The sequence below is a fragment of the Solanum dulcamara genome, chromosome 4 (genome assembly GCF_947179165.1).
Source record: "Solanum dulcamara chromosome 4, daSolDulc1.2, whole genome shotgun sequence".
Taxonomy (NCBI): domain Eukaryota; kingdom Viridiplantae; phylum Streptophyta; class Magnoliopsida; order Solanales; family Solanaceae; genus Solanum; species Solanum dulcamara.
The window spans coordinates 24,225,101-24,297,189 of record NC_077240.1 but is presented as its reverse complement, the minus strand read 5'-3'; the positions used below and the strand labels follow the sequence as shown (position 1 = coordinate 24,297,189).

The window sequence follows — 72,089 nt, the reverse complement described above, 5'->3', positions numbered from 1 at the left end:
GTTGATACTTTTGTTTAACAAACACATTATCCCTAAATTTAAAGCTAAGTATCAATATTAGATGGGTACAAATCGATCTTGCAACAAAATTAATTGTCTTCTATAGAATCAACTAGTGTTGTCACTTATGTTAAACAAACACATTATAGTAAAGAATACTCTAAAAATTCAAACAACCCTAAGCAAAATGCAAGTGTTGTACATTGAATAAACAAATCTAATATACACAATAATTAAACTTTTGGAGAAAAAAATACTCCGAGTTGTTTTAATTAGGGCTAAAGATGGAAGGGTTTATGGTAATTAGCTCGACCGCATTGGAGATTGGAACCTTTAATTAGATTGTACCTCTTATAAATCACTAAATGCCATAGTTTAATTTGATACATTTTCTAAATGACAATACCTATTTCTAAATAAAAGACAAGACAACATTGCCATATTTGACTTCCTATGTTCCATAAACACAATACTCTTATGCTAGCAATTTGCCTTCACAAACTCACTACTCCATTCACTCTAGAAATTTTCACAAACCAATATTGCTAATCAATATAGACCAATCTTATAATCAATGTAGTAGAAATAGTATGAAAACACAACAAACTTGAAATGTAACCAATTGGTACAAACAAGTACAAAAATTCCACACAAATTAAAAATAGTGAATGTATAGCTTTATGTATAATTCTTCTAAGATATAATTGGTCCCACAAGACCTCCATTTTACAGGTAGTATACTTTTGAAAACCTTCATCATATAGCTTTACAAAACTCTTGATGAAGATGTATATGTATAAGGGAGAAATGTGAACAATAGAGTCCCATTCTATCCCAAATACCTAGCTTGAGGGTTATTGATTTTAGTCACAACACTTTGTCAGGATCAATCCCTGATGAATTCTTTCAACAAGCCTCTCTATAATCGGTTTCCTTTGCCAATAACAATTTCACTAGTCCATTACATACATATTATTAGTGTTTGGGTTTTACTTAATATTTGGTAACATGATTACCTCGACAACTTGTTCTACACAAGTTGTTCAGTGAATTAATTGATGAGGTTGATCTCTCATAATGCTTCTTGGCTGAATAAACAATGGATCATATACATATTTGCTAGTTTGAATGATATATTCACTATCAGTAATTTACTCATCAGAAAGAAAGCATGAATAAGTCAAAATTTAAGAGGGAAAAATAGTATATATGTTCCTTACGAACAACCACCATCTTTAAATACCATTCAAAATCATACTACTTGTACCTGTATATATTACATCAGAAAACCTGAAACATAAAGAAAAAAACTAAAACAGAGGAAAAAGCACATTAGACTGACAAGGGAAGGGATATCACAGTTCCATGACATGTCAATTTGAGGCTTCCATAACAGAAGAATGGAGAATGAGGTGAATCAAGCAGATAGATCTACCCAGATATTCATATCATGACCTTGATGTCAAATCCAAAGATTCAACAACAATGTAGGCCTGAATCACAACTGCTAAAGAATTTGTTTTTATTTGCAACAACTGCTAAAAACTATTTGCAGTAAAGAAATAATGCGGACCTCTTTCTTTCAAGAAAAGGGGATCATTTCACAATCATAGACCTTGATGCTAACATGGCATTTCATGCGGCTAATAATATAATAAATGTGCCTCATCTGCTCATCTTAGTAGTTCCAGGAAAACAAGAGTCGCATGAAATCTCAATGCACATGTACAACATAAAAAATGCAATAAACGAACAACTTCATGAAAAAACAAACTATCATAACACTTAGTAAGCCATAAGGGTAAATTCAAAAGGGAAGTAACTAGTTACATAGAGAAGTTGAAGATTCATGATTACATAAGTAGTTGTTAGCGAAAACGTGAAAATATAAAGAACAAGGAAGAAAAACAATATTTAATATGGTTTGGATCAAAATGATCTTACATACATCAGAGAACAACTGCCTCAAAGAAAAGAGAGAGATCCCAAATACAACTAAGAGAATTTCTTTATCAATTATCTACTCTTCTAATATATTTTGCAAATGCTTTAGAATATGAGAAGACAAGAGAGAAATTTTTTTGAGGTGTGTTTTAAATGAATCAAGAGCTACCTATTTATAGAAATAAATTCTTGTTTTTGATGTCATCCATGACATCACATTTTGTCAAGATGTCAAATTTTACCAAACTTTCACCTACCAAGTTTACCTAACTTTCACCTACCAAATTGCTACAGTAAAACTATCTAGAATCTTGTCAATTTTAATAAATCTCCACCATGGCAAAATTCTCCATTTTCAACTTTCTTTCAGCAACTTTTGATTATGTCCTTAACCTCAACTCTTTCAATCTCCACCATGTTTTGCATTCCGAGCATGCATATGAACAACTCCGGCCAAAACTTCTAAGCTTACTGGCCAATCCCGTTTTAAGAAACAAAAAGAATCAAACATTTGTTGAACACACTAGCTCTACGTAGTAGTTGTTCTCCTAGAGTTTGCATCAATTGATGCATACTCCCGCCAAGTCCTTGTAGTGTGCAAACTTGGCAAGTGGGACTATCTTGATCACACAACTTTATCCTCTGTGATAACCTTCTCGACCTTGATAGCTCCTTCTTCAACGACATCTCAAATAAAATAGAATATGACATCAATATATTTGGTGCACTTATGAAATCTTTGATTTTAAATTAAATGAATAGCACTTTGACTATCACATCTTAGAGTTGATTCCAACTGAACCAAACTCAATTCTGCCACCAAACCTTTCAACCAAATAACTTCTTTCACTACCTTTGTTGGTGTTATGTATTCTGCCTCTGTTGACAAAGCGACAATCGATTGTAAAGTTGATTTTCAACTAATGACACTGCAATAGGAGTAAAGATGTATCCAGTTATGGATTTTTCTCTATCAAGATCCCCTGCATAGTCAGAATCCACATAATTGAGAACTGAAATACCTTCACTTTTTCAAAAGGTTAGGCCAATATTAGAAGCTCCTTTGAGATATCTCAATATCCACTTAACAGCTTCCCAATGCCTTTTTCCTGGATTGGCCATATGTCTACTTATCACACTTACAAATTGAGCAAAATTTGGATATGTGCACACCATAGCATACATAATGCTTCTAACTGCGCTATCATATGGAACTTTTGGCATATGCTCCACCTCATCCCTAGATTGAGGCATTTGTAACTCTGAAAGCTTAATATGAGAAGCTAACGGTATACTTACATGCTTGCTCATCTGCATATTGAATCTCTCAAGAACCTTTTCGATGTACCTCTTCTGAGAAAGATGTACAACACCATCTTCTCTTGAAATCTCCATTACAAGAATTTTCTTTGCACCTTCCAAACCCTTCATGTCAAATTCCTTGCTCAACAGTTTTCTCAAAATATTTATTTCTGTGATGTTGTTAGCAGCAATAAACATATCATCAACATATAACAGTAAATAAATTATAGAGTTACTAGACATTTTCTTGTAATACACACAGCTATCAAATGCACTCCTCAAGAATCCATGTGTAGTCATGAATGCATCAAACATTTTGTACTACTGTCTAGGGGATTGCTTCAAACCATACAAAGACTTCTTTAGTTGGCATACATGATCTTCTTTTCCCTCAAGGAGGAAACCTTCAGGTTGATCCATATAGATTATCTCTTCTAGATCATCGTGTAAGAAAGCTATTTTGACATCAAGCTGTTGAAGCTCCAAATCAAATTTTGCAACTAATGCTAGTAGCACGCGAATTGAGCTATGTTTCACTGGAGAGAAGATCTCATTATAGTCAATTCCCTCCTTCTGACTGAAACCCTTTACAACTAATCTCGCCTTGAACCTATCATCTTCCACTTCTGGAATACCTATTTTCTATAGATCCATTTACATCCAACTGTCTTCTTCTCTTTTGGTCTTTAAATTAAGACCCATGTCTCATTTTTGTGAAGAGACTCCATCTTGTTTATCATGGCTAACTGCCACATATGAAGAGGGCTCGAGGTATTTAATCTCTTTTTCTGTAGCTACAAACGTGTATGTAATCAAATTTGCTTACTCTATAAGATGTTTTAATTTTCGTATCTGCCTTATGTCTCTTCCCTTCATAATTTTGTATTATTCATTGACAACATGTTCTTCAAGATCTGCATCTTTTGACTCATCAACTTGAGTCTATTGATCCTTTTCCTTAGCATGCTCTATCGATAGCTCCACTTGATCGTTGTTTTTGTTTATTGATAACTGCACAGAAACTTTACGAGGATAAAGTATAGATGATTCATCAAAGTTAACATATCTACTAACTACAAATTTGAGTAAAGATAAACAGCAAAGTTTGTACCCTTTTACTCAATCTACATACCCTACAAATATAGCCTTTTTAGCCTTAGGTTCAAGTTTTTCTTCATTAACATGATAATAAGCCAGATACCCAAATATTTGCAAGTAAGAATAGTTAGAGGGTTCACCTGACCATACCTTATTCGAAGTCTTAAAGTCAATTATTGATGCTGGAGATCAATTGACAATATAAGAAGTAGTGTGAACTGTTTTAACCTAAAATATTTTAGATATTTTGGCTTGTAAGAGCATACAATAGGCCTTCTCAAGAAGAGTTCTATTCATTTTCTCGACAACTCCGGTCTGCTGTGGTGTGTGCCTGACCGTCTTATGTCTTGTGATCCCACAAACTTTGTAGAAATTATTGAACTCTTCACTGCAAAACTCTAAGCCATTATCTGTGTGAAGATACTTGATTTTTCTCTCCATTTGATTCTCAACCAAAATCTTCCATTCTTTAAATACTTCAAAAGTATCACTTTTTGCCTTCAAGAAACGCACCCAAATCTTTGGTGAAAAATCATCAATGAATGTGAGAAGATATCTTTTTTCTCCCTTTGATAGAAGCTGAGAGGGACCCCATAAATCTGAATGGATGTAGTCTAGCACTCCTCTCATCTTGTGTTTGTCAGTGTTGAAATTGACCTTCTTCTGCTTCCCTAGGACGTAATGCTCATAAAATTCAAGTGTGCTGATCTTCTCACTGTTTAAAAGGTAAAGGTTGTATTTTCTCAACATCTCCAGTCCTCATGCGCTCATATGGCCAGTCTCATATGCCATAATCTTGACTTGTCATCATCAAATAACTACTACATTGTAGATGCATTAACATAGCCAACAATGGTGCTTCCTGATAGTGTGTAGAGGCCTCCTTCATCAAATTCTTCTTTAGATCAGGTATATGACGGACTTTTGTAATAGTCCTCATGATTCCATCATGGCAGCGGACCCAAATTGAACCAATGCTAACTATTTTACAAGTTGTATTATTAACCACTACTACAATTCCTCTACTTTTCTCATAGCTGCTGAACCAATCTCTTTGGAATGTCATATGCAGAGTATAACCAGAGTCTAACACTCATTTATTGTCATAGAATCCATTATTTCATGATGTTGTTAGTATATATTCATCATCAGAATTATGTAGTGCTCAATAATGGATGCACTCGCCTTTTCTTTGAACTTTAACAAAGGGCAATCTCATTCAACGTGTCCCTTCTTGTGATAGCCCCAACACTCCACATTTTTCTTGTTCACATAAGATTTTGATCTGTCCTTTGATTTGCTCCTTCCCTGTTGGCTAGTACGACCTCTTATAAAGAGCCCACTAGCTTTATCATCTTTGTCTCCTTTAAAATGCCTCCGCACATCACAAGAGTTAAGTGTTTGCTACACTTGCTCAAAAGTGATAGACGTCTTGCTATACATCATTGAATTATCAATATCACGATATTTTGAAGTCAATGAAAATAGCAAAGCACATACAATCATCTCCTCATCCTTCTTAATTCCGACAATTTGTAAGTCTATCAAGAGTTTATTAAATACATCTAGATGGTCTTGCAATAAAGTACCTGACTCCATCTTAAATGTGTGAAGATGTCGTTATAACAACATCTTTATTGTAACTGACCGGTCTTGATAAAGCCCTTCCAGCCTATCATGTAATTGTTTAGCCATCTCCTCAATACTTGTACTTACTTTATAGAGTCGTTAGGTGCAAGGAATAGTTGGATTACACTTAATGCATCTCGTTTTATCTTTGCCTTATCGGAAATCGATGTGTTATCAGGGTACTTTCTATCAATAGAGTGGATTGAAGCTTCCATCTATAGTAACGCTATCATCTAGATTTTCCAGATATTGAAGTTGTTGCGCTCACTAAATCTATCAATTTCAAACTTTATGGAACTCATTTTTACTTATTCTTTCTCTTCTACTATAAAGTATTTTAAAATACAGAAAATCAAAATAATTCTTTTTTGATGTGAAAATTCAGATTGTGTTGCAACCACAAAGCATACTCAGCCAAAACCTTGGCTCTGATACCAATTATTAGGAAAAACATAAAAATATAAAGAACAAGGAAGAGCAACAATATTTAACATGGTTTGAATCAAAATGATCCTACGTTCACCAGAAAATAACTACCTTTATATTAATAAAGAAAGGAGAGAGATCTCAAATACAACTAAGAGAATTGCTCTATCGATTATCTACTCTTCTAATATATTTTACAAATATCTTAAAATATGAGAAGACAAGAGAAAAATATTTTTGAGGTATGTTTCAAATGAATCAAAAATTACTTATTTATAGAAATAAATTCTTGCTCTTGATGTCATCCATAACGTCACATTTTGTCAAGATGTCAAAGTTTACCAAACTTTCACCTACCAAATTTACCAAACTTTCACCTAACTTTTACCTAACAAATTGCTATATTAAGACTATCTAGAATTTTGTTAATTTTAATAGCAGCATATCCAAAACTCGATATAAGGCAACATTTCTTGCATGAGAGACAGGAAACAACTAGAAATCTAGTGATGAAAAGTTCACTCCTAAATATAATCGCACAATTAGTGGAGGACCTTGGGCAATCTAATAGGTTCTCCGCCAGTTGAAATAATTATTGGGACACACAATTCATTGAACATATCTCACACCTTCTTCTCCTTAATTTAATAATAATTCACCAAAACTGATGCATTCGACAAATCCTCAATCTTTAACTTCTTGCTCAACACTCCAAAGGGTCAAGTTCTTATCCAACAGCCTTTTGGGTCAATTGACCTCAACTTTATGGTACTTAAACTCTCTTTAATCTCTTGATGTTTCTGATAATTTATTGGAGGGTGAGATTCCTAAAGCAATTGAGGGTTTATATTCTTTGAGGTCAATTAATTTACACAAAAACAAGTTTACTGGTTGGCTGCCTAAAAATATTGGCAACTATGTGCAGCTCAAGTGAATTGATCTCAGTGACAATTTGCTTAGTGGGGGACTTCCTCAGTCTATGAGAAAACTGGTTTTTGAACCAATATGGAGTTAAGATCAAATTCATTCAATGGGGGACTCCAAATTGGATAGATGAGATGAAAAGCCTCGAGGTTTTAGATCTTTCTACAACAATTCCACCAGTCAAAATACTAAAACCCTGCATAGCAAAAACCGCAACAATAAAAGCTCCACGAGTCTTTTTATTCACGTATTTAGACATAATAGTAGTAGATAAAGGGTAATCGCCATAAATACCAAAATAGTAGCAAATAAAAGGTAATCACCATAAATACCAAAATCAAGTTAAAATCGAAAAATATAGTGTATCAATAACACCATTAAGTGTTTTACCAAAAGAAAGTCCTGAGGCAATCGAACAAATGATCTTTACCTTTGAGATTGTGCTGCTGCGACATTGATACAAACTGAATTAAGATGAGTTAAGCCTAAAGATCAAAGACTTGAATTGCCCTTGAGCAGCCTGCCCGATTCCGTTCAAAGAAAGAGATAAATGATAGAAGAGAAGAGAAGAGAGAGTTTCTGTTATTGATCTGAATCGATGGCCATTATAATGAGAGAGCTCAACTATATGTACTTGGACCATGTCCGAGAGTTAATTATAACTAAAGTTTTCTAACAACATTTCCTAACAACTTATGTTAACGAATATGTTAGTCATGTGACTGCCTCGTTTAGCTAAAATACAAGAATGTACAAATAGTATGTAACAATACTCCCCCCTCTTTCAACTAATTCTTGACCTCAAGGATTAAAATGTAGAAGCTGCTGAGTGAATGACTGAAAATCTTCCCAAGTGTTGTCCTCTTCTGCTACATTGAGTAGCTTAACTAACAGTTGAGTAGTAGGTCTGCCATGCTTCTTGACAATCCTCCTATCAAGAATGGCCTGTAGGGTTAAAAGTATCTGATCAGCATCAGCATGAACTTCAGGAAGAGTAGCAAAAATAATATGGGAACCTAATTTCTTTTTGAGCTGAGAAATATAGAAGATGGGTGAATTTTACAGTCAGAGGGTAGTTGAAGGGTGTAAGCAACTAGACCTACCCTTGCAAGGATCTGGAAATGACCAAAAAACTTGGCTGAAAGTTTTTGGAAAAAATGGGATTTTAGAGATGTCTGTCTGTAACTTGATGTAACCCAATCTCCTACTGCATAGGACCTATCAGTTCTTTCTTTGTCAGCTTGAGACTTGATCCTACTCTGAGCTCTAGCTAAATGAGCTTTCAGGCATCTTAGAGTATCTTCTCTAGCGTGTAAACTTCTATCCACCACGTCAAGTTGAGAATCAAAAGGCATATAGGAAAGGAGATGGGGGGTTCTCCATAAACTACAGCATAAGGGGTCATGTTAGTAGCAGAGTTGAATGTGATATTGTACCACCATTCAGCCAATACCAACCATTGAGGCCATTCCCTAGGCTTCTCAAATGTCATACACCTGAGATAACATTTAAGGCACCTGTTTACAACTCCAATCTATCCATCTGTTTGGGGATGGTATGCAGAAGAAGTAAGCAATGTGACCTTCTGTGGTTTGAACAATTCCTTCCAAACTCTTCTTGTAAATACTGGATCTCTGTCTGAGACTATGGTTTTTGTCATGCAGGGAGTTTGAACACTCCATTCATGAAAGCCTGAGCTACCTCCACAGCAGTATAAGGGTGTTTGAGTGCCATAAAGTGAGCTGTTTTGCTCAACCTGTCAACTGCCACAAAAATAACCTCATGCCTAGCCACCCGTGAAAGACCTTCTATAAAGTTCATAAACATATCTTGCTAAACCTTGTCAGGGATTGGAAGGGGCTGAAGAAGGCCAGGGTATGGTACATTCTCACCCTTGCACCTCTGACAAACATCACAACATCTAACATAGGCATAAACATCCTGCTTCATCTTCTTCTAATAAAAATCTTGTCTAAGCCTTTGCAAGATAGTTTTCATACCAGTATAGGGCTATCAAATCTTTTCTTACTGTAGCCATAGAACCTACCATCATTTTACCTTTTTTACTCAGAATACCAGCATGGTACCTGTAGTAAGGTTTAGGAGCACCTATGGTATGTATGGAAGTGATCAGCTTCTCTAATGCAGGGTCCTACAGCTAAGAATTCTTCACATTTTCAAGTAACTAAGCCTGGACTCCAAAAATGCAACAAAGTTGAATAGTCTCTTCTCTTCTAGAGAGGGCATCTATAATAGTATTGTCCTTCCTCTTTTTATAGGAGATAACATAGTCATAACCAAGTAGTTTAACCAACCATTTGTGTTGGCTAAGAGTAGTAATCCTCTACTCCAGATAATATTTAAGGGGTTGGTGATCAGTTTTTATTATAAATTGCCTTCCTAAAAGAAAAGGCCTCCACTTTTGAACAATAGCTACCAGTGCCAACAATTCCCTTTCATATGTTGATAGGGCCTAATTCTTTGTAGATAACCCCTAACTAAAGAATGCTATAGGCCTGTGACCTTGTCCAAGAACAACAACAATACCTTCTCCAGATGCATCTGTTTCCATTATGAACTCTTTAGGAAAATCTGGTAAAGCTAGGATAGGTGCTGATGTAACAGCTAGTTTCAGGTGGTCAAAAGCTTGAGAAATAGCCTCAATCCACTTAAAATTCCCCTTTTTCAGCAAATTATTCAAAGGTCTTACTATTATACCAAAGCTTTGATTAAATCTCATGTAGTATCCTGAAAGTCCTAGAAATCCTCTCAAACCCTTTAAAGTTGTAGGTTGAGGCCAGTGCACCATAGCTTCTACCTTGGCCCCATCCATAGCAACCCCTTCTTGAGAAATGACATGAGCTAGATAGTCAATCTATTGAACCCCAAAAGAACATTTGCTTTTCTTCACATATAAGACATTTTCTCTAAGTATACTGAAGATTTCCCTCAAATAAGAGAGGTGATCAGTCCAGTTAGAGTTGTAGACAAGGATATTATCAAAGAACACCAAAATAAACTTCCTGAGGTGAGAAGGAAAAATCTGGTTCATCAGGCTTTGAAATATGTAGGGGGCATTGGTTAGACCAAAAGGCATGACCATGAATTTATAGTGACCTTGATGGGTCCTGAAAGCAGTTTTTGGAATATCAGGCTCAAACATCCTAATCTGATGGTATCCAGATCTTAAGTCCAACTTGGAGAAATACTTTGCACCATGTAACTCATCTAGCAACTCTTCAATTAAGGGAATAAGAAACTTATCTTTTACAGTATGATTATTCAGTTCTCTGTAATCTACACACATTCTCCATGAACCATCCTTCTCCTGTACCATGACTATAAGTGAGGAATACGAACTGGTGTTAGGCCTTATTACACCTGAATCCAACATTTCATTTACCAGCTTCTTAATCTCATCCTTCTGAATTGCAAGATATCTGTAAGGACTAATGTTAATTGGAGATATACCCTCCTTCGATACAATCTTGTGATCATGATTCCTAGAAGGTGGTAGCTCTATTGGTATCAAATCCTACAACAACTCCTGCATATCTATACTGTCATTCTCTATTGTACCACAACTGCTTATAGAAAATAAACTACCTAGTTCTTCACTGCATTCCTCTCCCAAATACATACCCACAGAGATCATAGATAGTTCTGCTGGTTTAGCTAACAACTTAGCCATTCCACTATGTTGAACAACCTTAGTTGTCGGTGGTTTGATACCCCTCAAGAACGCCTTGTGTCCCATGATACTGAACTCCATCTTGAGCTATTTGAAATTCCATATTATGTCCCCCAAAGTAATCAGCCATTGAACCTCATGGACCATGTTACATTCTCCAATAGGTAGCACTAGCATGTCAGAATCAAATGATACTCCTTGTATTTTCCGAACTAATTTCTTACATACATAATTGCAATGCATCTTTTTTCCATCAGCCATAGAAATAGGAAATGGAGAGATATCAGTTAAAAGACATCCTAGCCTCTTAGCAGTATTTAAATCAAGAAAATTGTGAGTGTTTCTTGAATCGATTAAGACCTGTACAGCCTTGCCTTTCACATATACTATAACCCTCATAGTCCTAAAGTTATGCAACCCATTCATAGCATAAACAGATATATGTGGTAGAATGGCCCCCTGATCATCAGTCTCTAAGCCTTGACCTATCAAGTCAAGAATTTAGTAGGGTCTAAAAAAACTTCTTGCTCTAATTCCACAATATTTGTATTGTCTTCCTCTACCTTCATAGAAAATAGTTGTCTCTTCTTCTTACACATATGCCCATACATATACTTCTCATCACAATTAAAAATAGTCCTTTACTCCTTCTTTCCTCCATTTCAGTAGGTGTTAACATTTTGATATTTTTTAGGTTTGACTTGGGGTTATTAGAGAGGGTAGTGGGAATTTTTGGGGCATTCTAATGAACTCTGCTAGATTAGTAGGTGGGTCCATAAGAAAAAGTGGGATTAGTAGTGTCGAATTTAGGAGTAGTTTTAGGGTTATAAGGTTGTGAAAAAACTTGTTGCTTAACCAAAAGTGTTTGTTGCTGCATTCTAGCTAGACTAACTACTTTAGCTAGAGATCTAGGTCCTAACATTTTAACAAGTAGGCCAATTTCTAGTTTAAGACCCCTCACAAAATAGCTAACAATATAATCTTCTGAAAGTTCTACTCTAGTGAGTAGTTCATCAAAGATATCAACATAAGCTTGTACAAAATTGACTTGCCTGAGGTCCTTGAAGTACCCCATAGGATCATCGTACAACTTAGTCCTAAATTCGGTATACAAACACCTCATGTAATCATCCCAGCTAGGTCATCCTCTTGTCAGTCGTTGCTTCATATACGATAGATGCCACTATAAAGCTTTCCCGTCCAATTTATAGGAAATGATCCTTACTTTTGCATTTTGAGAAGTTTAATCCACATTGAAAAACTGCTCGCACCTATAGAGCCAATCTTTTAGCCCTGTTCCATCGAAATGGGGAAGGTCAACCTGATAACTTTGATTATCCACTAGGCAATTGCGATTGAGAATGGGACTCCTCTGTCCCTGTTATCATCCTGCGCTCCTAGATACTCTCCATTCCTAGGGTTCACATTCCCTATAAGTAACCGTTTAATGTCTTTTATGGTCTGCACCACCTTCGCGTCCATCGATTGTTACAGTTCTATCACAAAACTAACAACTCCTTGCATAGAACCCTTCAACATGTCAACCCCCTGTAGTAATTCGTGCATACGGGTGTTGTGATCTCCCATTGTTGTAGGTCAGAGGATATCACAGCTCTGATACCAATGATACAAACTAAATTACGATAAGTTAAGCCTAAAGAGCAAAGACTTGAATTGCCCTTGAACAACTGTGCCCGATTCCTTTCAAAGAAAGAGAGAAATGATAGAAGGTAAGGGAAGAGAAATTTTCTGTTATTGATCTGAATCGATGGCCATTACAATGAGAGAGCTCAACTATATGTACTTGGACCTTGTCCAAGAGTTAGTTATAATTAACTTCTTCTAACAACATTTCCTAATAACTTCTGTTAACGCACATGCTAGTCATGTGACTGCCTAATTAAGCTAAAATACAAGAATATACACATGAAATGTAACAGATGTGAGGCGGGATGCAATGTGAGATGGGCTGCGACGTGAGGCACTACTGCGACGCCGACGTGCGAGCTACTACGACGACGACTTGCTGTGAAAGAGGTGTGAGTAAAGAGAAGGGTATGCGAGAAGAGAATGAGATTGAGAGCAGTGTACGCGAGCAGATACTGGGATGTGTGAGTTGCTTTCTAGAACACTTAGGGGTCGTTTAATGACATAGTTAATCCTGTCATAATTTTTGAGTGTCCTTAAATTACTTGTTTGGTTGCAAAGATTGGAATAAAGATTAATAATTAGTACTGGAATAAGTTATTTTTACTTGGAGAGGAATAATAATTTCAGGATAACTTATGCTATTAAATATGTGAAATGATAAAAATACCCTTCTTAAACTCTTTTATATACCACTTTTATATTCATGTATATTAACATAATTTTTAATAACATTTATAATAATATTCATCACCTTAATTAATCATTAATTTTTATGATAATATATTTTTTTATGAAAAAATTATATTTTATAAGTACAATTTGTATTTATGAATATATTAGAAGTTGAATTTATTTGTCTAATTCTAATATTTATTTATATTTTGATTTCTCTTAAAATGTTCACTCCACTACTAAATTACATATTTTTAATTAAATAGTTTATTGATCTCTTAAAAATTATATTTTATATATCAATTAAAATGTAGATAACTTTAAAATGTAAATAATTTTAATGATAAAATTTCTTTTACTTTAATAAATTTAAAATGAAAGTTTTATTTATAAGCTAAATAAAATGGAAGTTTTATTTTTAAGTTAAATAAGATGGAAATTTTATTTATTTTTTAAATTAAATAAGATCAAAGTTTAATTTTAAAAATACACAGCATAATCATGGAAATGCATACGTAAAAATATTTAAGTTAAATAAGATGAAAATTTTATTTTTAAGAATGAATAACTAAAGATTGCAAAGAAAATATAAAAAAAACTAAAATAAGATGGAGAATATTTTTGTAAACAAACAATCAATTCTTAGAAATTATGCAATGAATATAATTTTGAATATGACAAATTAAACAAGTAATAAAAACTAATTCCACCATAACTAATCTCAGCATAACTTATTCCAGCGTAACTAATCTCATCATAACTTGTATCCAAACCAAACGTCCCCTTGGGGTTTTGAGGGAAAGCGGAAAATAATTGCCAACTAATAATAAAATTATTGACCTCCGAAAGTCGACATCTTTAAAAAAAAAGTTTTAATATATCGACCACGGGATGTTGATATTCTTTAAAAATTTATATATATATTTAAAATACCAACCTCTTGAGGTCGGTATTGTCAATTAAAATTATTAAATATATTTAATAGATATCAACATCAAAAAATTGATATTGTTTAAATATCTAAATATACCGACCTCTCGAGTTCGGGGTTTATAAAATTTATTTTAATATACCGGACTCTAGAGGTCGATTTTATTAATTAAAAAAAACTATATATATATATAGGGAGAGAGAGAGAGAGAGAGAGAGAGAGAGAGATTACCTCCTAATTATATAAATTTAAATTTAACGATCAACTTAGGTTTATCAATATAAAATTTAATATATAAATCTCCAAATATAGTAATAGATATTGATTACCTCATAATATCAACACATTTAATACTTGAATTGATTGGTGTTTCTTTAATTAATAATATATTTTATAGCTAAACTATTAATATATAGCACACCATTTGTTAAACTGCTCGACGAGTGTATATAATCTCCTTCAATCAACATATTTCATACATTTTTGATGAATTATCATTCTACCTTTTGTCTACGACATCGTTACACGAGAGATCCATTTTAGGTTCGGGCATACAAACCTTAATATATATATATATACGCATATTGTGTGTTACTTGATTTGTTATACTATTCGACGAGTATAAAATCAATGAATTATCGTTTACCTTTAATTGCCTATAATATGATTACTACACGAGACATACATTCAAGTTCGAATGTACAAGTCAAGATAGAACTTGCTTTATACAATACTTTACGATGTTCTCTTGTCTGTTTCATAAAACGAGACAAGACATGAAAGGTTATACATACAAATTAAACAGTTAGTTATAAATATAAAATTTAATTTGTTATGACATTTCTACGAGTGTCACCTCACATTTCATAACAAATATGTTAGCTTTTCGCTTTTACATCATTGCATGAGATATTAAGTTCATGACTTGATGATTTGACGATGGATTGATAGAATTTGTTACACTACTCTAGAAATATATAATTATCTCCTAATTAAAGGCAAACAGAAACGAGGATGCAAAGAAAGAGGAGAAGGAACAAGAGAAGGGAGATTTATCAAAGAGGGATACAACATGTGTTGTAGGAAAAATAAGAAGACATCAGGGAAGGAGATATCCAGTCCAAACATATATCCCTAAAGTACTATCAAGTGGGAAGATTGTTACTTATCCACACATAAGAAATAACAATAAGCCCCCTTTTGATACTGGGAAAAACCGCAATCTTGCAGCTTCTACTCATAATCATTTTGATGTATTAGGAAAGCTCACAGAAGGAGAAAGTGACAAAGACAAGGGAACAGATGACAAAGACAAGGAGCTAACAAAGGAAACTAAGACACAAGTGCATGAAAGTGAGAATGATATGATTGAAGAATGTCCCTCTATTGTTGATGAATCACAACCTAACAAGACCCTAATTATTCAGGGTGCAAGTGTCAGTGAAGCTGAGGAGGACACTATCACCAACTATGACCAAGACTCAGGATCTAGTAGCTTGACAACAGACAAAAGGGAAATGGAGCTTGAAATGCAGAAGGAGGATGACAGCTTGACAACAGATAAAGGGGATTTAGACTTTGCATACAAAGACCAGACAACAACCATAGATGATAATCCTGAAAAGGTGATGCAAGACACAACTGCAAATGCTGAATATATGATTAATAAGGGAATCAATGTAGCTGAGGAGTGTAACAACCCCTAAAATGTTGTATCTCGGTATTTCAATTCTCGATGAAAATAATACAGCCTTTGTATTTTGGGCATAACTTTTCATAAGTTAGTCCAAATTAGGTGATTCAAATTTCTAGGTAATCACAACATCCTTACCTACAACTTTCATAAAGTACATATCTTAAGATTCGGAGTATAAGTAGGTCAAATAAATTAATCTTTGCAAGATATAGTACTATGATGGAATTGAGTATTTATAGAAGAAAATTCATATCTCACTGTAGGTTGCTCCAAATTGGTTGATTCTTGAACGATATGAAACTAGGCTTCCATATCTACAATTCTTATGAAGACACCAAATCCTAATAAGGAATTTATCTTATTCAAACGCAGCTTCGAAAAAGAGTATTCTGTTAAAAAGAACTCATCTTACCTACCATGGAAAGATCTAGATACATTTGACATCATTCATGACATAAATTGTCCTCCATTTAACATCATCCATGACAACAATATATTCCATTAAATTTTCAGATTTTTCTTTATAATTATTTTATTTATTGTTAGGTTACTCTTTCCCACCTATAAATACCCACCTTATTTCCTCATTTTATTCATCAAACTTTCTTAAGCATTTCTTCTCTCTATATACTTCTTCTCAAATATAGTTTTAGTTTTAGTAGTATAAAAATACTACTCCGATTATTCTTATACTCCGGGTAGTACACAAAACGCTCCGGCGAGAAGAAAAGGCTAGGGGTCCAAGAGTGTTCCAATTCGGAGTAAACCTTCGGATTTAAGGTATGTAAGGCTTTCATAGCATTGGATTGAGTTCGTCCATGCGCCCAATATTTAAATTCATTATAATTGAGTTATAGTTGAGTTTTATCTAAATCTTGAATTCTAAATAAATTAATTCTTCTTTTATTGAGTTTGATATATTTATGCATTAATATTATTATTGTTATCTCTCATATTATTGGAATTATTATTCATGGCTACTTTCCCATGAATCCTAATTGATTTGATGTTCATGAATATTTTTATACATGTTTTGAGTAAAGATGTTGGCTTTTTATTATTTTCATTGATAAAAAGAAAGTTATATGAATTAATACTATATATGTATTTTATTGAGTTTTGAAAGAACAAAAGAGTTGAGTTTGAATGAATTTGAGCAAATGATATTTTGAGCAAGATGTTTTGATGAGATGTAAATGATGTTTTTGGAAGTATAATGATTGATGAACATGAAATGAGATTAGTTTGATAATTTAAATTAAAGTCCAATGAGACTAGATGATTAGTTTAATATGAGCACATATTTTGGGAGTAGTATTGAGCACCGAGTTGGGTAAGAGTTTAATTAACTCAAACCCCAGAACTACGTAGCCAGCGTAGGATGGAGGCTATGCCTCTTAAGTCCCAAAAAAAGGACTTTGATGAGTGGATCCAAGATGGTGATGTCCTTTACCCTAGCAAGGTATTGGATGGATGTGGCAACGACATCGCTTCGTTGTATCATCGCTAGCTCATAAGTGATGGTTGTCGGTTAGAGAAACTCCCAACTGAGTAAGCATTGCTTATTACTATTATTTTTATTATTATATTTTAAACTTGCATTACATATTGATGTTGAGATGATGTTGAGTTCTGAGCTGAGTTTTATTGAGAGGAGTTTCTTGATATCTGTCCTTACCTTCCTGCCATTTTACATACTCGTACATTCCACGTACTGACGTCATTCGGCCTGCATCTTTTTATGATACAGTTACAGGTATTAGAGATCCTCAACAGGCGCATCGTTGAAGATCATTTCTTTTCGACTATTTGGTGAGTCCTTCTTGTATTCGAAGGAACTTCTTATCCTTTTATTATTGTTGAGTGTGATGTTTCTTTTGAGGTAGCCATGGACATGTCATTGACACCTTTTAAGAGTATTAGAGGCTTCATAGACAGAGTCTGATGTAGTAATCGGAGTAGTTCTCCTTAGAAACTACTTCTTATAAGAATTATCTATTTTTCCTTTGATTATGACAAGCCCACATTAGTATTCTTAAGTCTTCCGCTGATGAATAAATAAGAAACCGACCAAGTGGTTCTCTCGGAAGCTAGAAATGGTTTCTGAGTGCCGGTCACGCCTAGGGTACCCTCTCGGGGCGTGACAAGGAGTACACTCTTTCAAACTATGAACATGATCCACGGTGTAGCAGCTCCACAACACATAAAAAGGATTTGGAGACTGAAATCCAGAAGGAGTCAGATATCTCAACAACAGATCACCTAGTCCAGATATCACATCCTCCACCTCTAGATCATGTCCAGGAATCCAGCTCTAAAAATACAATGAACGAGGGAGTTTTGAGCATCTCAATTAATGACAAAGGGATTGGTTCATTTCCTCCTCAGAGAGAAGAGATCAAGAAGTTGTCAGAGACACAAATAGAAATGGACAGAGCACAGCCACAAATTCATCAGAGAAAACAATCTCCTTTGAAGGAACTGCATGATGTGATCTCTCATAACATTGATGAGAGAGCTGAGGAGCAAAATGATGAGGGTAAGAACAAATTCAATGAATGTGAAGAAGAGGCCTCTATGGAACAGGTTTTTAATAATGTGGTCAAAGAAGCAGACATCTCACCAAGATCAAAGCAGCAAATCTACAAGAAAGGAAAGAAACAAGTAAATACAGATACTCTTCCTGTAAGAGTGGTACCAAGGAGAGGTTGTAAGCCTATTTTTAAATGATGATGAAGACACTCTTCTGGAATATCAGATCTATGAACACACAAAAAGCTTTTCACAGAGTCCAAATGATGCACAGACATCACAAATTCTCCATTATAGCTTTAATGGAGCCTTTTCAACACTACAGGCAGATTCAGGCATATAGGAGGATATTAGGCATGACATATGCCCATTACAACTGTAATGGTAAAGTATGGTTCTTTGTACAAGATCATGTAGATGTGGAGATACTGCAAGATCAAGAACAACAAATTACTATAAAGCTTTTCTTCCAAGAATGGGATAAGTCTCTTATGGTATCCATGGTCTATGCAAAGTGTGATCATCTAGAAAGAATGAGTTTATGGGATAGCCTGTATGGTTTGGCTGATCAAATGGAAATTCCTTGGTTGGTAGGAGGTGACTTCAATGTCATTATGCATGAAGATGAGAAGATTGGTGGCTTACCTGTTTTCCCCATAGAATATGAGGATTTTGCCTTCTGTATCAACTCATGTGAGCTATATGAAATAAACTACAAAGGGAGTCTGTTTACTTGGTGGAATGGGAGGACAGGAAGTGACTGTATTTTCAAGAGACTGGATAGAATGATTGCAAACTCAAAATTGCAAGACTGGTTCCCACAAATGGAGATTCAACACTTATCCAAAACAGGCTCAGACCATGCTCCTTTATTACTTTCTTGTTGTGAAACTTCACATCACATAAGAAAGCCTTTCAGATTCCTTAATTTCTGGACAGAACATGAATTATTTATGGAGGTGGTTAAATAAGCATGGATCACTGACTTTGAAGGAGATGAGTTTATCAAATTCAAGCTGAAACTAAAAAATGTGAAACCTGTCTTGACTGTTTGGAGTAAGGCCACTTTTGGTGATATTTTTAAACAACTAACAGTAAGGGAAGAGGTAGTGAAAATTAAGGAGCAATGTTTTGAAGAAAATCCAACTCCTGTGAATAGAATGGTACTACAACAAGCACAAGCAGCTCTGAAAAATATGTTCATTATGAGAAAGAATTCTGGAGACAAAAGACACATATGACCAGTTTTGCTGAGGGTGATAGGAATACAAGGTTCTTTCATAGTATTATGAATGGTAGGAGGAAGAGATTGTAGATCAGAAGAATTCAAAATCAACTAGGACATTGGCTAGAAGGGGACACATTGTTGGCAGAAGAAGCTTGTATTTTCTATCAATAACAGTTCTCTCAACAACTTCCAGCTCTAGATTACCAAATGCTACATCAAGTTCCTCATATGGTGGACCAGGATACAAATGATCAACTGATAAGAATATCAACATTACAGGAAGTGAAGAAGGCTGTTTTTGCCTTGGCTGCAGAGAGTGCTGCTGGGCCAGATGGGATGAGTGGAATCTTTTATCAGACATGTTGGGATATTGTTGGTGTTAGTGTACATAATTTGGTGAAAGCTTTCTTTCATGGACAAACTCTTCCAAAGGCAGTCACACATACCAACCTTGTACTGATACCAAAAAAAAACAACATAGAAACCTTTGCTGATATGAGACCAATCAGTCTCAGCAACTTCATCAACAAGGTGATCTCTAGAGTGGTTCAAGAGAAGTTGGAAGGCATCCTACCTTCTCTAATATCTCCTAATCAGTCTGGGTTTGTTAGAGGCAGAAGCATCATTGAAAATGTCCTACTTACTTAAGAAGTAGTGACTGACATCAGACTAAGAGGAAAACCAGCTAATGTGGTACTTAAACTTGACATGGCTAAAGCATATGACAGAGTAACATGGTTTTTTTTATCAGTGTTTTAAGGAAGATGGGTTTTGCAGAAATTTTCATAGAGATGGTTTGGAGGCTGATAGCAAATAACTGGTATTCCATACTCCTTAATGGTCAAGCACATGGATTTTTTCATTCCACCAGGGGAGTTAAACAAGGAGATCCTCTCTCTCCTTCCTTATTCATTTTATCTGCAGAAGTTCTATCTAGAGCATTGAATTCTTTATTCTATAATAGAGACTTTAAAAGTTATGGTATGCCCAAATGGAGAGCAAATATGAATCACCTAGCATATGCAGATGACACAATAATATTTTCATCAGCAGATTTAAGATCTTTGAAGCTAATTATGAAGGTACTACAAGCATATGAGCAGGTTTCTGGACAACTTATAAACAAAGACAAGAGTGCTTTCTATGTATACAATAAGATTTCTGCTAACTTGATACAACAGGTGGAAACTATTACTGGTTTTAATAGAGGCAATTTTCCTTTTACATATCTGGGATGCCCTATCACTCATTCAAGGAAAAGAAAGGCTGATTATAATGATCTAATCAAGAAAGTGAAGAATAGGTTGCAAACTTGGAAAGGAAGATTGCTATCATTTGGAGGGAAAGCTGTGCTGATCAATAATGTACTAATGAGTATGCCTATCCATCTCCTGTCAGCTATTAAACCTCCAAAATGTGTTATCAATGATATGCACAAAATATTTTCAGCTTTCTTCTGGAATAACTGTGAGGAGGGTAGAAGAAGACACTGGTCTTCATGGTTAAATCTGTGCAAGCCAAAAGAAGAAGGAGGAATAGGAATTAGATCTTTGTTTGATGTATCACAAGCCTTAAGTGTAAAATTATGGTGGAAATTCAGAACAACAAACACCATATGGGCAAATTACATGTGGATCAAGTACTGTAAAAGGCACAATCCTCAGACAGTGCAGTGGAAGGGAGGATCTCAAGTATGGAAAACTATGATAGAGGCAAGAGATAGGATTGAGCAAGAAATATGGTGGGAACCAAGGAGTGGAACTGCAAATTTATGGTTTGACAACTGGACAAAGCTAGGAGCTCTATATCACATCATACCAGAAGATTTCCAAATAGATGAAGGTGTTCAAGAAGTAAATGAAATAATGATGCATGAAGGTTGGAATTTACCAAAACTACAGCAGCTGCTCCCTGGGGATATTGTAGCACATATCCAAGAAGACTTACACTTTCATGAACAAAAAAAAGAATGGGATATACCAAGATGGATGATGACAGCATCAGGCAAGTTTACAGTAGGCACATCATGGGAATTACTGAGGAGCAAAGCAGTTAGGTCAGATGCTTACAACAATATATGGATATCAGGGGTCCCTTTTAAGATATCATTCTTTTTCTAGAGATTGTGGAAAAACAAAATTCCACTTGGAGACGTATTAAGAAGCATTGGGATAGAAACTGAGACAACATGCTACTGCTGTGATCCCCCACAACATGAATCAGTGGAACACTTGTTTGTAACAGGAAAATTGGCTACAACAGTGTGGAAGTATCTTAAAGCGGCTGTTGGCATCACAGCACAGTTTCAGCAATTCAGGCAACTAGTTCAACTATGGTGGAATTTAGAGTTTCCATCAAAGTTAAGAACTAGCTTTAAAGCTATCCCAATGGTCACAATATGACAGATATGGAAATAGAGGAACACAGTGCTACATGGAGGGAAGATGTCCATCAACAAAGTAATTTATGAGATAAACATGATTACATATCAATTGACTCGAATGAGCTACACAAAGCAGGAAAACTTACCAAGATGCATACCTCAAATACTGTAAAAATTTGAAACATACAGGCCAAGATTTGTAACTAGATTAGTTAAATGGGATTTTCCTGAACAGGGATGGTACAAATGTAATTCTGATGGAGCTTCTAGGGGAAACCCTGGACCAAGCTCAGTTGCCTTTTGTATTAGAAATGCAGTAGGAGACCTTCAGTATGCAGCAGCAAGAAGGATACCAGATGGATCAAATTTGATAGCAGAAGCGAGGGCATTACATGAGGGACTTCAGCACTGTGTTACACACAGACTCCTACCAGTGGTGTTGGAAACAGACTCAATGACAATGAAAATGATATTGACTGGATAGTGGGAGACTCCATGGAGTATATTAATGATCACAAATGATATCTCTAGACTGAGGAGGGATAAGGAAGTGAGGGTGGAACATGTCTTGAGAGAAGGAAATGGGCTGGCTGATTTCTTAACAAACTATGCTCTTGATTTTGCAGGTAACCATCACTTTGATAATTTTTGTTCACTTCCTGTGACAGCAAGGAAGATGCTAAACACAGAAAAGTTACAAATACCATATCTGAGGATTAGGCGAGCTAAAGATCACCATATACCCAGAGATTAACAACTACCAGGAGAGCTGCAGCAAATATTTATGCATCACAACAATTCATGAGAAAAATAAGAACTTCGAAGCTGATTCGACGACAATCATTTTCATTTTCAACATAACGACAGCTACAACTGAAGGAACATAGAGAATTTCTACTACATCTTTCAAGCCTGAATTATTATTCTTTTGACTTTTAACCATAGCACCTGGTGAGAGCTTGTTGGTGTCCGAAATGGTATTGAGGTAAGGCTGGAGGTCGCAGCAGATAATTCCACTTGGTAGTTTGGCTGTAGATCATCACTTTAATTTTCTGCATTTGTTTATCTTCTTAGAATAGTTGTACGGATCCTTTTATTCTAATAAATCACTACCAAATTTGTTTTGGTGGTTTTCGTTCAAAAAAAAAATCAACATAATTTCATACTTTGGATATGGATTATCGATGTTGCTTTGTTTATTCCATGAACTCTAATTATTATTTTTTATAAAAGTATACAAAGTTGCTACTCTTTTAAATACAATTAATTGTAAGCGTAAAATGAAAATTTAGTGTTATGCACAATAAATAAATTTTGATTAGTAGAAATATTTTTAAAAACTGACATCTAGATATCAATTTTATTAAAATTAATTAGATAAAATAAAATATATCGACCTCCGAGGGTCGGTATCACATTAAGTTTTATTAAAAATAATTAATAAAAATAAAGATATTGACTTCTAAAACTCACTATATAAATATCTTAATGAAAATTAATTTAATTACATGATATTTAATTTTACCAACTTCTGAAAGTCGGTATTGTAATTTTTTTTACACATAACCGACCTCCGGAAGATGGTTTGATTAAACTTTATTCAAAATATTTCTTTAGTTTATTTTTTATATTTAATTGAGATAAAATGAAATATTATTATTTATTTATTTATTCAATACCGACTTCAAGAGATCAATTTTTGTTGAATTTATTTTTTCGAGAAAAAATTCGACCTCGAGGGATTGGAATTAAGGTTTTCCGCATTTTTTTTGCATAAAAACCGACTTTCTGAAGTTGGTTTTCTGAAGTTTTTTTTTTTACAATACCAACTTTCGGAAGTTGGAAATTACCAACTTTCGTTGGAGGTCGATAATTAGGTCCATATTCACTATTTTTTAATAGTGTGAACCTAATAAACAAATGTAAAAAAGAGAAAATTATCAAATGATTTTCTAATGTAATGACCCTGAAGGTCATTTTTTGAATTTTTTGTAAAATGATTATTTTACCCCTTCCGATAGTTGTCTCTAGTTATATTTGATCAGTGTTTGGTGATGGTTTTGAAAATTATTTGAAAAGTCTAGTTTTTTTAAAAGGTTGAGTTTTGAAGGCTTAAGTTGTTCAAAAGTGATATTTGGTACCAACCGGAACTACGAGTCTCGGAATGGAATTCCATTAGTTTCATCAACTCCAGAATGTGGAATCTAGTCTATGAGGGTTGTCGTTTCCAAATTTGGAGTTGTTTCGGGGATTTGAGGTACTAAGTTGAAAGTTTGAGTTATTTTGGACTAAGGTTTGACTTTGGTCAACATTTGGGGTTCGGTTGCTCAGATTGAATTTTAGACGATTATGAAGAATTCAAGAGGTGATTTTAGGCCTAGGAAGAGTTTCATTGCATTTTTCGAAAGCTCCAAAGACGTTTTGGTCTTTTTTAGTCTTAAACTAGTTTAGTTGCGACTAAATGAATTTTGGATAAAGGAGATTTTGAATTCGAATTCCGACGATTTTATTGAGTCTGAAACATCAAATTTAGTGAGATAACATATTTAATTTATGTGCACAGAGTTCCAAATGAATTCTGAGGGTCCATTCGGTGAATTTGTAGCCAATGTGTTTGCTGATATCTGTGCATTGTGCATTCTTCTTCGCGTTCGCGGAGTTGATGACCGCATTCACGTAGAGTCCTGTGTGAGGACCTTCGTGTTCATAGAGGCTTGTTGTGATCGCGGAAAAGTGGAAAATCTGACTTTCGCATTCGCGGAAAAGGTCTCGCATTCTCGAAAAGTCAAGTAGGTCGGCTTTAGCGTTCGCGGGCCTCAAGCCGCGATCGCACATAATAACATCCCTGGAAACATTAGTTAATTCCCATATTCAGGAAAACATCCATTTTCACTATTTTTGATGTTTGAGGGCTTAGTAGAGACTATTTCTTGAGGGGTTTTCGAGGGAAAACTAATGGGTAAGTTATTTGACCCATAATCTTCGTTATCCATTGATTATATCATGAAATTGATCTTTAATTTTTTATTTTGAACTCTAAATTTTGGGATTTTTCAAGAACTCAAGGCTTTTCTTAAAATGATGACTATGGATTAATTTCAACCCCGTTTTCAAAATGATTTTCGCTAATAGATTCCTTATGTCTTGGAGAATATTTCATATAAATTTTCCAAATTTACCCCTTCATTTTTAGAGTTGACTTTTTGAGTCAATTTCGATCCCATTTCTAAAATTAGCGATTTAGGTGTCGTTGTGTTCGTATTCTTATTGAGAATTCATAATTGGATAGATTTTGTTGATTCAAAGAGCCGACAGAAAGGAAAAACTCAGGTTTCTGAATATTTGTGATGAAATTGAGGTAAGCAAACTTCTAAACCTTTGTTAAAGCTCGTAGAGTCTTGTATTCCTTGTTATGTGTATTGGGGAGTAATAAAAATTAGATTGGGTACTTATTCATTTTGATTGATCTCAGCAACGAAGAAAGAGGTAATAAAATGACAATTTGATGATTTGTATCACTGTGATCGATGTGATAATGACCTTGATATATTGCGAACATATGAAGTGATATTTTGGATATACATTGTGTATTGTTGTTGATTTCACCATATTTTCATGATTTGTATGCACATGGCTTAATTGCATTGGTTCTGATATACTGTGTTAAGACTAAAAATGATGAGAAGTAAGAGATGGGCCACATGCTCCGTGATAGATATTATGAAATAAAGGAATCAGGACACATGCTCTGTGTGGAATATATATATGAGGGGACGGGCCAGACACTCCGCGCAGGATACATGGATTGTAATGTCCCTCGTGGGTTCCGGATTGATATTCAATGGATATGTACTGATAGGATAGACATGCATCATCTCATTGCATTGCATCGCATATTTTTGGTAGTTATGGATCCGTGTTTACTCCTTGTTGCCCTGTATTTGATGTATATGATTCATTTGATGAGGTTGTTGATAAGTATTCATGGATTGTGTGTTATTGATATATGAATTGTAGAGTTGGGCTGATTTATAGGCAAGTTGTATTTGAGGAGGTTCAGTTGGGGTGACAGAAGTACTTATATTCTATTTAGCTTTGCCTAGTTTTAGTTGGCCTCTTGCTGAGTACCTTGTTGTATGATACTCATTCCTTACTTCTAAACTTGTGTGGGTTGTGAATCCGAACTTGCGTGATCTTATAGCATTTCTACCTTATCCGAGCCTACTAGTTCAAGTTGTTGAGGTAGTTGTTGCATATATCCAGTGAACACCTCTTACTCTTTTCGTTATGTTTTAGTCATATTCTAGAGATAAAGACATTGTTATTGTAATTCTTTTCTTATATCTGTATTACATTAGTTTCTTGTACATGTGACAATCAGTCTTGGAGGATTTTGAAATTATTTATCCATTTTCACTTAAATTATGTATCATATCGTTTTTTCTTCCACATTTACTTTATGTTGGATTTGGGTTGATTCGTCTCGGTGGATTGAGATGAGTGTCATCACACCCGAATTCAAATCGTGACACCTAACTTATTAGTCAATTTTTAATTACACTCTTATACTTCATAGGAGTTTATTGCCCTTTAAACTATTTTAAAATGGAATAGTCATCTCCCTAAAAGGTTATAACCAGTTTTATGTTAAAACTGTGTAAAACACGTAGAAATGACTATATATTCATTTCTTTTATATTCTTTTCCTTTTTTCTTCTTCTTTCTTTTCTTCTCTTTTTGCTTCTTTATTTGATTTCTTCCTCGATGTCCGAAACCACCATTGATTTAGAGTATATTCAATTAATTTCTCTTTCTTTCTTCTTTATTTGATCTCTTGGAATTCATGAAGTACCATCCATCAGTTACTTTCTTAAAGCACAACAATGATGGAAAATGGCAAAAAGATTGCATATTATAAACTTGTAGTATTTTCACGACACAAAATTTTCTTTTATTGTTACCCTAGAAACATTGATCGTCTCTCCAAACTTTTCGCAAATCTTGTCCCATTCTTAATTTTTGTCAAACTTCTTATTCCACACATCAAAAACTACAAAAGCCATCATTGATGTACCTTATGAGCAAGTCAAATACCGCAAAATTGCTCAAGCTTCAGTCGAAGAGCAAATGACTAAGTTTCTCAAAGAATCCATGCAAAAATTCAATTGCTTCAAATTTTAACATTTCGACGACTCATTTCAATATATTCATCACCGTGTTTTTGAGTTTCATCAAATCTATGTCAAGATTGAAAAATAATTATTGAATTTAGACACCATGGAAGGACTTTGAGGAAAGTTTGAAGAAATCATGAAATAGTTATGATAACTTTATAATATCAAAAAAAGAAAAATAATAATAAAAATAAAATGAATTAACTATATAATTATCTCCTATTGAAACTGACACATGAATTATATAATTCAATATAAGTCATTTTAGGTCTTTTTATTGAACGCTTACACGCCTACAATTAAGAGGTGTATTCACCTTCTTGGACAAGTTAACATTATTAAATTTCAAAAATAAAAAGTTTAGGAATGTAATTATATTTTTATAAAATATAAGTATGTAGTTGAAAATTGACTAATAAATCAAAAGTTATTTGATTATTTTCTTTGTAACAAAACATTAGCAATTCATTCCAATCTATTTTGGTATGGTATAATTTTTTTTTAAAATGAGTTATTGTTTGGTCAAAAATAGGAAAATGAGGACAATAAAAACAAGAAAGACGAAGAGGTGTATACTTGTCCCGAGAAGAAGAAAGTGCTTCGGAACCCTAAAAAAGGCACTTGGCTTTGTATCGACGCGAGTACAAATTCGAAACCCTAGATCTAAAATCTTGTAATCCATGGATGATAGCTGCGCGGTCTGCGCTGAAACCCTTGAATGGGTTGCCTATGGAGCTTGCGGTCACAAGGATGTTTGCTCAACCTGTGTTGCTCGTCTTCGATTCATCTGTGATGATCGCCGATGTTGTATTTGCAAAACCGAGGCTAACGTTGTCTTTGTCACCAAGGTTCCCCACTAACTGATCTTTTAGATCGTTTTCGTTATCTCAAACAGTTATTAACAACTACATTTGGTTCGAAATTTACATCTATTGAACTGAACGGATGTTTTATATGTAATGCAAATCGTCAATTTTTATTTATATTTTGGTTCAAAATGATGTACTTAGTTTCTTTTGGATGTAGGAGCTATCATTAAGTTTGCAATCTCAAAAACCCAATAAGTATGTGTTTTACTACACCAGTCTCATGATTACTATAGTTTGTTATTTGTGGACTAGGTTGATCAATCTAGATTTTACCTAATAATTGCATGGGCATTCTACTGAATTGCTGTTTCAACATGATGTTTGCTTAGCTTCAGAAGAATAATATATTTTTCTTTTTAGTTGAAGGGAGTGATTTCTTTGAACTGTTTTTTTTTTTGATAATTGATGATCTCTCGTGGTTTGTATTTTTTAGTCTCCTTATAACTATGAATGTACACTTCTTGAGATGTTGATCAACCAAATTTTAAGTAGAAGCAAGCAAAGTATTTCACTCTATTGAATTGCTGTTCCATTTCGGTTATAAGACTGAAGATCCATGGTTGTGATTTTCTACCTTTTTATTTGTTTTCCCCTTTTGATCTTGTTGTGCTTCAGTTTTTAGTCTACTTGTAAACTATGAATGTAGACTTCTTGAGATGTTGACCAGCCAAGTTTTATGTAGAAGCGCACTATTTCACTCTATAGAATTGCTGTTCCATTTCGGTTATAAGACTGAAGATCCATGGTTGTGAGTTTCTTCTTTTTTATTGTTTCTCCCCTTTTCTGTGTTGCAGGCTCTAGGAGATTATACGAATATGATTAGTGACTTTTCGGTATTTCCATCTGAACCAAAAGAAGGCCGGAGTGGTTCTTATTGGTATCATGAGGACACACAGGCTTTCTTTGATGATTTAGACCATTACAAGATGATCTGGGCTATGTGCAGGCTTTCTTGTAGTGTGTGTGATAATATGGAGGGGATGGCTGGTGATGGCGTGAAGAGAAGAGAAAGGTTCAGAAATATTGATCAGTTGAAAGGTCACTTATTCCACAAGCACAAGTTGATCATGTGCGGCTTATGTTTGGAGGGAAGAAAGGTCATTTTCTGCAATATCTGATTCAGCTTTTATCTGTTGCTCTTTTTTTCTTTTTTGATAAAGTAAATATTTTGCTTATGTGAGAGGGAATAATCACACTTACAAGAAGATGCATACACAAAGTGCATCTGGTCATCTTAATACTAATTGGAAGATCACGCATTCCAAAAATGTATAAAAAGAAAAAAGGTTGCACTATTTGCATTGCTATAATATCGGCTAAGTTTACCTATCAAAAGAAAACAATGTCGACTAAGGGTGTGCTTGGTATGGAGGAAAATGTTTTTCTATTTTCCCATGTTTGGTTGGTCAAAATATTTTTTCTAGGAAAACAAGTTCTAGAAAAATAACTTTCTTAATCAAAAGAGGGTAAACAAGTTACATAAGTGACATTGCAAGTGCATTATCACTTTTCCACTCCCTCCCCTTGACCATCCCACCCCCTGCCACCCCTGAACCCCCACTCCTTACCACATCCCACCCCATAGTATTTTGCTAGATAACATATAAATACTCTTGAGATAATATTTTTTGCTTACATACCAATCATTAGAAAATAAGTATGAAAACTACTTGTTTTCCAAGAAATCATTTCTAGGAAAATATTCCCATGGAAAACATTTTCCTCCATACCAAACACACCCTAAGTTTATTGTATCATCTAGTAATATATTTTATAGGATAATTTGCATTTTATAGTAGCACCTAATCTAAAAATAATAATTTGCATTTTATAGTAGCATAAGTACTTTGAAGGATTAGAATAACATTCACCCTTCAACTACATAGTCTATGATTCCCAAGTCAGGAGTTATTGTTGTACATTTTGTTCCATATTGTCTACATAAATGCCGAAGGATATACTTCGAATACTAACATTACCAGTTTCAAAAAAGATATACTTCGAATACTCTACTTATTGTTCTCTTCCTTTTAAAACTTAAACTCTAATGGGATTTCTCAACTCTCTAATGGTAGTACATCACGGATGTTTCATAGATGCACATCTTGAGTTCAAATCAAATGTAGAAAGGCAGACCTATTGTCCGCTGAGTTCGAGACTTGAAGTTGTGGACTTTGTGGTTATAGAAAAAAAAGAACTTATCTTAACACAACCTAGTACACTGCAAATTACAATTGATATGCCACCTGCATGAAGTAACATATTGTTGTCTTCTCCCGTGCTATTACGGTTGGAACACCTTGCGGTTGAGACACCAAATTTTGTTGATTTTTTCATTTCATCTGTTCTCTGCTATTAGGATAGATGGTCATGCTGTTGTGAATGCAAAAAAGAAAAAAAGAAAAATACACCTTTCTGTCTTTGCGGATTTACATTGAAGAGGGAGAAGGGGGAGTCCCTTCATCCCTCCTTAACAAGTTGTAGTTTTGCGGAGCAGCCTGTCCTTCTGACTTTTTGATTGTTAATAGCCTCTCTATCTACGAGTGAGAGTTTTCAGCAGTAGAGTAACACTGGCAAACTGTTAAGCTCTTTCCTCTTTTCCTGAAGTTAAGGTCTTGTAGAATTTCGCTTCCCTATTTCACTTGTTCGGACATCTCGACATCATCTTTTTTTCAAAAAATAAACGAACTACACTTCATCCACTCCCTGGCAGCACTCTCAATGAACAGATTAATTACCACATAGCCCTAGTAAAGTAGTGAGTTAAGTCCAAGGGTAATTGCAAATAAGTTACAGTAAGGGAAAACGATCTGATGATGTTTCACTTTGGCTACCTGATTGATCTTTCACTTATTTAATGTACATTCAGAACCAAGATGTGAAGCCCCTTAATTACCTCCCTCACCATTGCTTTGTCCATAATCTTGCTATCAAAGGTGAGATACCTAAGTCATCAAAGATGAGATACACAAACTCGGCTGCAGAAGTGAATGGTTCTTTTAATCCTCATGGATGCTATTCAACATCTAGTCTATCTGCTCTGCTTAGTCCTTACTTCAAATTGCAAATTACATTGTTTGAGAACTGAAACTTACAAGTGTTCTCTGTTGATAAAAAGGATATGGTTTCTCTGTCCTCCCTCCAAAGAAAAGGGAACAAAAAAGAAAAAGAGAAAGCACCATTGTCTATAACAATAGGAAGGCCCATTTGACTGAGTAGCTAATACTAATAGAAATAGTCATTGGTTCCGTAGGAAGTAGGAACAAACACTAATTATCTTGTATGATGCGACTGGGTGGAATAACCATCACATAAGTTGTTAGTGGAGTTGGATGATGTATGTAGCACTCTCTCTCTCTCTCTCATATAATGGTATTCAAGGTGCAGATGGGAGACCTTATTCCTGTGAGTTAGAGAACTGTTATGCTGTTATTTGGTTGTTATTATGAATTCCATAAACTGAAATTGATGGCTGAAGTGTGTTTTGAATCATTTTTTTCTTAAATTAGGATTATGGAAGAACATCTTAGCTCTTGGTATTTTGGTGGTTTAGATTGGATTTGATTGCATACTGAAACTGTTTCGCCTAGTGGAATTGTGTTATGAGACTTAACAGATTCTGTATTTCTAGTAATGGTAAGATAAATGCATATCAACCTTGTTAGCAACATATTGATCTGATTGGTGGTTTATCTGTCAATCAGATATTTATCTGTGAGCAGAAACTGTACACAAGGGCACAGCTGAATCAGCATATACACACAGGTGACTCTGAGGTTGATGGTACTGAAAGTGAAAGAGGTGGATTCATGGGTCATCCTCTTTGTGAATTCTGTAGGACCCCATTTTATGGGGATAATGAGCTGTATTCTCATATGTCGACTGAACATTATACTTGTCACATGTGCCAAAGGTACGGTTTTATGTGTACAGTAACATGTTATAAGTTGGTTATCATCGATCAGTTAGAGCTCACGGCGGTTTTGTCCATTGAATTCATTCAGGCAGCACCCTGGGCAATACGAATACTACAAGAATTATGATGACCTAGAGGTGGTCTTACTATGCTATATCATCTGAAGCTTTTTCTGACTTCTTTGAGTGGTGCTTTTGATGCCAATTAAAGCTGATATTTCTTTTCATTTCAGATCCACTTCCGCAGAGATCATTTCTTATGTGAAGATGAGAGTTGTCTTGCAAAAAAGTTTGTTGTTTTCCAATCGGAATCTGAGTTGAAGGTAGGATTTGTTGGCCTGGTGCAAATTATGAATGGCTGCAAAAAACATGCATACCTGCAGATTCAAGATATTGCTTTTATGTTATTTCATAGTTTTCATGGGCAGAGGTGTGTAACTTTCCTGTATTAGATTTCTTTTGATGGCTTTATTTTCCTCTTCACATTTTCAGAGGCACAATACTCTTGAGCATGGAGGTCGTATGTCGCGTTCCCAACGCAGTGCTGCCTTGCAGGCAAGTCTCAACTCTGTCCTTGAACAAGGAATTAAAAACAATCATCTCCTGAACCCCAGGGGAAGATGTGCTCATGGTGGCTCATTAATTTGCCGTTTCCCATTGTGTTTATCCTGACATATCATTCCTATCTCTATATTGGAGTCATGATAGTTACACATGATTTTTGTTTTCTTTTTATACAGATACCAACAAGTTTTCGATATCGCCGTAGTAGTGAACAGGTTAATCGTCGTGGAAGGGGACAATCATTTAGGCGTGATAACGCTGAGAGTGAACTCTCCATGGCCATTCAAGCCAGTTTAGAGACTGCCGCTAATGCAGATGGAAGACTGCATGATACATCAAGCAATAGGAGGGTAGTTTCTGATCAAACGGTAACAGATGATGATGATCTCCTCCTTCAACCCTTTGAATCTTTGACTACTGATTCTGAGCCAGCTTCAAGATATCTTCAAGCTGTGTCACAAATTTCCAGAAATTCTCAGCTTGAAGAGTCTTCATTTCCTCCCCTTGCTGTGCCTCCTGCTAATAGTCAACCAAGACCTCAGTCTGATGCTTTACCCAAGAACACTATGGCATCACATCTACGCCGGAAGCAAAACAAAAGTACAAAGCTTCCTAGTTCATCTCCTGCATGGCCAGCAACAACCGGTCACTCACCACCGGTAATTGGTCATCAGCGCGCCTGGTCTGTGATAAGTAGTACTTCTGGATCATCATCTAATTCCAGGCATAGTAAGGCAGCAGCGGATAAACCCTCTGCACCAGTAGTTACCAGTCAACAAGCTTGGCCTGCTGTTAATAGCGCTTTTGGATCAGCATCAGGCTCTAGCCAAATTAAACCATCAACAGCTGCAGATGGACCTCCGTCATCTAGTTATTTAAACTCTGTTGCCGCTCGATCTTCATTAGCGCATGAATCATCTTCCAGCTCTGTTGGTTCATCAAGGAGTCAGGCCCACAGCAATCGAATTAGCCATTCCTCGTCAGCCCCAAGCCTTGTTCAGAGTGGGTCTTATGACTCTTCTACCTCTGATTTTCCTCCAGTTTCTGCTGTGCAGACTCGCAAACTTCCTGCAAGTGGCCAGCAGGCAGCCACAAATGTGGAAGATGTTCAAACTGCAAATAAATCTTTGGTAGAAAGAATGCATATTGCTCTAGAATTTGATCAAGACAAATTCACTGCATTTAAGGACATCTCCGCAGAATATCGCCAAGGTTTAATGGATGCTGAGACATATCTGGCATACGCTGCACAGTTTGGCTTGTCACATCTGGTTCTTGAGTTGGCTAGACTATGCCCTGATGCTGAGAGGCAAAAAGCATTAATTGACACCTACAATGCTAATTTAGTTGGCACTGTCTCTATACAGAATCGCCAAAGTGGTGGCAATCGCTTGAAAGATAGTAAAAGTTCTAAGAATGGTAAAGGCAAGTCAATTGATACTGGAAATGTCACTTCAAAGGATAACATGGCAGATAACATTTTAAGTACTGTAAGGAAATTGCAGTCTAGCCATAAGATTCCCGAAGATGATGTAGAAGTGTTGTCAAGAGATGGTTATCGGTCTGCTAAAGGTAAATCAAAATTAAGTCTGAATGAATCTGAGGAAGAATTGAACTCCCGAGGCAAGCCTTTAAAGCTGGATGCCCGCCAGAATGACTCGTCTGCTAAAGATGAATCAAATCACAGGTCGGGGAATAATGATGGGAAAGGCAAGCAGCGGAAGAAAACCTCAAAGTTTCACAGAGTTCGCTTAGGTGATGGATCTGTTGAAACACTTTTAAATCTCAATAGTTCAAACCCTGATCTGGATCCCGACCCAGATCGAGAGACATCAGATGAGCAAAGTAACCCTGAAAGTTTGCCTGTGCGTGGTGTTTGGCGAAATGGAGGAGGTCAAAAGCTTGTAGCTATGACTTCAAAAGGTCCGAAAAAGTGAATGCAGTAGTAGGAGGTAGAGGACAACAGGACAACGTTTTTGCTTGTAGAGAGGGAGTTTCGATTTTCCTTTCCTTTGGACATAATTCTTTGGCACTGGCTTTTGTAGCAGCTTCCACATGAACTGGCTTATCCATGCTTTGACAAAGGTTCCAACCCATGGAAATCTCAAGTATTAATGGTTTTCAAATACAGCAGTTCAGCAATTATAGCCTATATTGTTTTTGTTTCTTCTGTTATTGATAGTTCTTTTCAATTCTGCCTCAACCGTATGCTAATGGTACAGATAGACAACTTTCGTGAAAGATGGGTTTTTAAAACTGTATATTGTTATACTAAGTACATGGATAAAGTGGTTTCGCTGATAAGGTTTCTATGCCATTTTACATGTTGCAAGGTTTTCATACTCTTTGCCGCTGGAGCGAATTTAAATGGAGAACATTTTTAGCGAGATTCATATAGTCGATCTAACTTGTTTAGGAAAGAGAGAGTTATTGTCCCTTGAGATTATTGTCCTGATCAGTGTCCATCTTTACTTAAATCAGGGGCCGTAGCAAGTATACTAGCTTTGTGCTCCTATTCATTTTCATGTATTCATTTATACTAATTTTTTTATATACATCTTATTTAGCATGTCAAGATTTTTTATTTTTTTTTGTGCGTTTTTTTACTTCTTAATACTTTTTGACGGGTTTTGGTTTGGTAGTGTCTGTCACTGTATTAGCTTTGTTTTTGTAGTTTTTTGCTCAGTGTTACAGTCATGACAATTTTTTTGTTGTCACTGTTTCTTCTTGACTTTCCTTATTATTTGTTATGTTTTATTCACTGTCTTTTTTTCTTTTCATGTGTACCTTGATTTATTGCACTTTAATCGAGGATCTTTTGAAAATAGTTTTTTTTAACCTCCATGAGTGGGGGTAATGTCTACGTATACTTTATCATTTACACAATTCACTTGTGAGATTTCAATAGGTATGTTGGTGCGTTGTTTTTTTACCTTGTACATTAATTATTTATTTTAAATTATTTTTCAAGTCAAACAAGATTATACACTAATTTAATATGGGTATCTTAGTAAAAAAATGTACCTCATTTATTGCTTCCTCCATTTTAATTTATGTGACTTATTTATACTTTAGTCTATCCAAAAAAAAATGTATAAAATCAAATGGTGTATTTTTTTTTTAGGATCGTGCAAAATTTAATTTGAAACCATAAAAGTAAACGGAGAGTGTAGCATTGTTGGTCTGTGTATATTAATGTTTTTCTAGTATTAATGGGTGAAGCACTAGTTGACCCAACTAGTCAAAGCATAACAAATATGGACTGGGAAGACACACCTCATGGACACCCACAAAGGAAAAAGGAACATGGTGATCCATTCACAAGACACAACTCATGACATCTAATCATGGAGAAAATAACAAACATTGTTTTCCCACGGCGGTACAATGTTTGAATTTAACCTCCTACAACAACAACATATTCAATCCACAAGTGAGGGTCTGGAAGGATAGAATGTACGCATACCTTATCACTATCTCATGAAAATAGAGAGACTGTTTTCAAATGACCTTTGGCTCAAGTACAACACATCTCAGTATAAAGAAGAAGAAGACAAAAAAAAAAAGCAAAATTTGAGTTTGACCTTACTAAATAAGTATTATACCCTTGAATCAATGTGATCAATAGCTATTGCGAAGTTGGTGGAACTCTTAGAATATAAGAAAAATGAAAAAGGGACAAAAATGCTCCTAACTATTGTAAATATAATAAAAACGACATACTTTGATTTTTGATCAAAATTAAAGAGTGTCCTAAAATCAATGTCCTTGAATTGCTAGAAATATGATAAAAATTTACCTCTTTGTTTTATCGATTGACAAGACCTACAAGTGCAAAACACATATAGAGGCCGTTTGGATTGACTTATAAGCTGCTTATAAGTTGTTTTCAACTTTTTTTGAGTGTTTGGCTGGCCTACTTAAAGTCATTTTGTGCTTAAAATAAGCCCCAATAAATAGTTGTGTTTATTTGAATGAATTTATTTTAAGCAGTTTATAAGTTGAAAATAGCTTATAAGTCAAAAAAAAAAGAGTTGGCCTGCACCTACTTTTTTTTTAAAAACTTATAAGCAGTTTTCAACTTATAAGCTGCTTAAAAATAAATCAATCCAAACAGGCTAATACTAACTTAGTATATATATATAATTAAAAAATGAGATAATTTCTTTTAGAAAATTAAAATGAGATAATTTCTTTTAAAAAATCTGGATTGAAATCTCGACAGAGAAAAAAAAAAGAAAAAGAAAGATGATTTTCTTTTCAGTTATCTATCTAATTTTGGAAAAATAGAGTTATGACGTGATACTTGTACATATGAAAGATAATATATACTAGTGAAATAGTTGAGTTGTGTGCAATATCAAGCTGTTCATGAAAAGTTTAAGAGAAAATATCAATTATTTTCTCACGACTATACAGTAGTAAAATGTTTAATACCTAATTAATATAATATTATTCCCCCAAATCAATGCACTCAATAGCTAATACGAAGTTGGTAGAACTCCTGGACCTTCTTTTTTCCAATTAAATATTGTCATATAAATAAAATGAAAAGAGTAAATAAAGAGAGGCATTCAAATCTCACTAATATCCATATAATTTGCAATAAATATATATACAAAAAATTACTCTTACTAACATTAAAAGAGTTTTTGGCATTTGAAGATAGGAGAAAGTTTTCAATTAATTGGAATAATACAATTTCTATACTTTCTATCTACTTCATTTACAAAATTAATTAATTCAACGTAAGCTAGATAAAAGTGACTTAACAAAATGAAACTTTCGATTATTTCTATATTAATGTTGTTAGCTGTTCCTTGTTAATTTAATTTTGGAAAGTACAAAAAAAACATTCTACATATTTTTTTAACGATATTGTTTCCCTACTAAACGAAGAAATTAAAAGAGACAAAAAATGTTATTTTAGTTATTATCAGCCGAAAGGGAATAAAAATCTAGCATCAGCATAACCAACAAGATATACCAATACAGTTTCTTTATGTAATATCGCCCATAATTACATTTGATTCGCGGATTAAATTATTTCAGAATTATTATTTTTGGGATAATTTATTCCACTTTTTAAATAATATCAAGTTGAATAAGATAAAGTAAAGATTTAGAGTTAAGTTTGAGATCAAATTTATATTTCATTTGATGGAGGTATTATTCCAAACATAATCATCATGGAATATCCCGTCTTATCCCATGAAGAAAACGACCCCTTATCCTACAAGTGATTTCAGGTAAATAATCTTTAAATAACTTTCCGTATTTGAATCAGATACGTCGATGGCTTAATTTGATTTAATCACTTTGATGTGAACCCTAGCTCATGCCTATGGAAAGGGGTTATATTTCTGGAAGATACATTTTCGAAATTTCATAAACTCTTAGAATATTCATAAAACTCATCAGTCCACGCCTGGCGGTCTATTTGAAATATACGTTACTAATCGCCCTAGAAAAATCAGAAAGAAGAATAAAATAGTGAACAAAATTGTACTCAGAAATATTTATCTATAAAATCTATGTTTTACCTTTTTATTTTTATTTTTATTATTACAATTTATTTTCTATTACTTTCAAATTTATGGTAAAGAAGCTATTCTATCGTGGCTACATCTACGACGAAAGCAGAATATGTTGCAGCTACACAAGCTAGTAAAGAGGCAATATGGATGCAGATGTTACTGGAGGAACTCGGACACAAACAAGAGAAGGTTGCTCTGTTTTATGACAGTCAGAGCGCTTTATATCTTGCAAAGAATCCGGTATTTCATTGAAGGACAAAACACATACGAGTTCAGTATCACTTTGTTCGTGAGAAAGTGGAAGAAGGTAGTGTGGATATTCAGAAAATTCACACTAATGACAATCTAGCGGATATGTATACGAAGCCGATCAACAGTAATAAGTTTAAATGATGTCGATCTTCTATTGGCCTAGCCGAAATGTAACATTGCAGTAATTGGATAAAAAGGATGGTGTGAATACTTAATTGATTCTAAATTAAATCTTCAAGTGAGAGAATACAAAGAAAAGTAAAAAGTAAAAGGAAAAGTTAGGCACCAGAAGTCAAAAAAAAATAAAAATAAGTAGGAAATCAAAAAAAGGAAATGCAAGAAAAGTAAAAGGTAGGCAGCATTTACCCGTTTTTCCTTTTCCTATAAATAGAGGGTCTCGTGCCCTCATTTGATTCATTCAGAAAAAGAGAGAGTAAAAATACAAAGAGAGTTATACACTAAGATAAATATTGTAGTATCGAGTGTCCTCTTTAGTAGTTGTTCCTCTTACAAGAGAGAAGTGTTAATTGTTGTTTTCTCCTTATATTTGAGAGCAGTGTACTCTCATATTATCATAATAAGATCCTTCTACCCCGTGGTTTTTCCCCTCTATCTGTTTGAGGGGTTTTCACGTAAAATTCTCATGTCCAATTTATTTTCATATCAAATTTTAGTTATGGGGCTTCCTCCCCCAAACAGTAATTACATGTATGATAATCTCTCAAGAAGTTCTTGATTAACTTCGTTTTCTTTTTAAGCATCTGGATATTAAATTCAATTAAACATACCTGCCTAACTGTTATTATTGATTAAACTTCTAAAATTGGGTGGAATATTTTTATTCATCTATAAAATAGGTCATATTGCAATAAAATTTGGAGCATTTAATGTATTAGGCCTATCTTGACTAATTGACACCTCCACAGTTCTTTCCAACTTGACAAACTGGAAATAAATAAATTATTTTTCAACCTTTAAATTATATTTTTTGTTTCATTCATATTTTCCTTGATATTAACTCGATCTTCATAGTACCTCCCGCATTTATCAATAAGATTTTGTGACAGACTAATCCTTTATTATCAATACCTAAAATTGGGTGGAAACAAAAAGTGTCTCCAACTTTTTCCACCAAGGTTGATTTTATGTGTCTCCACACATTTGTGGAATAAAACTTAATGTTAGCTTCATGTACACCACTTAAATTTTTGCAATTTAAAGAATATTAAGTAAAGTTTAATATTTTCTCACTATTTTTATTTGATATGCAAAGGCATATTTAGAGAAATGTTTTTATGCACTCCAAATATATATTGATTTGTTTCATATACTCCACTTTTTTCATTTTTGCATTTGAATTATGATCGATATTCATTATTTTAAGTAAATTTGATGTTATATCTTCATAATTTAGGTATTTCCATAATTGAGTTTTCTCATTTTATCTTGTTTAACTTTTTTAAAATAAGGGATAAAAATAATTAACATGATACTTTATCCTTTTTCCATAATTGGATTTTACAATTTTATTTCACCTAAGAATTCCTATTTAATTGATGATTAACGCAATTTAATTGTTTTCCTTTTCACTAGTCATAAAATATTCTTCTCCGTCATAGATTCATTCCCTATTATAATTAAGAACATCAAGAATTTATTTACTTAATGAACAATCAAACAAGAGAAAATCCAACCGATTTGTTTTAAACTTTAATGTTTCGCATATAAGAAAGAATATTAATTATTGATACAGATGATATATTATTACTATTATTAATTACTTATTCTTCAAGTTTCAAAACGTAAGACTACATATCAATTAATATAAATATTATAATAAAATATTTATATTATTTTTTAAAATAAATATGTAAAATTTAAAATAAATAAATAAAAATGAACGGCGAAAATATTTGTACTAAAGTACCAAATTTATGGGTCAAAAGTGATTTAGTTCATTTGCACTAAAATACCAAAGGAGTATTCAAGTTTGACATCATGCTTTCACACATATGTAGGCATAATCTCTTGATGTAAGCTAATTCTAGTTTTCACAAACTGAAAATAAATAAATTAATTAAATATAGAATACATCGATTATGATTTTTTTTTTCGGATCAGTATAATTTAACTTGATTTAACATAATATTCTTATACTTTTTAGGTGACTATGTATATAGTTTTTTTCATTTTAAAATAAATTAGCTCATTTTACATCCATGTTTATAGTCTTTTTATTTCAAAATAAATATTGAAAAATATTTTATTTTAAAAAAACGAGCTTTTTGAAAATAAGGTAAATGACTTTTTTAATAAACATAGGAAAAAACAGTAACATTGTCTTCTCTCACAATCACCCATCCCACCACCAGCCCGCTCTACCCCACTCTATCAGCACCGCAAAATGCTTTTAGAATTATATTTTTTTCTTGCAATAGTAAAAGATTACTTGTTTTGTTAGGAAATATTTTTTTTGAAAAATATTTTCATCCATACTAAATATACTTGAGGTATAATTTATAAAGTTACCCTTATTTATTAGATATTTTTTGAGTTTTAAGCTTATCAAGAAGAACTGTTTTTTTTAATATAAGGATATAATTAAAAATAATTATTATTTTATCTTAAATTTCTAAAATAATACTTATTTTGAAACGAAGAAAGTATCACACTTGCTATGAAAAATAGTCTATGTATTGTAATATGTCAACTAATAATCCGTTTAGTCAGAGTGTGTTTCCAATTATCTAAAATAAGTATTCTTTTAATCGACTTTCTTAAAATTTGATTAAACAGATTATTTATTTTATTATGTGAAAAAATTATAGAAAATTTATCTAAATACACAATTTATTTTAACATATTCTCAAAAATTTTCTATCATTTGAAAAAATTATAAATTTTTCACTCTCTCTTAATCTCGTATACATCACTTTACGTGATGTATCGAAACTTTGAGTGATGTATCTGAAATCAAGACGTGATGTATATGGACGTTAAAAAATGTATCCGAAATTGAGACGTGATGTATCAGGACGTTTTGGAATGTATCCGAATTCCACAAAAATTAAGAAATTATTTGTAATTTGAAAAAGAATAGGGATAAGATGTAATTAACTTTTAACATTATGAAATTTGTGTAATTTCTATAAAATTTATACAATATCATTATACATAACTCAAACTCAAAAAAAAATTGGAAACGTTTTTTTTTTATATAGAAAAACCAACATATGACACTTATAAATATCCATCCTTTTTTCATTTAACAAACCCCCCATCAATATTCTCTCCCATGGCTTCTTCTTCCTCCAATTATTTCAAAATTTTATCATCAATTCTATTCTTCTTAATTTTCTTCACCTCTCATTCTTTTTCTTTGTCAAATTATTCTTTATCAAATATAGTTATAAATTCAACTTCTGAATTTATTAACCATACTGCCATATCCGAATTCAGAATACTGAACCGAAGAATCCTATCCAAATGCCCCGACCCGAACCCGTATTTAAGTATAACCACAGCCTCAAATTCAAGCCTTGCTGATGAATCTTTTGTTACTGTTCATATTTCTGGAATTTTGGTTCCTTCAAAAGGAGATTGGGTTGGCATGATCTCACCTTCGTATTCCGAGTAAGTTTAATTTATATGCACTGGCAGTTTAAATATTTTTCTTAATGATAGAATATAATGACCAGAAGTTGATTCAGAATTTTAAGTTTTATCAATTTTACAATTCGTTTCAATTTTCGTGAATTTTTTACATGTAAATATTATCGATTATGAGTTTTACTATATGTTTCAATTTTCATGATTTTTTACATGTAAATTTTATCGATTATGAGTTTTACTATATGTTTTAATTTTCGTGAATGTTTTTCCATGCAAATATTATCGATTATGAGTTTTACTATATGTTTCAATTTTCATGAATTTTTTACATGTAAATTTTATCGATTATGAGTTTTACTATTTGTTTTACTTTTGGTGAATTTTTTACATGTAAATTTTATCACTATGCTACATTCACCTCTGGTAATAATGACGTAGTTATTATTTTTGTTAGTAGGATATAACTAAGATAATTGTAAATATTTTTATACAATCAATAAATAGAATTTAAACTAAAAAAAAAAAGAATATGATGTTTTGACGATTAAAATACAAAAAGAAAAACATGGTATGTCTTTTTTCTCTTATTTTGTTATTGAAGCATTTTCCCTTATTTGTCCTCTATTTATATTTTTTTTTCCAAAAATATCTATAAAGTACAATGGAATTTGAATATTTGAGGTTCATAACTTTTTTTTAAAATTCCTTTATTGGTGGGTCATTATGAAACCATTCTCTACAAATTATTAGAAATATCAAAATGATGAATACATGGTGGAAAAAGACATAACTTTTTCTTAAAGTACACTTAACCTAGTGGAAGAGAAAGTTTACTAATTATTTCCAATTTCCAATTATTAATAAAAAGAAAAGAACAATGTAGGGAGCATGTGATTGATACAATAATAGTATTAATTTTTTTATTCATCATTTGAATATTTATTGACTTTGGGCTGTTGTTAATTATAATAACTCATTTTTCAGCACATCAAGTTGCCCATTTAATGCCTTACAATATCAACAGACTGGTGATCTCTCTGAACTTCCACTCCTTTGTCATTATCCTGTCAAGGTTAGTTTTTTTTTTTAATCTTCTGCAGTTGTTTATAGAATTTCTTTAAACTTTTAGAAAATGAATCCTTCAAAAATGGAATGAGTTCGCAATTAATATCACAAGAAAATCGTCACCTTTGAAAGTTACAAATATAATATAAAATTTATTGTACTTCAATAACTTTGTTAATAGAATAAAAAAAGTGTTCAGTATAACAGAAAACTAAAAGTCATGGTGCTCTCTTTATCTTATATGTTCTTAAAAATGCACACAAGTGTGTATGCGTGTGTGCATAAGCAACATGGTACGTCAGATATTTCAATAAAAAAAAAGTTCCAAGTCAATTAAATAAAATCATTTTTCAACTTTCAAGTGGTACTTTATTTGAATAAAATAATAAGAAATAATTATTGAAAATATATTATGAGACTAGAAAAAACATGATCAGGAGAGATAAAAAAATGTGATGAACATTGTGGAATTTCAAATCAATAATCAGTTCAAACTCAGATGAATTGTGGTTTTATAGACTGATTTTATTATATTTATACTCAACCTATTATCTTTGAAAGAAGCGTAAATCTTCATTAACATGTGAATTTTGAATTCTTGAAGATAAGATATTTCATTTGCTAACGCACTTAGTATAAATAAGCTAGAGCCCGTTTGGATGGGTTTAAAAAAAGTTACTTTTATGTATGAAGTGTTTTTAGAACTTTGAAGTGTTGAAAGTTAGTTTTATAAATCAGCAGTTGAGTGTTTGGATAAAAGTGCTTATGCCGAAGAAATGAGGAAAATAATGTGAATTTTAGGGTTAAAAGAATAAAAAGGGTAGTTTGGGAATTTAGTTAAAATATAAGGGATATAAAAATAATTTCTATGGTAAAAAAAAATGACTTTAAGCACTTAAAAAAAAAGTTAAAAATCCTAATTTTTCATTTTTGGTTGACTTTAAGAACTTTACGGCTTAAAGTTAGGATTAGGCAGACACTACAATAAGTTAAAAAAAGCTTATAAATTGGTTTGACCAACTTATAAGCCCATCCAAACGGACTCCTAATCATATAAAAATTATTTAATGTATATAGTTACTTAAACTACTAATATTGAAAAATTTGAAATAAGTCATGCAATGCCAATTCCTTAACTAACTTTGTATAATTTTACTTCACTTCATTTACCCTTTTTTTCTAAAAAAAATTATCGTCTTATCAATTCCCTCTGGTCCACTTCATTCACATCACTAGTGATGCCCCACTTTTAAATTCTAACTGTTTCTTCCCCATTTAACACTCCTCTGCCTATTTTCTTGACCACCGACTTGTTATAACATATATTCAAATTGTCAAACCTTTTTCCTAATTTAATTCCCCCCACCCCCCTCCCCAATAAAAAATAAAAAATAAAAATTAGTAAATACTCTACTAGTACGTAGTAATATGTCTTAAATATTACTCCTTTCATTTTATTTTACAGATATTTTACTCCAACTTTATAGTGAAATTCCTATCGAAATTTCCTTCTGGAATGTTTCGTGCACGTACGTGCGATGTGCTAGCTGGCCCTAATCAATCCGTCCCGCCTCACTGTCATTCCTACCGATATTATCAACAAGAAAAAAGAAGGGGAATTCTGATAAAGAAGTGGGAATATGCCTATAACTTAGTTGTTTCTAATAGTATTAAATAATAGTGGAAAGTGGTCACGCCCATATCTCCGCCAAAAGCGTACCACATTCAAATAAGTCATGCAATACTGCCTCCTTAACTAACTTTCTTGTAACTACATTCACATTATATCACGAGAATTAAAATTTCTTGGTCATTTACAAAATAAATAAGTAAAACAATAAATATACAATTTTCAAACTTTTTACGTGTAAAATCAAAGGTTTTTGATGGGTTAAAATGAATATTTCTGGTAAAAAGACCGTAAAACTAAAAATATGTTGATATTATAAGTGACGTCACCCATTACTAACTTTAAAAAATAAATAGATCACATACTTTTTTTTGTTTTTCATACGATATTCAGTACCCGCATTGAAATTCGATTATTCTGAATTCGCGCCGCGTAAGGCCCAATTCTAAGGGAAGCGCTCCTAATCAAGAATTTTTTTATACCCAAAACTCGAATATGAAGCCTCTCACAGCCCCTTTGGTGGTAAATAGATCATATTCACTAGACACTGGATATACCACATTTTATTTTCATATTGAATGGTTGAAAGATTTCTAACTGTTTGCTTTCAGCATTTAACACTTGTGCCGATTTTTTCTTTGGCACCGTCTTACTATATTATCATGTTCAAATTGACAACTTTTTCATGATTGATTTGGTAGACCTACGATCATTAATTTGTGTATAGAATGAATGCTTTAAATTTGTGATTCATGAAATTTTACGTATTAATTATGACATCATCCATCTAAGAATATCATTTCTAATAAGCTGCAGTTGTTTGTCGAAATGTTTGCTTCTAATCGAGATAATTTAGTACTTTTTTCATCTTAAGTTGTTTGTCTTATTTTTTTTAGTCTGTTATATATTGATAATTAATAATTAACAACTTAAAATATTTAAAAAACATAAAAAAATCTGATTGATTATCAAAATTCTATCAATATATACCACATAAATTAAAATAAAGAGAGTAACATATATTGAGCAGGCTCCTATATCTAGTCTCATATAATATTTGACCATATGCAAACTTATTTTTTTTTTTAAAAAAAAATAATCTTTTGGCACATAGCTAGCAAAAGTACTCTTAAGTACTTATGAACACTTTGTATATATCAGAAACAATTTGTTTTGTACCTTTTTTGCTCGTCCTCTTTTCTTTCGAGTTGAGGGTCTATCATAAACAATTTATCTACCTCATAAAGGTAAAAATATATAAGGTCTATGTATATATCGATCTTACCAGCTCTCCAGACACTACTTTGTGGTAATACACGCGATATGTTGTTGTTTCTTTCTTTTTGAAAATATAAGATGATATTGGTTATTATTATGAGTGCATGCAGGCACAATATTTAAGCAAGGATCCAGGCTATCTAAGTTGCAAGAAGAAAGAATGCAAGAAATATGTGAAGGGAGGTTGTGAAGTGAGAACATGTAGTGCTTCACTCTCATTTCATGTTGTTAATTTTAGGACAGATATTGAGTTTGTGTTGTTTGCTGGTGGATTTGTAACTCCATGTATCCTCCAAAGATCACACAATAAATTGAGCTTCACTAATCCTAAACAACCTTTATATGGACATCTCTCTAGCATCGACTCCACTGCAACGTCTGTAAGTACACATTTTTTTTTTATATTCACACAAATGTTATGACATATATATTGCTTAATGTCACATGTTTGAATACCATATATATATACTTCTTAATCATAATTCCACTTAATGATCATATAAGTAATGTGTTAGATTGAGCATCATTAATTATTTTCCCCTATATTTGATCAAATTTAGATGAGAGTAACATGGGTTAGCGGGGATAAAGCACCTCAACAACTTCAATATGGAAATGGAAAATCTCAAACATCACAAGTTTCAACCTTTACCCAAAAGGACATGTGCAGTAAGTTCGCTTTTCTTATTCCATTTGACTTGCATAACATATAGTATATATATGGCTCCTATGACCAAGGGCGGATCTAGGGGTCGGGTTCATCCGAACTCCTTCACCAAAAAATTATACTGTATATAAAAAATAATTTTTTTTGTATTTATGTACATATATTAATTTTGAACCTCTTGAACAAGAAACAAAGTGTAATACGTACATTGGTATAGTATCTTTCAGATGGACTTCTGTGTTTAGGGTTTGAATCTCACTATAAGTATTACACTTTTAGCTTCTATTTTTTTCCCATCTAATTTCGGGACACTAGTCTGACCCTATCTTTCACTATTAATTATTTTTTTAAAGAAGTGCTGAAATAATGGATATAATCCCCCCAAAAATCAAACAATCCCAATTCCCAAAGGCTAAATTACTCTCGTTAGTCTTTTGTGAGGAACTAACGTTTTATTCCGACTATATACTATTGCCTCACTTGAAATTATATTTTGTTGGCTTATTTCTAATTTTATATTTTTATTTTTTGAACTTCATAAGTGAAAATTGTGGATCCACCATCTATGACCAATGTTAATATTCTACAATTTTGCATGCCCTTTATTAATTGTTGGAGTTCATAACTGATTGTTTTCCGAATATTTTTGGTAAATCTTTAATTAGGTTCTATCCTAAAAAGTCCAGCCAAGGACTTTGGGTGGCATGATCCTGGCTTCATTCATTCAGCAGTAATGACTGGCCTTAATCCTTCAACCACAAACTCCTACACATATGGAAGGTACCATTGTTTCCTATATGCTACATATTATTAAGTTGCGTTATTATCTTATCTAAAAATTTAAATGATTCTACATTTTATACGAAAGCTGTGATTTTATTTATTTATTCACGATGCTTCAACACGTTTAACGACGACATTTTTTTATTATCTTACCCAAATGACTATATATAGTGATTCAAGTGGCTGGAGTAAGAAAATAAGCTTCAAAACACCACCAGCTGGTGGATCAAATGAGGTTAGATTTTTGGCATATGGAGATATGGGAAAAGCTCCTAGAGATCCTTCTGCAGAACATTATATTCAGGTAATTATAATTAAATCTCTAATTAATATTTCTATTTAGTAATTAATTAATAATGAGCCTGTTCGGTATAAAGGAAAATATTTTCGTAAAGACACTTGAGTATAATCTCGGTAAATATTATGTCCCTAAACGTGGACCCATGTCCCGACTCCTGACCCTTTGCTTGACTCAGCATACGACATTGACCCGACCCCAACCCCGATCCGACTAGCTCCTATCCTAAACCCCGAGACCCAACCCCAATACCAACCAATATAACTTGGTCGAGTCTCAGGTCAGGGTTTTGGTCCCATGTCAATTCAGGGTCAGGTCCTGTATCGATTTGTGGTTGTGGTTGGGTCATCGGTCTCGTAGGGGTGGTGTGGTTGAAAGGGAGTTTAAAAAATATTTTTTCGAGTATTCTTGGTAGAGAAGTCATTTTTTTTAAATTGGAAGAAAACATGTTCATTTGAAAAATATTTTTCAAAACATTGAAGTCAATTGAACATGGAAAAATTTAAAAATATTTTCCTCCGTATCGAACACACATATATCATTTAACACTTCAAATTTTGATTCGAATTAATTAATTGATTATTTTGCATATATATGTATTTAGCCAGGATCATTATCAGTGGTGAAGGCTATGGCTGATGAAGTATCTTCTGGAAATGTTGATTCTGTATTCCACATTGGTGATATAAGTTATGCCACTGGATTTCTTGTAGAGTGGGACTATTTCCTTCATCTAATCACTCCAATTGCTTCTAGGGTTTCTTACATGACTGCTATTGGAAATCATGAAAGGTATATATTCCTACGTACTGATATTAATTTCACGTATGATCACGGAATATAATAATGAAGTCAAAAATATTTTTAAAATTTGTAATCATGATAAATATATCTATTGCTATACGGATTCAAGAAAATACACTTATGAGGTACTCCCCCTGTTACTTACTTTAGTTGTCGTAGTTTTCTTTTTGAGAGTCAAACAATATGAACTTTGACTAATATTTTAAAGTGTTTTTTTTCATATTAAAAAATGCAATTTATAGCACTTTTCGTATTGTTTTTGAATATCTAAATTTTTATTTGAAAATATCAAATTAATGTAATCTAATTTAGTTTTAAAAATTAGTCAAATTGACTTTCGAGAAGTGCAACATGACAATTAAAAGGGAACGGAGGGAGTATTACTTTAGCTTATAACTTGAGAATTGTTCCAAAGTTTAAATTCAGTCTATTAACGAAAAAGGTAACTATGTACTTTTTGTTAGCTAACGAGGGTGTGTATATATGCACCATTTGTTAAATGATGAGGGTATACATGCATCACGTTTTCAATGAGAAATATATATACGCTCTAAATTGTAAAGTTGAGGAGTTTATTTGCCCCCTTTTCCCTTAATTTTATAAAACAAAATTTAGGGGGAAATTTTGAACAATTTTCTTATTTTTTGCAGGGATTATATAGGTACAGGATCAGTGTATGTAACACCAGATTCAGGTGGAGAATGTGGTGTGCCTTATGAAACTTATTTTCAAATGCCAACACATGCTAAAGATAAGCCATGGTACTCTATTGAACAAGGAAGTGTTCACTTCACTGTTATTTCAACTGAACATGATTGGTCTCAAAATTCAGAGCAGGTACATATATTTATAAGTGGATTTTGTAGTACGTATATACAGTCTGGACAAAAATTATTGAGTTCACATCATCTACATTTATTTGGAGGTGTTCTAATTTATTGCCAAATATAACAGTATGAATGGATGAAGAACGACATGGCTTCAATTAATCGAACAAGAACCCCTTGGTTAATTTTTACTGGGTAAGTTAATCATACACCTTTCATTTTTACTATATAAATTGAAGTGCTCATAAGATCGATGTAACATGTTTGTTATTGCAACAACTCGTAGTACGCGTCAATTTCAGGGCAAGTTGCAGTCGACTATATAAGTGAAAATGGTGGAATGACTAACTGAGAAAATGTTACAACAAATTTGTAAAAATATAAGTTAATTACAACAGAGTACTATTTATTTTGTCCGTCCTTTAATAACTATAATATTTTGATTTCTTCATAGGCATCGACCCATGTATTCTTCTGTCACTGGTGGAATTGTTCAAAATGTTGATGATGACTTTGTCAAAGCTGTTGAGCCATTACTATTGTCAAACAAGGTAATTAGCTCTAATTACTTGATAAGGATTTGAGTTATATATATACAATCATGATTGGATCGATCAAACTAGATCACGAGTGAATTAAAAAAAAATTAAAATGTATATAGTTATGTGATGATAAATTTATTCGTATCATTTATATCAAATTGTCAATTAATGCGTTCGTGGAAAAATGTGTCAGGTTGATCTAGCGTTATTCGGACATGTTCACAATTATGAGAGGACTTGTGCAGTATACCAAGAGGAATGTAAAGCATTGCCTACTAAAGATGCAAGTGGAATTGATACTTATGATAATACAAATTATAGTGCACCTGTTCATGCTGTTATTGGAATGGCTGGCTTTAGCTTGGACAAGTTCCCTTCTAAGGTAATTAATTAAGTCCTACCTCGGCGCTCGCCTCGTCTAAAATAACAACCATACTTTATTCACTGTAACAATAAAGTTTTATAACATTACTCATAATATACACAGGCTGATAAGTGGAGTTTGGTAAGAAAAGCTGAATTTGGATATGTGCGAGTTCATGCAACGAGAAGTTCATTGAGAATTGAAGTGAGTATTATAAACATGAAATTCTATATTCTGTTACACACACATATGAACATGTCTATGAATTTTCTAATTTTTTCTTTTTTATTTTTCAGTATGTGAATGCAAATACTAGAAAGTTGGAAGACAGTTTTCAGATCACCAAACGCTGAGCACATAAAAGATGAAAAGAGAAACTATACACTAGTACATCAATTTGTGTAATACAAGGTATAGGGGAAGTTATTTTAATTTATAGAATACATAAAAAAAAAATGTTTTTTGTTCTTATAGAAGCAACAATAATGTCTCAAATAATTTGATTTTCAGTAAAGTATTTCTTTGTTGATTTTCAATGTCTAGTATATTTTTTTACTATAGATCATATGAGGTGATCATACATGAAGGCTCAACTCAATAGGATCGACAGTAATTGACTAAAAGAAGTACGTAATCATGAAACATATATATAACATGGCGACTCCTGTTGTTTCATCATTTAGGGCTTCACAAACTCACTAATCCTTAATCATCTCAAACAAATAGCAAAATTTGGAGTCATGGCTTCCGATCACCATCCCATGAATCATTACCATAAAATATAATTAGAACGTCCATAATAATCTCATATATGAGACTAGGAGGAGAGTCATACCGTACCTTAATTGGTGAAAATTTTAACTTAATCAATTGAATTCACGGAGATGAGAGCTTGTCTCTAGTATCCAAGAATGGATTAAGTGAGTTTACATGGCTTGAATGAAGGATTAAACTAAATTATAAGTTGAATCACTTATCTAATTGAGCTTGGAGGGTGAAAGAAGAGAAGAAAACTTGAGAGAAATAACCCTAAAATGTCCTAGATGTAACCTAAAATGAATTCCCATAGTGTTAGCTTATAAATCACAAGTTTATTATAGTTAGTTATTTAAGATTTGTCAAACTTCTATTACTTCTTTCCTCTTGTATGAAAAATTTATATTTTTTATAAATTATCTTTGATATTTAATTTTTTTTATAACATATTGCTGTAAAAAATGAGGCCCTTCAAATTTAAGGGATTAAAGCAATTGTCTTTTTTTCAAAGCTGTATCTTGAGTTTTTTCTATTCTTAGAGATATATTTATTTAAAATTAGATGTTATGCAAGCTCATTCACAAACTTAATTCGAATAGAAACTCCCAACTTGACTTTGTGTCAGGGCTATCCTTAGCCTTTAAATTACTCCTAATTTACCTCCTATACTTGTTATCATGACCACAAGACATGATGCTAGCCAATTAGCCTCTTTTAATTTGGTACATGGGAACATTGTTTCTTACTATCGATGTCACACTTCTTTCAATTACTTTCTCCTTTGCTTAACACTAAATACACTTGATCCTTAGTCTTTAAGCTTAGATACTACCTCATTCTCCCCAGTTTGAATAGATTCGTCGATGTCGAATTAGTCGTATCTTGCCTAGATTTACGCATTGTTACATAAACCAACCTCCAAATTGGCTTATCGGTATTGAATTACTAAATACAATTGGTGAATAGACTAAAATTTTGTAATAATTTATCAATGCAAGAGTGAATTACATAATTTTCTTATCGGATAAATCATAAACCCATTAAAAATTATCATATTTATATTTTTATCTCTAGATATATATCTATTTATGAAAAACAATTCATATCTACTCAACCCAGGGATCTTAAGTTTATGCAAAGTTCCACTTGTAAACCCTAAATATAAAGCCCCAGTATTCTATTCACTTCTTTCTGCTTAGAAAATAACGAAACACTCCTCACTCAGTTGTCACTTCCTAACCCTAAAGCAGAATTACTCTCCCTAAAATTGGTCTAATAATTAACTAGAAGAGTTATTCAAAGGAAGAAGCACAAACACAAGCAGTTGTGCCAGTTTTTAAGATTTTGTTGTAGTTGTTTTTATATAACATACAAAGGCTTCATTGTTTTAGCTTTGCAAAAGAACAGAAAGCTATGATTTTACATTCTTGTGAGTTGCTTAATAGCCCGTTTGGATGGGCTTAAAAAAAGTAACTTTTATGTATGAAGTGCTTTTAGAACTTTGAAGTGCTGAAAGTTATTTTTATAAATAAGCAGTTGAGTGTTTGGATAAAAGTGCTTAAATGAAAAAAATGATGTGAATTTTAGTTTTAAAAGAACAAAAAGGATAGTTTGGGAATTTAGTTAAAATATAAGGGATATAAAAGTAATTTTTATGGTCAAAGAAAACGACTTTAAGCACTTAGAATAAAAAAAGTTAGTAATCCTAACTTTTCATTTTTGAGTGAGAACTTTATGACTTAAAGTTCAAACACGTCCAAAAGCTAAAAAAAATTTTAAGTTGGTAAGCCCATCCAAACGGGCTCTAAATCAAACAAATTCAATCATTTTTGAGACTTATTTTAAACACAAAATAAATTTAAATTAAATGACCAACCATTCAAAAAGTTGAGAACATCTTGTAAGCAGTCTTTAACCTTTTACACATGAATGAATTTTTAAAGTGCAACAATGGACAAACAACAGAGGACCGGCGAATGGGAAAAAGACGAAGGCGGCGGCGGATTACTCTGCCGGTTAGCCCATCTCGTCTTGCCATACTTAGACCCTGCCGGTCTAGCCTCCGTCTCAACAACCTGCAAGGGGTTACATGTAGTTTCCAAGGCTATTACTTCCAGTCGAATCTCCGATGCTTCTAGATACTTGGAGAATTACCCAATTCCTTTCTTCAACTCCGTCGACTCCGAACTTTACGCCAATTTCATCTACTCCCCTGTTCAGACCCTATCCACCTCCCCATCCATCCCCTGGGGAGGTGGGTCGGGTCGAGTTAGGACGGACCCGTTTCTAGTTCGGGTGGAGGGTGCTCACGGGTGCGATTGTGAGAGTTGCGACTTGGACTCTGATTCTAATTGCCCATGTATGGATTTTTCTGAGTTGCCGACCCGAGAATGCGGGCCAAGTTGCTGCTGCGGGTCGGAGTGTGGTAACAGGTTAACTCAGAAAGGAATTTCAGTGAAGCTGAAGGTTGTGAAGGATAGGAGAAAAGGCTGGAGCTTGTGTGCTGCTGAATTCATTCCAAAAGGGAAATTCATATGCGAGTATACAGGTAAATTATTATTGTTGTTGTTCAATAGGAATATGTTCCCGTTTGCAAGGTATTAATATAAATTGTTCTTTATTGGTACTTTTCCTTGGATTATCAAAGAATTTATAAGGTATTTTTTTTTTTGGTTTATAATAATTGTAGTATGTAATGCAATTGACAGTTGGGGACTCAACAATGAGCTCATATGAACTCCCTTTATATCAATAACAATGTTCTAGATTTTAGATACTGCATCTAATATGCTTCTTCAGTTGCTTTTTATGTGGATGTGAACATTGACGACTCGATAAAGGTTGTCATTTAATGCTCAAATGGGAGGAGAATGTGTTAAACTTATTTCAACCCTGCTGTTTTTGCTGGAAGAAAGTTTAACCAACGTGAGGTTTGAGGTTGATTCTTATTTCTGGAAAAATTACTGACCAATAAAAAGCATTATTCAAAGAATTTGTTAATTAATATATTGATGAAACCATTTGCATTTGTTTAATATGATAATGACAAATGATCTATGCAGGGAGCCAGGGAGTAGTTGCTATTAAGGTTCAGTTTGTTTTTCTTTTGGATTGGTTATTGAGGTTCAGTTGTTATTATACTAGTTTTGGTGTTTGATGGGAGTCTTCTTCTTAGAGTTGTATTTCAATGTAGGATAGGCGTGAGATTTTGAGAACCTTTGGTTTTAGATACCCGATTCACACACACACAAAAAAAAAAGAAGAAGAAATTATAGGTATTGGAATGAAATGGATCCAAAACGAGCAGTGTGAACACAAAGGATTCATGTAGACAACTCTGACTATTTGGACTTGATGCTGTTGATTTTGACTCATATTGACCAGCATCTGGCCAAGAAACAAGCAAGATTTTGTGATATAAGGAATTAGGGGAATAAAGTAAAAAAGGCGACACCAATAAAAATTAAATATTCTTATGCTTTTGGCCATATGTTGCTTATAAGAAAGCCCTAGGGAGCATCCTCCATGAAACTCACCCTCATAAGACCCTACTCAACCACAATATGCTCAGTTGCATAGCGATCGGCGAGAATTTCAACCTCTTCCTTGATAGACGGACTTGCAGCACTGAGGAAACTAAATGTGGGTTTTTCCTTAAAGGGGATATACTCCCTCCATCTCATTTATGTGATGTACGTTTAGTGGGGACAAAGTTTAAGAATGTACGGAAGGCTTTTGAAACTTGTGGTCCAAAATGAACCATAGATATTTCTATGGCTATACATTATCTCATTACGAGTAAAATAGGAAGTTTAAAAAGCTAAATCATTTCTAAATATAGAAAGGTATAAGGCACGAATACCAATGCACTTTCTCTGTCTACTTTCTAGGGAAGCAAAAGACCACTTTTCTGACAACAACCACCGAAATCTAAGCCTTTTCTTTCTAAGCCAACAATTATCACCCACTGGGATGATTGCTACACACCTTAGCCTAGGATGGAAGAGAATAGAATTTATTTCAATGATGGATTCAAGTCTTTTGACATCACTAGATGGAACTCAAGCAAGTCTGAATCGTATGAGTGGGTTGAAAGAAGTAGAAAGTTGATGAGGAGGTCAGTTATGAGCAAGAAAGCTATGGAATGGACATGTTTGTACCTGAGAGAGGCTTCAAAGGAACACAAGAAGGAGACAAGAAGAAAGAGAAGCAGAGCTTTTTTGTACTAAGAAGCAAAATAAATATGGAAAATTTATGAGCTTAATAACTGTAAATAGTGGTGGAAGGTCAGGCTTAATTATTCCAGAACCTGCATTAAATGCAGGGTGGGTGGATATTGCATTAAAGGTCTAGAGATTCATTAAATGTCAGCAAAGGGAGAAGGAACATTCTTTCCCTAGGGTGACGGCTGATGATTACCCTTATGCTGAGGTTGTACAACAGAGTAAATGGGGGAGCAATAATTTAAGAAGAGCCGAGATAACTAACAAGAAAGGAAGCATTCTGATTACTAAACCAATGAATATTTAGGAGGAAGATCTTCTCAAGAGATGCTTCATAGGATACTACAAAGAAGGCAAGAAGGAGAAACCAACTCTGGCGGATATCAAGAAGTGGTCCTCAACAAACTGGAGAAAGGGCTTTGGAGTTAACATCTATGAACTGAACAGTGATATGTTCCTTTTCGAATTCCCCAATAGATAAATGGCAGAATTGACCACTCAAGGCCAATGGTGGTGGAAGAGTAGCAGATTTCATTTTGATTAGTGGAGTCCAACAACAGGGTGCACTCCTAGTTCATCAACAGTGTGAGAAACTTGGATTAGAGCATTGGGGATTCTATTACATCTATGGTCCAAGAAGGTTTCCCAAGAAATTGGGGAGTTGTGTGGAGGATGGATCGAGACAGAAGAAGAAAACGAACTCGAAAACCACTTGAAGTGGGCAAGGATTTTGGTGAAAAAACGGCGGGAGAAACCTACCGAGGGAGGTGTTTGTCGATTGTGATGGGATCACATACTACTTTCCAATTTGGGCAGAAAGCAAACCCAGATTTGAAACGAGGTTGAAAAGTGGAGACATAGTAACTGGAGAAGATGAGGTCCTTTTCCCAAGGAAGAGCTTTACCTAAAGGTCTGATGGTGTAAACATCTGCGACACAATACCAAAATCCCACCCTTCTAGGGATTTTCTTATGTGAAAGCATGTGGGCTGTATTTCGACAGCTGGAGTGACAATTGGGAATGGAGCACGTGAGAGGCGTGTGAGTTTTTTAAATAAGAAAGCTGAACTAGGCCAAGCACAAAAGCCTAAGAAGAAAAAGAATTCTAAATGGTCCAATAGCCCGGACTTTGCAGCACAAGTCATTTTTAATGATATACAAGGGGCAAAGCTTGGCTGCCCAGAAGCCCAGAAGGACCATATACTGGTCGGCGACATAACAGTTTTGCAGGAGTTCAATCCAGGCGCAAAAAAGCAGAATATGACACAAAAATCATGACAGAGCTATCAGAGGAATAAAACAGGGGGAACTTGATGATAATGGGAGAGGAAGAGCTTAACTTCATAGATAGGTTCCTCCATTGTTGCGGAGGAACCTGTACCAATAATGGTACAGCAACCACAAAGGTCTCAAGATGAAGAAAAAGTGAACTCCATCGGGGTACAACAGAACTTGATAAAACTGGGGAAAATCTTTGGGATTGACTTCCAAGGACATGAAGAGGAGGCAACAAAATTACTACTACAAATTGACAGTTATAGACAAGTGAGGAAAATGAAGCAGAACACAAAAGTCAAGAAACTCAGGATCAATTGTGCACAAGAGCTGAAAAGTCTTGTAGCCTTTGATGTAAAATTTAAAAGTTCGGGGAGCAGGAATAAGGGGAAAGGCACAATTTTTAACACATGATGAAGTTTAAGCTAATATCATGGAATGTTAGGGGATTAAACGATAGGGAGAAGAGAAGGGTAGTACATAGTTTATTGTCCGAATGGAGAGCAGACATTGACTGTCTCCAAGAAACTAAACTTGAAGGGTACATCACAGAGATGGTAAAGAAGATTTGGGGAGCTAGGTGGATTGGACATGCCTATGTAGAAGCGAGTGGAACAAGAGGAGGTATCTTACTAATGTGGGATGAGAGGGCATGGAAGGGGGAGGTTTTGGAAGTTGGTTCTTACACCATTACTTGTAAATTTGAATCACAAACCCAGAATTTTATATGCCATATATCTGGAGTGTATGCTCCAAACTTTTACAAGGAAAGGAGAATTGTATGGGAAGAGTTTAGTTCAGTGAGGGGGCTGATAGAGGGGCCTTGGGCAATATGTGGGGATTTTAATGTATCTAGGTACATATCTGAGAAGAAAAAATGCAATAGAAGAACTAGGGGCATGAGGGAGTTTTCTGATTTCATAGAGGACATGGAACTTGTTGACATTCAATTAGAAGATGCTGCATGTACATGGTTTAAGGGAGACCAACAAGAAGCAGCCTCCAGAATTGATAGAATCGTGATTTCTAAAGAATGGGATGATAACTTCAACAATTTGAAACAAATTCCTCTTCAAAGGCTAAGTTCAGATCATATACCAATAGCTTTGATTAGTAGTTGCTGGGAGAGGAATAAAAGCTACTTCAATTTTGAAAATTGGTGGCTGCAGTCAAAAGGATTTGTGGATAGAGTTAGAGAGTGGTGGGCTTCTTTCAGCTACATAGGAAGACCACATCATGTTTTGGCATGCAAACTTAAACTAAGGAAATGGAAACAAGAGGAAGGTGGAAATCTGGGCATTCAAAGGAGACTGTTAGAGCAGTTAGCAGAATTCAATACAGAAAGGGAAGAAAGAACTCTCACTGAAGAGGAAACAACAAAAAAGGCTGCAATCTTACTTGAGTATGAGGAGCTGATCAAGAAAGAGGAAGTTTCATGGAGACAGAAGTCAAGAGTGCTATGGTTGAAGGAGGGAGACAAGAGCACCAAATTCTTCCACAAAATGGCAAATGCTCACAGGAGATGTAAGTTGTAACAATATAGATCAACTCATGAGACAAGGAAAGGTTACTCAAGATAAAAGCAGAATTGAAAGGGAGATAATAGCATATTATAAGAACTTGTACAGAGAAACTCATCAATGGAGACCTTTTTATGATAATGGTCAATGTCCAATGTTCACTGAAGAGGAGAAAATGACACTGCAAGGCAGATTTGAGGAGCATGAAGTACTAAATTGCCTAAAGTTATGTACAGCTGATAAGGCTCCTGGTTCAGATGGGTACATAATGATTTTCTTCATCAAGTGTTGGGTTGTAGTGAAGAAAGACATCATGGACACCTTTCAAAACTTCTATGATCAAGAAGTATTTGAGAAGAGTTTCAATGCTACTCTCATTGCACTCATTCCAAAGAAGAAAGGAGCCAAGGATTAAGGGATTACAGACCAATTTGTCTCATATACAGCATCTACAAAATACTTTCCAAAGTTCTCACAGAAAGGCTGAAAGGTGTAATAGATAAACTACTGGACTCACAGCAAATGGCTTTTATAAAAGGAAGACAAATTATGGATGCAATTTTGATTGCTAATGAAGCTGTAGACTCCAGGATTAAGCAGAAAAAACCTGGTATTCTATGCAAGCTGGACTTAGAAAAAGCATATGATCATATGAATTGGAAGTACCTTTTTGAAGATTTTAGAGATGATGGGACTTGGGCAGAAGTGGTTGAACTGGATCAGGTTTTGCATTTCTACCGTCAAATTGTCTTTTCTGATTAATGGGTCCCCTGCAGGTTTCTTTCAAACTCAAAGAGGACTCAAGCAGGGTGATCCATTCTCCTTTTCTAAACTTAATTGCAATGGAGGGGCTTAATAACATGATCAAGACAACTAACATGAGAGGATGGATAAAAGGTTTTGATGTGGCTAGTGAGGAAACATAAAGCTTGGAAGTGACACATCTATAGTATGCAGATGATACATTGATTTTTTGTGGAGCTGAGGAAGACCAACTGAAGTACTTAAGGGTGATCTTGGTTTTGTTTGAAGGGGTGTCAGGGCTGCATATTAATTGGAGGAAAAGTTTTATGTATCCTATTAATGAAGTCAACAATATGTACTTGTTAGCTTCAATCCTAGGGAGTGAAGTAGGTACTCTACCTACAACTTATTTGGGTATGCCATTGGGAGCAAAATCCAAGTCCATAGAAATTTGGAATGGTGTGGTAGAGAAGTGTGAGAAGAAACTGGCCAGATGGAAAACTTAGTATCTATCAAGAGGGGGAAGACTGACCCTCATTAATTCAGTCCTTGATGCTCTCCCAACATACATGTTGTCTCTGTTTTCCATCCCATCAGGGGTCCCTAAAAGTTTGGACACCATAAGAAGAAAGTTCCTGTGACAAGGAAATAAAGAAAATAGAGAATTCAGTGACAACTGGAAAGAAGAATGGTGATCTAGGAATAAAGAAGGTGGAGCTTCATAGCAAAGCACTCTTGATGAAGTGGCTGTGGAAATACTCAAATGAAAACAAGACACGTTGGAGAAGAGTGATAGGTGCCAAATATGAGGATGAAGATAGTTGGATGGCTAAGGTTGTGACTACACCTTGTAGGACCAGTTTATGGAGATCCTTAAACTCCACTTCAAGATGAAAGTGAGTAGTGGGAACAAAATCAAATTCTGGAAGGATGAATGGTATGAGAAAGGTAACCTGGAAACCCTTTTCCCTGACATCTACACTTTGACAGTGTTCCAACAAAGGACTATTGCAGAACTCTGGACCCCACAGGGGTGGAATTTCATCTTCAGGATACTACCCAATGACTGGGAAGTAATGAGGTTGGTAGAGTTCCTCAACATGGTTGGACTCTTTACTGGACTTCAGGCAAATGAGGATATGCTTTGGTGGAAAGGCAACAATAGAGGAGAGTTCAAAGTACACTTAGCTTACAGGTTGATGGATCAATCAAGCCAGTAGAGCTCCAACTAGCCTTTGAAACAAATATGGAAGTGTAGAATTCCATACAAAATTTCATGCTTTATTTGGCTACTAGATAAGGAAGTTGCCCTGACCCAGGACAATGTAATGAAAAGGGGGATAACCTTATGCTCTAGGTGTTTCCAATGTGGGGAAACCTTGGAAATTGTAAACCATCTATTTCTACATTGCAAATATGCTCAGCAACTTTGGAGAATTTTTTTTGAGCCTCAAAGGCATATCCTGGACTACGCCTAGGAGAGTCATTGAGGCCTTATATAGCTGGGAGGAGGCAAGTGCCCTTGAAAAAAACCGAATTAGATGGAGAATTATCCCTGCTTCAATAGGGTGGGCAATCTGGAAAGAGAGGAATTCCAGGTGTTTTGAAGGCATAGAAAATAGTGTGCAGGAAGTTAAACTAAACTGCATTTTGTTGTTGTGTTTTTGGTGTAATCAATTATACTCAAAAGACACTATCTCTATAGTTGATATTTTAGACTTAATATAGATATAGAGTAGTGGAGTTTGAAGTGCATTTGTACGTAAGGTTTGAGTACAACCCATGTACTCTTGTGATATAATATGAAGTTACCAAGTTAAAAAAAAATATAGAAAGGCATAATTCTTTTTGGGACAGACTAAAAAAGAAAAGTGCATCACATACGTTGAGACAGAAGTAGTAGTTAATATCATTGATCCAATGTATGATGTGGTCGAAGGGAATTGATTTCCCAGTTTACGGTTGTGATTTATTGAGAAATTTTGAACCTTCATCAGGATCTTTTTGAAATTTCTTGGTTTTGAGTGGGGTAACAGCATGTTGAAGGGTGTACTCTGGCTGTTTTTAAGTCCATCCTTTTTCTTGCTCTCTCTCTCTCTCTCTCACACACACACACACGTTTAATTGTGTATAAACCTGTGACTTTCTTTTGAAAGGCCTTCTGACGGTAAGCCTTGAAGGTTGAAATCAGCAGATAAGGCCTCATACTTTTGGTTCTGTAGAAAGATTAGATGGTTAATCAACATGAATTAAGGATATAGTTCTAAATTTTCAGTGAAGTACTGAACGGACAATAGGGGTTAGTACTTCCCTTTTTGTGCACACCACTAGCATAAATTTTGACTAATGAAGTTTCTCATCAATGATAAATTTCAAAAGATTTTTGTATCATGTACAATGTTTTGTTTTGTTCGGCTTCTTTAAAACCTAGTGTGTAACAATTCTGTAGTTACAAACATCATAGTTCTTAACAAACGCATTCTAACTAGGATATTGGGGGACTATCTCAGTTTTTGATTTTCTATCATGTTGATATCTAAGGGATATATTGTCTTGATAAGGGAACATTATGAGGAGAATGTTAAAGCTATAACAGAACCTGCAGCAACAAAGTCATTTTGAACACCCTATGCTGCTGGGCTACATATCTCAGTTATCTAAGAGATACTGGGTGAGCTAATATCGCTGTCCTTCACAAATTTAGTTTTAGTTTTTATTCTTTTTACAATAGATCTAAAAATAACACACCAGAGATCTGAGAACTTCTTTTTCTTCTATTCAAACTTGTAAATGGTTGTAAATGGCCATCGGAGACTATTTCCTCTATTTTTTTAATCATTTAATAGAGATGAATTGGCTGTTCTCTTGATAGTGGTGTCCACAGTAGTAGTTGAAATTCGTGAAGTTCTCTTGGCATTTAACAAAACACAATGTATATGCGAATTTTCTTAATACTTCTCAAGACTTGAAAATTGTCTACGTGAATGAAGTTATCTACTTTCTTGCTCTTTTTGTGCTGATGTGTACTTATAATGCTTCTTTTTGACAAACGGATTCCTTTTTGGGTGTAATTTTCTTTTTCTTTTCGAAGGAGAACTTTTGACCACTGAGGAAGCAAGAAACCGCCAGAGGCTATATGACAAAATTTCAAAGAGTGGTCACTTTTCTCCTGCACTGCTGGTTGTGAAGGAGCACCTTCCATCTGGAAATGTGTGTATGAGAATCAACATTGATGCTACCAGAATTGGCAACATTGCCCGCTTCATTAACCATTCCTGTGATGGTGGTAATCTTTGTACATTGATAGTGCGAAGTTCTGGAGCTCTGCTACCCAGAGTTTGCTTTTTCTCTTCCAGGGTCATTTTGGAAAATGAAGAGCTCGCTTTCAGTTATGGGGACACTACAGTTAACTCTACAGGCTCTCACTGCTTTTGCAGTAGTGCTTGTTGTCGTGGGATCCTTCCAGCAGAGCACACATGATGTAGTAAGGTAACATTTTATTGCTTTAAACATTGTGGTACCTTTATTCTTGGACTTATATTCAAAATGAGGTCAATGCATGTCACTGTCAAGTTCAGCTATAAACGTGGCTTTGAGCTTGAGTCCTAGAAATGGATTCCTCTCTCTTTAACTTAAGTCTCGGGTCTGAGTCCTAGTAATGGATTCCTCTACGGTACGAAACACTAAATATAGTAAGCTTTCTATGGTGTTAGTCTGGATGAATGGGTATTGAAGATCGGATTCTTGAAGCAAAATAAAAAAGGAAAGGATAAAATGTAATGATGTGATGACAAGAAATATTACATAAATTTGTTGAGGATAAAGAATGATATGTAGCTCAGATCGAGGAATATTAACTAGTTTACTGATAAAACTGACGAAAGGTGCAGCTTGGATCATTCTTGGTTCCATCTACGGCTTTCTAACGGGACAGGACGATTGGTTAACATGATAGGGGGGACCGGGATGGTGGGATGAACCCCTCGTCTCGTCCCGTCCCATCCCACTAAGCTAAGGGGACGAGATTGGTGGGGTCGGGGGCCCTTACTGGATTATCTACTTTTTTACTAATTTAATATTTAAGCACTACCGATTATAAAAGATGATAGTGTGATACAAGAATACATAAATTTAGCAAATTGACACAAATTTAAAAAACTCCAAACTTAAATGGATAGCTTTTTAAAGTTTGCAACGGCTAATGACTACTCTTTTAGCAACAACTAAGTTTTTTTTTTAAAAATAAAATAAAATCCCAAAGTATGAAGTAACTAAGACAATTCTTAAAAAAATTCAAGGCTAAAGCTTTAAGTTAAGTAAATAGAAATTTCAAATTTCACACACAAATACAAGCTCCTAAAGAACACCTAATCTACCTAACCACCTTCTAGGAAGGGTTCCGTAAGAACTAGATATCTAAGCAGCTAATTATAAATTATCATACTAATATTTGTCTCCTATAAAGTTTTTGTTGCAAATTTCGTATAACTTCTTCTGGAAACTCTACTGGAATTGGCAATAATTGTTGTTTCCATGAGTTCCTTACCTTCATCGTTGCTAGTGTTGAGTATCTCATTGTATTCTTCTTCTTCTTGAGTAGTTAATTCAAGAAGAGTAGGAGTAGTATAAAAATTCTATAGGAATAGTGTTTAGATGAGGGATAAAAATGTCAAATACTCCATCCTAATCAACAGAATTCCAGTTGAATTTTTCTCTCCAAGTAGAGGGATTAGGCAGGTAGACCCCTTCTCCTGTTTCCTATTTATTTTGGCAATGGAAGGGGTTTAGCTTGATGCTGGAAAAGGAAAAACAACTATAATGGATTGATGTCTTTAGTGTTGGTAACAATATTGGTACAACTGGCTCTGTTTCTCACTTACTTTTTGCTGATGACACTCTTATATTCTGTGAAGCAGGAAATCACAAGTTCTATACCTGAACCTCACACTTGTGCTATTTGAGGCTATGTCTGGTCTTCACATCAATATGTTAAAAAGTATCATCTACCCTGTGAATGAAGTGCCAGAACTGGATATGCTAGCTGAGACGTGTTGTACTACTGGCTCTTGTCCTACTTCTTACCTGGGACTGCTCTTGGGTGCTAAATATAAATCCATTGAGATCTGGAATGGTGTGATAAAAAAGTTTGAAAAGAGCCTAGCGTCTTGGCAAAGGCAATATCTATCCTTAGGTGGCAGGTTGACCCTTATCAATAGTATCCTGGACAGCATACCAACTTATTTCATGTCACCCTTCCCTATACCAGCCAAAATCCAAAAACAGTTAGACAGACTCAGGAGTACCTTCCTATGGGAGGGTAACAGTCAATGCCACAAATTCCATCTAGTGAAATGGCCTAAAGTTACACTTCCAAAACCATTGTGGGGGGGGGGGGGGGGGGGAGTGAATGATCTGTCAGCCTACAATAGAGGCATGTTAATGAAACCTATGGAAAGATGTCGTCGCAGCAAAATATGGAATTGACTCTAACTGGACATCCAATCCGGTCACAACACCTCATGGCACTGAGCTATGGAAGAGTTTTTGTGCCCCATGGGAGGATTTTTCATCCAATACATGTTTTGAAATGGGAAATGGGGCAACCATCAAGTTTTGGAAGGAAGGATACATGGCTAGGGAACTCACCTCTAAAGGAAACCTTCCCAAATATTTTCCTGATTGCTGCCAATGAGGACTCCAGTATTCCACATAATAGAGAGAACAACACCTGGAAACCTCTTTTGAGAAGACATCTTCAAGATTGGGAAGTTGAAGACTTAATGACCCTCCTGGACTCTTTGGAGAACTTTACAGTGAACAATCACAATGCAGAAAGGTCATACTCCATCAAGGCTATGCACTTAGTGCTCCAGTAAGACAATGATTGACTTATGGCCTTGGAGGCTAGTTTGGAGAACTAGACTCCCTACAAAAGTGATGTGCTTCAGCTAGACAGTCTTAAAAGGGGCATGCTTGACTCGACAACCTCATCAGGAGAAAAATCCAGCTAGTCAATAGCTGCCACATGTGTCATTCCAGTTTAGAATCTATCCACCACCTCTTCATTCATCGTACAGTTGCAGCAGATATTTGGTACATGTCTTTAACATTATCTGGACTGCTATGGGCTATGCGTTACAAAGTCTGGGAGGTTTATGAAGCCTGGGGTGTCGATAAAGTTGAGCAAGCTGTCAAGAAAATCTGGATTATGGTGCCTGCATGTATTTTCTGGTGTTAATGGCTTGAAAGAAACCACAGATGTTTTGATGGGTGTTTCAACTCCTATTAGTACCCCGAAACACAGATGTTTAGCTACCCTGTTTAGTTGGGCTAATCTTTCCCATGTAAATAGCCTCGACTTATTTTTGAAATTTGTCAGCTCTTTAGTCTTATAACAGCTTTTGTCTATTTTCCAGAGCTACTTTCCCCCCCCCCCCCCCCCACCCCTTTTGTAATTTATGCATCTTCTTGATGCCCTTTATTGATATCTCACTTTATCGAAAAAGAAAAAATGTCTTTTAATTTTTTCCCGTACTTTGAGAGTAGTATAATACAGGTATAGATATGATGCGATATAGATTGAATGAATACATCATATCACAAATAAGTATTGAGTTTATTCAACTGACAAGTACTACTCCCTCCAATGCACTTGTCGTCCTTAGTCCTTACTAAAAATAGATTTTCCAAAGTAATTGTCATTTTAAAAAGTAAAGATATAATAAATTGTTAGTTTCCACCTTTACAAGCTCAATAAATGTGGTGAAAAAGAGAGTAGTATTAAATTGAGATAAAAGAATACATAAGAATAATTTAATCAAATTACTCTTTTAGTTAATGTTTTCTCAAGGAGTGCAAAAATAAAACAATGACAAGTAAAATGGACAGGAGTGTACAAATGTAGGATAAACCTATGACTGCCATACAACATTCAAATCCAAATATTCCTTTTTCAAACTTTTAACTAAATATCTATTATCCAAATGCCAAGCTACTTAGTAATTCAATGGACCACTCGAGTCCAGATATAGTTGAGTTACAGCTAGTAATTGAGATGGTCTCTATTGAATGACAAGTTGGCCTGAAGGCTGTAGAGGTGAAATTGGAGAGGCATCTGTACTGTGATAATCATCCTGAACTTGAGCTGCAAACTGCAAATTCCATAGCAAATCCTCCATCGATGGCCTGTCCACCGGATCTTCATACAAACACCTGCAGCACATCTCTACCATCGTCCTCAATGATTCACCCGAACATGAACTTCTTCTTATTGTTACATCAACCACATTCACTCCATTGCCCGCTATGCTTACTTGCAACTAGTACATCAAATAACTTACATTAGAGTATTCTTTGCATTAATAATACCTCAGAATCATGAATAGGCACCAATAACTACCTACTTTCTTCTTTTTTTAAGTTTTGATACATAACTTTACGGTTTTGCATCAAGAAGAAACAAATGATTAACCTCTGTAGCTTTTCGGATGTGCATCTTATTGCAGAATTCAGATGTTCACAGATCCATCTGAAGTTTTTTCATTTGTCATGTGTACAATCTCTGAGCTAATTTACTTTGTATTTCACAGAGCTATACAAAGGTAATGATAAAGCAGCAGATGATATGTGTGTATATGGTACCTGATTTCGTAGAAGTAAGATGTCATTTTTCGTATTTATCTGCCTCCCTGTAATGATTTCCAACAGTATAACTCCGAAGTCATACACATCCAACTTCTCTTCATAATTTTCCCTATAAATCAGTGTAGGTAAGAATTAAAGTATGTCCATGCTTCAGAATCAATAAATAATACAGTATTTTCTGAATTTTAGCGAAAATGCATGTAAATAATAAGTTATAAAATGTTAAAGAATGATTTGTACTATGCTGCTCCAATTAGACAGACTGTTACTTGTACACACCTCCGGTTACAACCAACTGGAAAAGTTTGACAGTATTCCTGCAAATATGCATAAATTAGTATTGTGGCTATGAACTACTTGTGTTAGTGTGAGTAGAAGGAAGACATGAACTTTGGTATGTTGGTAGTCACACCTTTCTGATATTCTTCGACAGAATAGGCAAATTGTAGGTGCTAATTTTGGCAACAAGATTCTGATCCAGCAAAATATCTGTTATCTTCAAATTATTCGAAAAGAGACCAGGGATAATTCCATTATGCAAGAATTGTAGACCCTTTGCTACCCCTGTAGAAGCTGCTATACGTTGTGTCCAAGTTAGTTTCCGTCTAGCATGTTTATCTGCAAATAAGCAACAGAGAACATCAAATTACTGAAGCACATTTACATCTAACATTTACATTTCTGCTTGTCTTGTCGAGTAATTACCAGAAATCCATCTCCTTAGAGTCCCGTTAGGTACATACTCAAAGACTAGAAAAATTCTGCTGACACTTGAATCATCCAAGTAAAACTGAAAGCAGTGTCCAAGAGCACTGACCAAATGCTGATGTCTGAGCTTGGATATCAACTCTATGTGATGCATAAAAGTTTGACTAGTGTTGCTTCTTTTCATTACCAGACATCTAATCGTAACATATGAACCATCTGTCATCTTCCCTCTGTACATCTGAATCCAAAACAGAAAACGTTTGTGAGCCTTAGTCTCGAGAACAGCTGATAATATTACTAGGTTTACTCTTCAAGAGTCAAACTCATCCTTTTGTGCCAAAATGACAAAGAAGAAACGGATGGCACTACTACTACAAGTCCTCCCCACCTCTCTAGTATAACAACCATACATCAACATACTCAGTATAATCCCACAAGTGATATCTGGGGAGGGTGTGATGGGGTGTACGCAGCCTTACCTCTGCTTTGTGAAGGTAGAGAGGTTGTTTCCAATAGACCCTCGGCTTAAGTAAAGCATATAGAAAAAAACATGTATAGCAAACATTATAGAAGAAGTCATGCTGAAAACAATGAAGAAAAGAATAGTAATAGCAACAAAATAGTATAATAACTGAAACAAAGAAAAAAACAAGTAAAACTAATATTGAAGAATAAGATCGTAGGAGGGTAATAATAACAATACTGAAAAAGAAAGCAGACAACATTTTGACCTACTAACCTTCTACCCTAATCCTCTACCTACATATCTTCCTATCTAGGGTCATATCCACAGTAAGCTGGAAATGAGACATGACCTGTCTAACCACCTCTCCCTAAGACTTCTTCGACCTATCTCTACCTCTCCTAATACCCACTATAGCCAACCCTCCGCACTGGGCATCTGTTCATCTTCTCTTCACATGCTCGAACCATCTCAGTTTCGCCTACCTCGTCTTGTCCACCATAGAAGCCACTCTCACCTTGTCCCGAATGCCTACATTTCTGATCATATCTCTCCTAGTATGCCTACACATCCATCTCAACATCCTCATTTTTTCTACTCCCATCTTCTGGACATCCGAATTTTTGACCGGCCAACTTTCTGTTCCATACAACATAGCTAGTATGACCACCACTTAATTAAGCTTACCTTTAAAACTTGGTGGCACATTATTATCACACAAGACACTAGATGCGACCTTCCATTTCATCCACCCCGATCCAATATGATGTGTAACATTATCATCAATCTCTCCATTTCCTTGGATTATTGACCTCAAATACTTGAAACTCCCTTTCTTGGGGATGACTTGTGTCTCAATCCTTACTTCCAAATCTGTCACGTGAGTTATGTCACTGACCTGTCCATTAGTATAACACCCAAAGAGCTCATTTCTATAGCAAGAAAGAATAATGGAGTTCATACACCATACCTGGCCATTAGGAATTTCGCCCATAAAATTTGTTGTATCAAAGTTGTTGGTAGCCGCCTCAAGTTCTTCAAGAGAGAAGATTCTATAAGATGGAAGACTAAGTGCTCCCAGCTTCATTGCTTGAGTAATGTATCCTTATACAAGAAATATAAAGGTATCAAGTTAGTTATACTAGGGAATTGAAGGAAAGCCCTCGCCTTCAGGCTTCTAGGACTCAGAGAGCAAATATGATTGCCCTAAGCTTCTAGTTTGTACAGTAATTTGGTTATTGAGAGAAACCTTACTTGGATCTGTGAATAACTTGGAGATATATGAAGATGATGCATCTTCTGAAATAAATCTGGTTGGGGTACTTTTGGCAGATGCCTTCTTTGCAAGAAAAGATTTGACAATCAAGATGGTCAGGCATATGAGTATGACTCCACCGGTGATGCTACCACATATGATCAAGGCAAGAATCACTTTAGAAGCAGGTTTTTGTCTTTGAGGATGAGGTAAGACACCAACAGCCAAAGCCTCATTCCGGCAAAATGAAATTGGATGTTGATCGTCTCCGGTTGCTAAGCAGTTATTGGAAAAATGCACAATCTTGTTCCGAGAACTAGACAGAAGGCAACTAGGTAATGTTCCTGTCAATAGATTAGCAGACAGATCAACGAAATCTAATTCTGTGTTACATGGATTATCTTCAAAAAGCATTCCCGTTAACTTGTTTCCTGCAACATTCAGATAAGTGATGGATGACATAGATAGCAATGACGGAGGAAATGGCCCCAGAAAGTTGTTGGAAGAAATATCAAAATGTTCAAGCTGATAATAGGTCTGAACTTTCTCTGGAATGCTTGCAGTGAATTTGTTATTCCTCAGTGCAATGCTTTCAATTTTACTTCCAATTTGAGGAAACTTTGGTCCAAAAAAGTTGTCCTCTAATTCTAAAACTTGAAGGTTTTGTAAACTGCTAAGATCAGGGACATCACCACTAAAGTTATTCTTGGAAAGTGAAAGTATACGAAGATTATTCAAATCACGCAGTGTATCTGGCAAAGTTCCATCTAACGAATTGCTCTTCAAACTCAAAACTGCCAAAGCTGAAAGTGAACCAAGGCCATCTGGAATTCTACCAGTCAACCTATTTCCATCTAACACAAAAGTTTGGAGTTGCGTTAAGGATGAAACTGTTTCGGGTATGCCACTGTGAAAGTAATTTGAACTCAAGTCAAGTATCTCGAGAGCTGAGAGTCTTGAAAGTTTACCAGGCAATGGCCCCCATAAACCAAGAGAAACTAATCTAAGGACTTTCAAGCTAGGAAGCTTGGAAAGTACGTTGAGAAATGAACGAATGGAGAAGTTTCTGGGTAATGGGGAAGTCCCCTTTCTCCCTATGATATGCAACTGAGTTATGTTTTCGTCGTAGCACACAACAGTAAGAGTTAAACTTGGCTCAATCTTACAGAAATCTGTCTTATTATTCCAACTACTCAAAGTTGTTGGATAGTTCAAAAGATGTTGAATTCTCAAAAGTGTTTGCACTTGAGAAGATTGTAATTCCTCTGACTCTGAATATCTCATTGAGATTAAAACCAAAAACAAAACCAGAAGCTTTTCAACTCCCAACTCTTCTCCCATCACCACAAGATTGACTCAACAACCACTTATAATACTAATGAAAAATTTTCGTGGAGAACGCCTGCAATTGCATCAATAACTTGTAAGATACTCTTTGCAGTTCAAACTCAGTTATACAACAAAATTATAGTTTGTATCCTCAGAATATATGAAAAGTAAAAACAAAGATACTGAGGTTAAGCAACTTAAAGATAAAAACAAATTCACTTCATACATTTGACAGAGTAGAGATTCTTGAAAGCTCATGATAGCTATGGAGGCTTTACCTGTTTCATAAAAGAAGTTTAAGCAACCATCAACTTCTCTTAATCACAGAAAATTTACACCAACTATTCTTCATCAAATAATGAACAATTAACTTAAATTTACGTACCTTAGTTTTATTTTTCTGAGGATCTTAGTTTTATTTTTCTGAGGAATAAAGTATTGATAGCTTTAAGGAGGGGAAACATCCTGAATCTTGACTAAAGATATGAAAGTAGCAAACAATTGTCAGTTGTATAATTCAGACAAAGTTGGTTAGAAGCCATACTCTTGGACACTTTAATGTAACTTTCTTTTGATTAGTTTTCAAGTATTGGGGCAAAATATAGGGGTAGATTTCAATTTTCACTCTTTTTTCTTCACTAGTATATGATATGTAATGGAAATTCCAAACATGGAAACTAATTCCTTTTCTAAGTAATATTTATCTACTACTTATTAAAACAAATCAACTGATGTTCAACACTGCACTGAAATTAGTTAAATGATCTTTCCAACTGGGATGGAACAAGATAGGATCGAGGGTTCATCCTAAACCCTTTGGCAGAAAATTAAACTATATAGTAAATGTTGAATTCCTGAGTTTCTTTGTTTGTTAACTTTTTCATACTTTTAAACCACTTAATGAAACTGTTTTCGAAAGCATAATATGACATACTATATGATTTTTCTAATGATGGTTACATATTAGATTAAAATAATTTCCAGGTTTTATCCAAAAGATAAAGGGAAAAAAAGAGTTAAAGTTGAGCAATAAACAAAAAGAAGATGCTGAAGATAACTCCTTTATTCTTCTTTAGTGCTTTCCATTACGTGCCCATAGGAACCATAACCTGCTTTTAGACATTAATTTACTTATTTATCCACTAGTGAAATTATTTGTGTTTCGTACAGTTATAAAAAAAATTAATAAATTTATATATTCACTCTTTGTATTTAAAAGGGTTAATTTTATAGATAGGTAATTGCTTATTTTTATGAAGTAGCGTGTAATATTTATATTCAGCTCATTGACAGAAAAGATAATGTAGATTTTTATGTTATAGTAGAATGGAATACATTAAAAAAGAAAGTTCTTTTATCTCTTATAACAGCAAAAATATCTCAAATAATTTGCTTATCAGCTTGTGTTACTTTTTCTCCTTTTGAGATGTTTCTTTGTTGATTTTCATTTTTCACTGTCTAAAGTCTGTTTTTTATTGGGCTCGAGAGCCATTCGAACTGACCTAGTTGATACTAAATCAACCTTACTTTATTTCAATTTATATGACTTATTCTTCTTTTTAGTCGGTCCTCTAAAAAATTAAAATATTTCTATGTTTAGTAGTAACAATTTAACTTTAAAATATTTAATTTACTCTTAATGAAATGATTTATAGTCACACAAATATCTATGACTTATTTTAGACCACAAATTTCAAAAAAAAAAAATCTTAAACTTTGTGTCAACTAACTAATATAAATTATCATAAAAGAAATATTAAATACATTAGCAAAATCAGTTATCGAGTTATATCATAGCGTCTTATATTGGGTGTACAAGGACATCCAAAAAAGTTTATTTTAGTCCCCATTCTGAACTTTTAAGATTGGTTTTGCATTGGATGCTC

The 72,089-nt window shown here is 34.3% G+C and overlaps 5 protein-coding genes across 6 annotated transcripts; 4 read left to right on the top strand and 1 right to left on the bottom strand.

The window, feature by feature from the left end:
• The first annotated feature begins 18,288 nt into the window (after window positions 1–18,288).
• Window positions 18,289–20,371, top strand: LOC129884128 (uncharacterized). The gene is made up of 4 exons (XM_055958477.1): window positions 18,289–18,673; window positions 18,793–19,257; window positions 19,468–19,658; window positions 19,898–20,371. Exons 1-4 carry the CDS (start codon window positions 18,289–18,291, stop codon window positions 20,369–20,371), a joined length of 1,515 nt encoding a protein of 504 aa, XP_055814452.1.
• Window positions 20,372–27,825: 7,454 nt separating this feature from the next.
• On the top strand, window positions 27,826–34,932 carry LOC129887043 (uncharacterized). The gene is made up of 7 exons (XM_055961987.1): window positions 27,826–28,128; window positions 28,944–29,246; window positions 31,854–32,062; window positions 32,154–32,202; window positions 32,298–32,387; window positions 32,557–32,619; window positions 32,805–34,932. The coding sequence occupies exons 1-7, from the start codon at window positions 27,961–27,963 to the stop codon at window positions 34,563–34,565; spliced, it is 2,643 nt and encodes an 880-aa protein (XP_055817962.1). The 5' UTR covers window positions 27,826–27,960; the 3' UTR covers window positions 34,566–34,932.
• Window positions 34,933–41,705: 6,773 nt separating this feature from the next.
• LOC129884880 (nucleotide pyrophosphatase/phosphodiesterase-like) lies at window positions 41,706–50,816 on the top strand. Its single transcript, XM_055959155.1, has 13 exons — window positions 41,706–42,050; window positions 43,014–43,101; window positions 46,113–46,382; window positions 46,563–46,671; window positions 47,335–47,449; window positions 47,624–47,756; window positions 48,355–48,542; window positions 49,205–49,391; window positions 49,509–49,576; window positions 49,836–49,932; window positions 50,117–50,305; window positions 50,411–50,491; window positions 50,584–50,816. Exons 1-13 carry the CDS (start codon window positions 41,713–41,715, stop codon window positions 50,638–50,640), a joined length of 1,920 nt encoding a protein of 639 aa, XP_055815130.1. The 5' UTR covers window positions 41,706–41,712; the 3' UTR covers window positions 50,641–50,816.
• A 2,103-nt stretch (window positions 50,817–52,919) lies between these two features.
• On the top strand, window positions 52,920–64,179 carry LOC129887042 (histone-lysine N-methyltransferase SUVR3). Its single transcript, XM_055961986.1, has 3 exons — window positions 52,920–53,591; window positions 61,896–62,293; window positions 63,721–64,179. Exons 1-2 carry the CDS (start codon window positions 52,994–52,996, stop codon window positions 62,282–62,284), a joined length of 987 nt encoding a protein of 328 aa, XP_055817961.1. The 5' UTR covers window positions 52,920–52,993; the 3' UTR covers window positions 62,285–62,293; window positions 63,721–64,179.
• A 1,405-nt stretch (window positions 64,180–65,584) lies between these two features.
• LOC129887040 (probable inactive leucine-rich repeat receptor-like protein kinase At3g03770) lies at window positions 65,585–70,948 on the bottom strand. Of its 2 annotated transcripts, XM_055961984.1 has the most exons (9): window positions 70,589–70,948; window positions 70,430–70,481; window positions 68,874–70,276; window positions 68,590–68,723; window positions 67,154–67,394; window positions 66,861–67,066; window positions 66,728–66,765; window positions 66,446–66,557; window positions 65,585–66,123 (listed from the first exon to the last, which is right to left on the bottom strand). In XM_055961984.1, the coding sequence occupies exons 3-9, from the start codon at window positions 70,213–70,215 to the stop codon at window positions 65,866–65,868; spliced, it is 2,331 nt and encodes a 776-aa protein (XP_055817959.1). In that variant the 5' UTR covers window positions 70,216–70,276; window positions 70,430–70,481; window positions 70,589–70,948; the 3' UTR covers window positions 65,585–65,865. The 2 variants fall into 2 exon arrangements, with proteins under 2 accessions (XP_055817959.1, XP_055817960.1); XM_055961985.1 differs by lacking the exons at window positions 70,430–70,481; window positions 70,589–70,948 and adding an exon at window positions 70,482–70,571.
• Between the last annotated feature and the right edge of the window lie 1,141 nt (window positions 70,949–72,089).

Coding starts and splice junctions, on each gene's coding strand:
- LOC129884128 (XM_055958477.1), top strand. CDS start 18,289: ATGAACGAGGGAGTTTTGAGCATCTCAATTAATGACAAAGGGATTGGT. Junction 18,674..18,792: donor AGTGGTACCAAGGAGAGGTT/GTAAGCCTATTT, acceptor TCTCCATTATAG/CTTTAATGGAGCCTTTTCAA. Junction 19,659..19,897: donor CAACTCCTGTGAATAGAATG/GTACTACAACAA, acceptor TATCAATAACAG/TTCTCTCAACAACTTCCAGC.
- LOC129887042 (XM_055961986.1), top strand. CDS start 52,994: ATGGACAAACAACAGAGGACCGGCGAATGGGAAAAAGACGAAGGCGGC. Junction 53,592..61,895: donor ATTCATATGCGAGTATACAG/GTAAATTATTAT, acceptor TTCTTTTCGAAG/GAGAACTTTTGACCACTGAG.
- LOC129887043 (XM_055961987.1), top strand. CDS start 27,961: ATGGATGATAGCTGCGCGGTCTGCGCTGAAACCCTTGAATGGGTTGCC. Junction 28,129..28,943: donor ACGTTGTCTTTGTCACCAAG/GTTCCCCACTAA, acceptor TCTGTGTTGCAG/GCTCTAGGAGATTATACGAA. Junction 29,247..31,853: donor TATGTTTGGAGGGAAGAAAG/GTCATTTTCTGC, acceptor TCTGTCAATCAG/ATATTTATCTGTGAGCAGAA.
- LOC129884880 (XM_055959155.1), top strand. CDS start 41,713: ATGGCTTCTTCTTCCTCCAATTATTTCAAAATTTTATCATCAATTCTA. Junction 46,672..47,334: donor TACCCAAAAGGACATGTGCA/GTAAGTTCGCTT, acceptor ATCTTTAATTAG/GTTCTATCCTAAAAAGTCCA. Junction 49,392..49,508: donor GGTCTCAAAATTCAGAGCAG/GTACATATATTT, acceptor CAAATATAACAG/TATGAATGGATGAAGAACGA.
- LOC129887040 (XM_055961984.1), bottom strand. CDS start 70,215: ATGGGAGAAGAGTTGGGAGTTGAAAAGCTTCTGGTTTTGTTTTTGGTT. Junction 68,724..68,873: donor CAAGTTATTCACAGATCCAA/GTAAGGTTTCTC, acceptor TTCTTGTATAAG/GATACATTACTCAAGCAATG. Junction 67,067..67,153: donor TCTAAGGAGATGGATTTCTG/GTAATTACTCGA, acceptor GCTTATTTGCAG/ATAAACATGCTAGACGGAAA.